The following is a 72089-nucleotide window of genomic DNA, read 5'->3' on the forward strand; positions in this document are numbered from 1 at the left end:
TCCGTCGGGACCCATAGATTTTTGAGCATGCGAGTCCCGGGGACCCATCACTTTTCAGATGTAAAATGAACACTGCCAATTGAGAGCTACTATATGTCCAGTTGGGGTCTTCTACAAACTTTACAGATTACGCAATTCTAAAAAAATCAACCAGATTATACTCCTCCATGGCCTGTTCTCATTGCCTGTTTTTGCACTCTTGTTCCTGGAAATTCTTTGATTTGAATAAGCGGAAAAGCACCAGGATGGCCGAGTGGTTAAGGCGTTGGACTTAAGTTCCAATGGATGCATGTCCTCGTGGGTTCAAATCCCACTCCTGGTAAAGCTTTGTTGAATGCTTGAGAGCTGTGATCTGCCATTTGCCTTATGTTAACGCCTATATTTGGGATCTTGACAATCCTCTAAAAAAAGCTGCCTGTAGAACAGTATATTTATTCAAAGTAACACAACCACACTTAGATTAAACTTTCCTTGGCAGTTTGTATTTAGCCACAGCTGATTCTACCCAACCATCTCTTTTGAGTCTTTATTTTATTACTCATTTTCTAGAAATGGAATTACCACATCTGCTGGGCTCAAATTATTCATTGGTGGTTTCAGGTTTTGAAAGCCTCCATGGAACCTAGGAAACTTCTAAACTCCACTAAGAAAAGAATGAGCCTCAACCCTCTCTGTTTCTTTTTTTTCCAGGTGGCAAGATTAGTTACGCCTCAAACAGGGCCAAACTCAGCGCCAAAACTTGTTAGGACTATTTTGCCCTCACCGTCCCCCGCGATTTCTTCCAGGCCAAAGCCATGGCCGAAATCCTCCGTTACTTGAACTGGACCTACGTATCGACTGCGGCCTCGGAAGGTGACTACGGCGAAATGGGCATCGATGCCTTTCAAGAAGAGGCTCACGCCCGCCACATCTCATTGCCACCTCACCAAAGGTGAGCTGATCCATGAGTCTCTGGAGCTATGAGAATGTGATTCGCTCTCTGCAGCAGAAGTCCAACGCCAAGGTGGTCATCCTGTTCAACTGCAGCGAAGACGCCTGCGAACTTCTGGTGGCAGCCACCCGTATTAACCTCACTTTCACCTAGGTGGTCAGCGATGGTTGAGGGGCCCCGGAGAGCGTTGTGAGGGGCAGCGAAGCCGTCGCTGTTGGAGCATTTACCATCGAGCTGGCCTCCTATAAGATCCGGCAGTTCAACGACTACTTCAGGGTTTTCCATCCTTACAACAACACCATGAATACTTGCTTCAGGGAGTTCTGGGAGAACCAATTCCAGTGCAGTCTTCACAATCCAAGCTGCGGGAAGCACTCGTTGCGGGATGCTCCGTTCCAACCGGAGTTCAAGATTATATTTGTAGTTAATGCAGTCTATGCAATGGCCAGGGCTTTACACAACATGGGGCAGGCCCTGTGGCCAAATTCCACCAGGGTTTGCGATGCTCTCAAACCTGGCAACGGCAGGAAGTTTTACATGGACTATATCCTTACGACCAAGCTTGACAGTAAGCAAAGTCTGATTTTGAAATGGGTTGTACAATACCAACCCAGTGAAAACCGGCTGAAAATACGTTGAGAAGCCAAAAATTAAAAAAAGACCAAAATGAAAAAGACAGGTTTTTTGGAATCTCATTGATCAGTCTTGTGTTGCATTGAAATAATTTCCAAATATGTCAAGTCAATCTTATTGCCAACATTGTATGTATGTTTTTTGATCGGCTAGCTTGACGTTAGCGCTTGCTTTGCCATGTTTCTCGGTTTGTATATTCCTTAGTGGCTTTGCTTGTGTCATTGTAGCGGATTTTACTTTTCGATGTTGGTCCCCGGTCAGCCTGGCTGCTCACTGCGTGTTTTTTGGTCGGCCCGCCTCGTGCTTTTTCTTTGAGGCTGTGGCCGCCTTTCGTTGATTGGTCCTGGTTGGCCACCCGTTGGCGGCTCTCTGTATGTTTTTTGCCAGTTAGCCCCTCTTTGACTACTCGCACTACCATTACGGCATTCACCTGAGACACCACGCTAAGGCATTTGCCACATAAACTACCAAAACTTTGCTTAAAACACTTGTAACCCCTTCCACTAATTATCCTGTAAAACAATATAGCGACTGGCTTGCTAGGGTGCTGCTTTTCCTCAGATGACTTCACAGCTCAGGATGACAAAGTCAAGACATGCTGTATTAAAATTGGAATATTTCGGAAAATAATTGGAGGACACCGATGAAATAAATAAATAGATTTTATGCAAAAACCATGTACTATTTCCTACCATTTTGCATGTTTACGGATTTGGGATTCTCTTTAAATAAGGAATAACACAGCTAAGGCGGCAATCATTGAACGCTTAAAACAAACCGTGAAGGGGCTCTGGCCAAGCGGCCGGGGGCTTAAGATATATTAAATTACCATGATTGGGCCTTAAAGGCTGTTTGAGAGGCTGGGGAGCGTCAAAGCGCGGTTATTCATGTCTGGGGGAGCCGGGTCAATAGGTTGGGGAAGTTCACAGGACCTGATGGCATTCTTATGCAAATGAAGAATACAAGCGCTAAAGCTCAGCCAGTTGGAAGATATAAATGACCGTGCAATCATCTGCAGCCATGCAAGCACACACAGACACACACTGCAGCTCAAACTTACAGTAAAATCCAGTTACATACTATTGAGTTTAAAACACATAAAAAATCTTGCTCGCCTTATAGAAAATTAGCTACTTGATTTGCATAATTATGTCATAGCTCTTCAAATGGGTTGAAAAGAACCTTATCCACACAGTAGCACAGGCATGAACATTTCATACAACCGGGCTGTGAGGAGGTGTCAAAATTCTTCAGTAGTGATGTCAAGTTACTGTTTGTCCCCGTTTTGACGAAGCTTTCAAGAAATCAGCAACAAAATATGTCAAACATATTTGTAGAACACAGATCCCCAATCTTTTTGAAACAACTATTTTTTACTGTTTGGTGCGAACGATTACTATTTTAAAAATAAGATAATCAACTTATCTTTAGAGTGGGCAATACTGGAAAATTTAGTCTAGATATGATCCAAGTAAATACATGGCAGTATCGATCAATACCGATCTGATACTAATACTTTCTGCTTAGAAATCTCATGATCATTGATTGGAACCCTATCTCTTGAAGTAGCTTATTTTTGGGATAAACACAGCACAAATATTTTGGCCATTAAAAAATTATACAAAATGTAATTACATCATTATAATTCAAACTTTGACAGTTCAAAAAAATATATTGCTGCTGTTTCAGAACAAACCCCAAGGGAGTCAAATAAAAAAAGCAGCAATGTGACAAAAATACAAATCTAACAATGTCAACTTGTCTAATATACCTTCCATTGCACACTTTCAGAAACTGCAAATAGTGTTGACAATACAGACTGAAAAATACTTTTACTACACCAACTGTTACAAAGCAAAAGTCAAGAGCTTCAAACCAGAAAATCGGCAATCTGACAAACAAGCCCTTTGGCTCTGTTGCCATTGTGATTTATAGGTTTTTGTTCAGGAAGAGTAACTTGTATCCACTTTTGGTTGAAGGTTGTTGCTCTCTGTATGGCAGACCTGGGCACTCTGGTCCTGGAGGGCCGTGTGTGACAACTTGCTAACAGGCTAATAACTTGCATCACCTGGGTTGAAGAAGAGAAATCATGCAGTAGATTCGGCCCTCGAGGACCGGAGTGCTCAAGTCTGCTGTAGGGTGAACTTTTTTTCATACAAATTTGGCAATGTAGCTGACCACTTTACAAATGCCACCAGGCGTTGTCTTTTTCTGTTGTTGGAAAAAAAAAAGTCCGCACAGCGCTGCGCTTCCGGTTTGCCTCTGTTATGTTTAGCTTCTTCTCCTAGATTTGGCTCACTCTTCTGCCTCGGCAGGCAAGATGCAGCAGCAGGTCAGGTAGGAAGAGGTGCTAAAAGTATGCCTGTCACTCACACAAACAGATATTCAATTATAGAGTGGTCCAGAGCGCTGCGTAAGAGAGAGAATGACTGTTCTTTCCACGTATGGAAAATTGCTTTGAGAAAATTAAAGGGGTGAAGTTACGATTCCAGGAAAATAGCATCGATCTGATCCAAGTACTTGGTTAGTATTGATAATACTGATATTTGGATCAATCCGCCCACTGATGTTGTTACAATGTTATTACCAATTTGTAAGTATAACAAGTTAAGTCAACCAATAAAGCATTGTGACAGTTGGAAATCAAATGTACTAGAAAATCGCAATGACCCATCACTGGTGAGCTACTTTAAGAACCTTTACGCTGGCTACTCAGGTGTTCCCAGGGGGCAACCTAGGCCCTGATGGCACTACGTTGGAGACCCCTGATCTAGAATATCTGAGGGGGTACGACAAAGCACATTGAATTCTTCCGGGTGTCATTTATTTGTGTAGGTAGCTGTTAGCTTTTCCACTGCTAATAGAAATCAAGACATTTTACAGAATGACCTGGAGAAGTTTAACAGTCTTCTATATTTTCTGGTCTCAAGTCTCTACTACCCGATGGAGCTCAATTAGAAATGTCAAGCAATCTTGGTGGCAAATGCTAACTACCTCCTCTGTTAACACTTCTTATCTATTGAAAGGAGCCCTTTTAAATGTCAATTGTATGTTATGGTGTGGTTACATGATGGAAAAAGTCAGATTGATATGAAGAAAATTAATTAACAGGTTAGTGACATGAGTGTGAATAGCCCGATTGGAAGTGGCTAAGCATGGATGAGACTTGAAATAACTGTATATTTTGGATATCATTGCTTTAAAAACCTAAATATCCACAATACACTGGTACCTCTACCTATAAATTTTACTCATTCTGGAAGTAGCTTCGTAACCTAAAAACTGAGTCAGTAGTCACGCATTTTAATGTAAATGCGCTAATACGTTCCTGCTAAAGTAAAGTATGATATTACTATTTTAATAAATCCTAAAAGAGCATCAGAACATAAAGCATGTTGTGTTAAAATTAGATTACTGCACAATAAACGTAAAATGAGGTGCACAGAATGTATAAAAAAAGAATAAATAGAATAATAAAATAATTCATTTACCTTTTTTTCGCGTGTTTCTTGAAAAACTGATCTAATGATGGCTGTTTTTGCTAGCTTTGACAATCTGTCGGAAATGTGCTAGGCAAATGTCATCATAATAAGTGATAGCCTGACTTGTCAAAACTTTTCCCGGGTGATTCCATAAGCCAATTTTAAAACTTCAAGGAATTTTGTTAAAATGTCTTTAATTTTAATTTGGGCTGCGTCATCCTACCCGCCATCTTGCCAGAACCCCTTCTCCTCTTCGTCTCTGAACTCTGAACGGTAACGGTGACACGAAGAGCATGCTCGGATTTTGCCTGTGCACTGGGTTGCCAGGGAGATTTTAAGAGCTAGCCAGTTTGTTTACAATCGGGAAACTCTGGGAGCGGCTAATAGCAGTGCGCACTGCGCTGTATTTTTTACTTCGTATCCTGAAACGCCTCTGTAACTAGAGGCAATATTTTCTCGTTTAGGTACTCAGCAACCTGAAACTTTCGTATGTAGGGAGATAGTGAATTAGAGGTGCCACTGTATTCTGTTTTTAATCCTACTATTCCCTTTTATAAACACACTTGTCAAACATTCTTGGATACCCTAAAACGGGGTCGTTTTAATTTTGGGGTCACATTTACTTAAATTCTGTAAATCTTTGCTAAATAACCCATGTAAAAAATTTTTATCATGTATTTATTATTCTTCAGAAACAGCAATGATAAAAAACACAATACAATACAGTCAGGGTTGTAACTTGATTACTTTCGGTTATTTTAGGATTACTCGAGTACCAAATATGATCATGAAAGACAAAATAAACTAAATTTAGGTAAAATTACTAAATTCTGTTTGAGATAAATGAACAATGTAACCTTGCAAAAGAAAGAAAGGAAATCTCGATCAGGTAGTTGCTTGTATTCCAACAAAAAAGTATAGTGTAGTGAGCAAAAAGAAAAAATATTTCATTCACAGCGGGGATAAGATATGCTGTTTTAGTTCACATTAAGAGCACGTCAAGAGCCCAATTTGGCTTTAAACACACGGAATGTTCACTTTTTCAACTTCCAACACAACCTGGGACTTCTTGACATCTCTCTCTGTCTCTCTACTGTCAGTAATTGAAATTATGATAGACACAATAAATCTATAAGTGCATTGTGAATATGTAAAATGTAAGACACGTGTGAATGAATGGATGCTTGAAAGGATGCTGTGGAAAAGGGCACATGCTCCCAAGAATTAACTTGCATTTATCATTTTATTTCATTTGTTCGTACTTGTTTGTTGATGTATTGTTAGTCACACTTTAATTACATGGCAATACTTTTGTTAGTTTTGTGACGTTTTAGTTCATATAGTCATGTTTTGTAGTCAGGCACCTTTGGGCAGCTCCGCGAGTGGGGATACGGCAGAGAGAGAGGCGTGAAGGGACATGGCGAATGTTAACAAATCTATTGCAAATGAGGAAAGGAATAACATTTTTATACTCTCTATGTCAGGGGTGTCAAACTCATTTTAACTCGGGGCCACGCGATAGATTAGAGAGAAAGAAAAAGACAGAGAAAGAAATAAGAGAAAGAAATAGAGAGAAAAGGAGAGAGGGTGGGACAAAGAAACAGAGAAATTGAGAAAGAGAGAGAAAGAAAAGAGAGAAAAGGGGAGAAAGAGAGACAGAGAGAGGGATGGAGAGAGAGAGAGCGAAAGAATGTGAGAAACAAAAGAGATAAAAAGAGAAATAGTTGGAGAGGGGGAAAGAAAGAGAGAGAAAGGAAGAAATCCAAAGAGAAATAGAAAGTGTCACGGTCGCCATGGCAACCAGTCTGCCGCGCCCCCGAACTCAAGCTGAAGCAGATCAGCTGATTGCTGGTCTGCTACTTAAAGCTGGGTTGTGGGTTTGGCGGGGGCTGGCTCATTACACATTCCCCGGTCTGCTATGCCTTGTCCTGTTTTAGTTTTTAAAACATTTTCCGTCTGTTATGCCCTGTCCTGTTGAGTTCGTGCCGGAGGAACTCTGTACCGTTCTGTTCTGATTGTAAGAATGTTTTTGTTTGTCTTGTCCCTGACTTTTGGACAACTTTTATTTTGTTAAATAAAACTTATGGATCGTCACGCAATTGAGTTCTCCCTTCCTGCCTCCTGCCTTCGTTCTGGTCCGATCACTCCTTCCACTCCACTCCGCCTCGTGACAGAAGGAGCGAAGGGGAGAAAGAGAGAAGAGCAAAGCAAGAGAGAAAAAGAGAGAAAAGAAGGAGAAAAGAAAAAAGGAAGAGAGAGCAAAATAAGGTAAAAAAGACACTGTGTCATGGTCGCCGTGGCGACCGGTCTGCCCCGCCCCCTGGGCACCAGCTAAAGCAGATCAGCTAATTGCGTGGCTGCTATTTAAGGTTGGGTTGTGGGTATTGCGGGTGTTGGCTCATACACCTTTTCTGTTCTGTTATGCCTTGTCCTGTTTAGTTTAAGTCGGAGGAAACCTGTACCTGACCATTCTGGGTGTAAGAATGTTTTTGTTCTGTTTTGTCCCGGAGTTTTTGGACAACTTTTATTTTGGTAAATAAAAGCTTTGATCGTACGCAATTGAGTTCACCCTTCCTGCCTCCTGCCTCCGTTCTGGTCCGGTCACCCCTTCCACCTCGTGACAGAATGAGCCAACCAGAAACGAACTCAGCGAACGGTCCCAGCGCGATTTGGGGAGAGCTGGAGGACGCCGTTTGGCAAGCGCCCATTGAGGTAACCTTCCCTGCCCGTTCGAACCACGGCCCCGCCCGTCGTGGCCAATGCTGTGCCTCGAATGGGGTCCCGGGAGGATTTGACGCCTGCCAGTCCGACTCCGTGGCCTGCCAGTTCGACTCCGCTGCCTGCCAGTCCAACTCCGCTGCCTGCCAGTCCGACTCCGCTGCCTGCCAGTCCGACTCCGCTGCCTGCCAGTCCGACTCCGCTGCCTGCCACTCCGACTCCGCTGCCTGCCAGTCCGACTCCGACTCCGCTGCCTGCCAGTCCGACCCCGACTCCGCTGCCTGCCAGTCCAACTCCGCCTGTTCTGTTTTCGCCTGTCCTGTTCGACTCCCCTGCCTGTCCTGTTCGACTCTCCGACCTGCCTGTTCGACTCTCCGGCCTGCCTGCTCGACTCTCCGGCCTGCCTGTTCGACTCTCCGGCCTGCCTGTTCGACTCTCCGGCCTGCCTGTTCGACTCCCCGGCCTGCCAGTTCGACTCCCCGGCCTGCCTGTTCGACTCTCCGGCCTGCCTGTTCGACTCTCCGGCCTGCCTGTTCGACTCTCCGGCCTGCCTGTTCGACTCTCCGGCCTGCCTGTTCGACTCTCCGGCCTGCCTGTTCGACTCCCCGGCCTGCCTGTTCGACTCCCCGGCCTGCCTGTTCGACTCCCCGGCCTGCCAGTCCGACTCCCCGGCCTGCCAGTCCTGATTCCGCCTGTCCCGTCTTGCCTGTTCTGATTCCGCCTGTCCCGTCTTGCCTGTTCTGATTCTGCCTGTCCCGTCTTGCCTGTTCTGATTCCGCCTGTCCCGTATTGCCTGTTCTGATTCTGCCTGTCCTGTCTGATTCTGACTGTCCTGTTTGCCGGTTCTGATTCGACTCTCCTGTTTGCCGGTTCTGATTCTGCCTGTCCTGTCTTGCCGGTTCTGATTCTGCCTGTCCTGTCTTGCCGGTTCTGATTCTGCCTGTCCTGTCTGATTCTGCCCGTCCTGTCTGATTCTGCCTGTCCTGTTTGCCGGTTCTGAGTCGACTCTCCTGTTTGCCTGTTCCGAGTCGACTCTCCTGTTTGACTGTTCTGAGTCGACTCTCCTGTTTGCCTGTTCTGATTCTGCCTGTCCTGTTTGCCGGTTCTGATTCTGCCTGTCCTGTCTGATTCTGCCTGTCCTGTTTGCTGGTTCTGATTCGACTGTCCTGTTTGCCGGTTCTGATTCGACTCTCCTGTTTACCGGTTCTGAGTCGACTCTCCTGTTTGCCTGTTCTGAGTCGACTCTCCTGTTTTTGCCGGTTCTGATTCTGCCTGTCCTGTCTTGCCGGTTCTGATTCTGCCTGTCCTGTCTGATTCTGACTGTCCTGTTTGCCTGTTCTGAGTCGACTCTCCTGTTTTTGCCGGTTCTGATTCAACTCTCCTGTTTTTGCTGGTTCTGATTCTGCCTGTCCTGTCTGATTCTGCCTGTCCTGTTTGCCGGTTCTGAGTCGACTCTCCTGTTTGCCGGTTCTGAGTCGACTCTCCTGTTTGCCTGTTCTGAGTCGACTCTCCTGTTTTTGCCGGTTCTGATTCTGCCTCTCCTGTCTTGCCGGTTCTGATTCTGCCTGTCCTGTCTGATTCTGCCTGCCCTGAGTCCGACTCTCCTGATTCTGCCTGTCCTGAGTCCGACTCTTCTGATTCTGCCTGTCCTGAGTCCGACTCTGCTTTTTCCGCCTGTCCTGATTCCGACTCTCCTGTTTTGCCTGTCCTGATTCCGACTCTCCTGTTTTGCCTGTCCTGATTCCGACTCCCCTGATTCCGCCTGTCCGACTCCCTTGTTTACCTGTCCTGTTTGCCGGTTCTGATTCTGTCTTGTTTGCCGGTTCTGATTCTGCCTGTCCGACTCCCTTGTTTTTACCTGTCCTGTTTTCGTTTGTCCAGTTTGCCCGCCGGACCCCCCCTGCCGAGCGCCGATTCCTATTCGCCCGACGCAGATAGCGCCTGCCTCTCCCCGTTCCTGCGTGTTCGGAGGAGGGAGCGGGGTTGCCCCAATCGTGAGCGTCGAACCATTCCGGGGCGCGAGGTAGTAATTTTTTCTTTTTGGGGACCTCAGGAGCTGTCCCTTAAAGGGGGGGGCTATGTCATGGTCGCCGTGGCGACCGGTCTGCCCCGCCCCCTGGGCACCAGCTGAAGCAGATCAGCTAATTGCGTGGCTGCTATTTAAGGTTGGGTTGTGGGTATTGCGGGTGTTGGCTCATACACCTTTTCTGTTCTGTTATGCCTTGTCCTGTTTAGTTTAAGTCGGAGGAAACCTGTACCTGACCATTCTGAGTGTAAGAATGTTTTTGTTCTGTTTTGTCCCGGAGTTTTTGGACAACTTTTATTTTGGTAAATAAAAGCTTTGATCGTACGCAATTGAGTTCTCCCTTCCTGCCTCCGTTCTGGTCCGGTCACACACTGGGAGAGAAAGAGACAAAGATGAACAAAGAAAGGGAAAAAGAGAGACAGAGAGAGACACTGAGATAGAGGGAAAAAGGAAAGGAGAGAAAGAAATACAAGTAAATCGTCTTTGTGAGAGGCACCTGGCTTTGGCAACATCAACTGGACACATTTTGACCCGCAGCTCATTTTTCTCTTGCGCTTCTCTCAGCGTAATTTCGCAGGCCGCCAGTTTGACATCCCTGGTCTAGGTACTATATTAACCCATGTAGTGTACATCATAACAATGCTTTTGAATACAATTTTAATCCTGCAAAGTAATCCCATTTCTAAGAATTATACTTTGAATTTGATTGAGTCTGGTTTTTCGCTGTTAAAATAACAGAATACAATTACATCCTGTATCCTGATTATGTGAAGCCATTACAATGTATTCGTTTTCACCCGAGCACGACAATAAAATTCAAAAAAGATAACTGCAGATGAGAGTCAGTTACAGAAAACAATTTGCAACAATTTTCTCCTTAAAGCTCATGAAGAAGCAAAGTGAACAAGACGGCGGCCATATGATGGACCCCCTTGCAGAATCAATTTGTTGAGGGTCAAGCTTGTGGGGGTGCCTTGTTAGGGAGCAGCACGTGTGTAAGGTCAAGCTGCGCCCCGGGAGAGCCAAAGGTCACGACCCTTCTGTCCCACTCGCTTAGGACATCTTGTGGTCAATTGTCTATCTCTTGTCACGCTCAAAAGACCTCTTCAGAACATCATGAATCAAAATGGCGCTCAACTTTAAGCCCTCATCTGTCTTAGGTCAGAACACGTTCACGTTTACTTACACATCTTTATTGATATCTAACAAACTTCCGGTTACATTTTAAAATAAGGGAGCCGAAGAAAATCATAGTTTTCTATAAGCAATTATTTTACCTTGAAATGCAAAATTATACAAAGAATGGAACCATTCGGTAATTGACAATATAGCAGCATTTATTTCATCGTGTTCCCAAACATTGACATGACATTAAATTGCACCATTCAGAATCATTTTTCTTTCAAATTGCTGTTTTATTCGTTTGTGTACAAAGTTTGCTGTCAATTGTTCTTAAATGTTTGGTAGCCTCTTGGATGATGGTCAGCAACATGGTGTTTTTTTCTGAAAATACAAAAAAAAAAAATAAGTTAAAACTTTAATATTCACTTCAAAATAACACTTGTGGAAAATAATTCCAGAGTGACAGAACAAAGTTCAAGACTAAGATAGATTTTTTTTTTTTTTGCTTGAGAAAAATGGTATTTAATCTGTAATCCTTAACATGAATTATTTTTTTCATTTGGTTAAGGAAAAATCAAGATACAACTTATAATTTTCACACATGTTTTATAAACAATCTATTTAGAAAATCAATCAGAAAATGCTGGATTCAAGTGTAAGGGAACAAGTTATATAATTTTTGACACCCACCGTATGTACCCGTGTTTAAATGGTGTGGGTTATACACAAGGTTTTACAGTAGAAATTTATTGTAAATATAAGATGATTTATTGATTCAAAAATATCACTGACCACAATGGCAAAACATTGAATGCAACAGGAATCGAAGCCATTGAGCACTATGTCTTTGTGTCATAAGTCATGATTCGTGATTTATGTATACGGAGTTTTTATACAAGCCTCTCTAATTCAGAGTATTTCATTATGGTGTGTTTGATGATAATGGTTCTATTTTGGCCTCGAGAGATCTTTGTTTTGAATGAAGCAACAAATACCCTGCCTTGAGTGGAAGTCAAGTTGCAGGTTCAAATAACACAATTTCAGTAGTCAACAAGACCTTTAAAGGCAGGGTACAAGTACCGCTTCGTCCTTTTCCGGTACCTAGGACCACAAGCACCGAAAAACATCTCAAAGACGCTTGTGCCTCGTGCACCGAAAAATGTCTCAAAGACAAATCTTGTCCCACGCGCCTCTGTCGCTCGACCAAAGCACCCGGAGCGATCACCTCACTCTCTCTCTCTAAAAAGAGAGAAAGCTATAGAAGACTGAAACAACTGTGTCTCCTTTTCGCTCACAAGGTACTTGTAGCAACAGAAAAAGGGACATAACTGCGGATTGGTGCTGGGGTCATACTTTTCAAACATGCAATAAAAATTTCTACTCATTTTTCTCATTAGCTGATTTCACTTTGAACAATATACCTACCCTTTTTCAAAGCACTCCAGAAAACTTATCTCATTCAAATTTCCATCTTGTTGAAATGTTATTAATTTTTGTCAAAATTCATCAACCCTGAATGAAAGTAAACATGAGGTTCTTTCATAAAAACTAAATATGGTAATTGGGGTGAGCAGCAACATCTCCAGCACCATCATGATAAACACAGGGCCCCTCCACGGGTGGGTGCTGAGCCCCCTCCACTTCCTTCTGCTTAACCACGACTGCACCCCAACATCCAGCTCCAACCTCTTCATTAAGTTTATGGCCAACACAACTGTAGCGGTTCTTATCAACAATGGCAATGAGACAACCTACAGTAGTGAAGTGAGAAGGCTGACGCAATGTTGTAATAACAACAATCTCCACCTGGATGTGGAGAAGACCAATAAAATTTCTGTAGACTTCACAAAGGCAAACACCGAGCATGTCCCAATCGAGATCAACGGTACTGCGTTGTAAAGGGTGAGCAATGTCAAGTACATGAGTGTGCATATCAGCAAGGACCTGTACTGGAGCCATAACAGGACATCCCTGTCCAAAAAAAGCCCATCACCACCTGTACTTTTCCACAAACTCATGAGAGCAAGTGTCCCGACCCCAATCATGCTCTCATCCTACAGATGCACCATCAAGAGCATTCTGACAGACTGCATCACCGCGTGGTATAGCGCCTCCAAGGTGTCCTGCCGAAAGACTTTGCAGAGCATTGTCAGAACAGCGGAAAAGTTCACTAGTGTCACCCTCACGCCCTTCCTGGACATCTTCTATTCCTACCTCACCCGTAGAAGGAACCAGAGTTTCAGGTGACTCTACCCACCCATTTCACAGCCTCTTCAACCTGCTGACATCACAGAATAGACTGCAGAGTCTCAGAGCCAGAACAAGCAGGCTTAAGGATAGCTTCTTCCATCAAGATGTCAGAACGCTCTCTCTGCCCTTCACCTTCCACCAAATCAGTGCAAAACGGCTCTATTTAGAGTCTGGTTATACTTTACACATAACTTTATCCTAAACCTTATACATTTTTACGTTTTTATATTCATAATTCTCTTTTTTTTACCTTGCTCTTAGTGATCTTATCTCTGCTATATCGCATATTTAACAATAAAATTGAAAGTTGAGATAAATTTATGTTTTTTTTCTTTTGGTGGACCTCGTTGTTCTCTTCTGGGTAATTTGAGCTAACTGCAATTCGACTCCACAAATCTTCCAACTTTTTCCTTCTAAACTAAGATAAAAACGCTACAATGCCGCGCGTTCCCAGGGTCGGCGCTTTTCGAAAGGCCTAGCGGGTGGGAGGGGCGAGCGATCGGGCGGGTGGTCGTATACTTTTGGGGTGCCGCCGGGTGGACAGGGGGGAATTTGAGCACAGCTGTTGTGGGGGACCCTCCGTCTCCCCTCTTTCTTCTCGCTCTATGTGTGTTTGTGACAGGCTGTCCCTTTCACCGACACATTTCTGGAGCGTCCGACCCGCTACCATAACGACGCCACGGCCTCTCTGTCATCTTAACTCCCCAAAGAGGTTGAGGTCTTAAATGGGGAGGCGACACAGTGAATGAAGAGTGCAGACATTTCGATCTTGTGAACTTGAACTTAAGGGCATGTCTGAGTCACTGGCGGAAGAGAATGGAAATGCGTCCCAGGATGCTCGTATAATTATTGTACAATTTACATAAGTGTCAAAACTTTAAGCTTTAAGGCAACTATAATCCTGAGTTAAATCTTTAAACTTACTTGAACAGCTTTCCTTATCATTTGTTCTGTTGTAAAAATCAAAAAAATGAAAGGTGGTTCTTAAACGTAAATGCTGTAGTTAAATCTAAGTTTTGACAGCACTTTACTGAAATTTGTAGCATGGGTTTAAAGCATAATCTGTAGAGTTGAAGCATCTTTAAGGATTTATCTCAATAGTTAAATAAGGTTTAAAATTTTAAGTATTGACAGATCATTACCAAGAGAGTTTAAAGGAGGATGTAAACAGTCAAAGAAACTAAAGCTTTTTCACAGAAGGTGAAGATTTGAAGCTTGAACATACAAAAATCCATCTTGTGAGCTGACTGATGGGCAATTTTAAAGCTTTTAACGTTCAATAACACTTTAGTTAAGGCAGGTTTAGAATTTAAACTGAAGATTCAAAGCTGTTTCAAACGTTAATCTCAAGTTTTAAGCAGCTTTAAACGTTCGACAGTAATTTTTAAAAAAGTTATTGTTTGCAAACTTGACAGTTAACGCGGCTTTAAGGCATTAACTTTTGACAGCACTTTACGGTCATCATGTTTAAATATATATTGAAGGGTTAACACCGTATTTGGAGTTTCCAGCACCTTTAAAGCTTTAATAGTGTAACAGTATACAGTTACCCCTCTGCATAAGAGCTACTCTGGTTAGCTGGTTGGTTCACTTAACCACTATGGTCATAGGGGCACCATTTCCGGTGGTGTGTCTTGGGCAAGTACAGCCTGGTGGCGCCCATCCCTCCCCAGGCCAACATATGATACCACCCGGTCTCGAATCGGGGACCTTACTAGAAATTCCAGACACGATATGTCTTTTCAGGCAAAAAAAAGTTACAAGAATTTCCAGACGCTACCACTAGAGGGCCGAGTACTCGAAATGGACTGGCATACACTCTATGGTACGACGTGAGTGCAGATACCAGAGCCACTTAATTGTTTATGCAGCGCTTTACTCATTTTTGGCGAATAAAGATGTGTCTTGTGATTGCTCAAAATTATTTTTTTTTTCAGGGATTTTATGTTGTTGACTTTGATTTTAAAGAACTGATATTTAATTTTAATGGTGGAAATTTTAATCACTAATTGGATATGAGTTTTAATGCATTGGAGGGGTGAAAACAAAAACGAAAAACGACCACATTAGCCTCATTTTAATAACCTGCAGTTTTTAGGCAACATCTGGTGTAATTCCAATTGTGATTTGGTCAAATATTTGGGCCCCATGAATATGTATTTGAAACAATGTGTCCTATAATTCTAATATTGATCACGATCAACATGCTTCGGTTAAAAGCAATAAATGCCGAACACACACCCCTATTGAGGGTCTTAACAGCTCTGACCTACTCGACTGTGGGGGAAAAAGAGGTGTGAAAGGTCCCCTGTCAGTGTTACAAAGACGAGAACAAGTTGGTGGGTGATCATCAGATTGATCCCGGATTACGACGGAATCAGCAGCTGCTGCGTCCTACTGGCTGCAGTGAGAGATATCAGCAGATCTTGTTCAGGTAGATCTTGCTTAAAAAAACTATTTGAACTGTAAAAACCCAAACAATATTTGTTATGGTATGTGCTGCCTTGGGGTGGTGCGTTCTTTTTTTCCTTCTTGTTTTTCAGTCATCAAATCATCAGTTTGCTGCCCTGCTACTGCCACGCCCTTGATGGAACTGCAACCCCATTTCCTAATTCTGCCCATCAGTTATCACCAACTGTTACCTACTATTTGTTGCCCAAATAGTTTAGCATAAAAGCACCCTGTTTTTTTTTGTAGCTCATTCTCCTTAACACCCCCTAGATGCACACTACTACAGATTGGTATTTTGGTAAGGTCAGATATTTTGTTATACACACCATGCTAGAGAGGGTATGCCACCCTTGTAATTTATTGGTTAGAGCTTTATCGTTTGTCAGGGACTTGCTGCTACTGGTGGGAAGTTAACTTGGGTTGTTTAGCTGGTTTCCTCCGTGGCTGTTTTATTAAGTTCCTTTGTTGGGCTTACTTCACCTCGTCCCTAGGCCTCGTCCTGAAATTACTGTAATTGTTTATTTGAAGTTCCTGTTCTGTAATGCCAAATTTGTTATTTAACACGCCTATCCTTTTGTTTGACTCTTACGTTGTGTTGACTTAGTTCTTTGCTCCACCACACTCAGGTTTAAAATATAACTCTTACACTTTATATTATATCTGGGTAAACCTAGAATTTACAAGTTGTAACAATCTTTTTATTTTATTCACTCAGACCTTTATAGAAAAAACAAATGGAGAGAAAGCTAACATCTTTTCATTACAAGTCAGATTTTATTCCACCTCAGAGTGCGGATACATTATATATAAATCAATAACGACCAATCAGGGCTCATCAATTTTCTAAATCTCAGCCTTGACACGTGTGATAATGTCGGTCTCACTCAATAAGATGGCCGCCCTCAAATAAACAAACCAGGGAGATTTGTCTGCATTTCTCAGATTGCTCAATGTCAGTTTTAACAAAATGAAACATCTTATTGTCGAACAGAAGTTTTGAGTTGACTCAAATAATTGCTCATCACATGCCTAGTTGCTTTTAATGGGCACGGATAAAATGTAATACACCTGAATATTCATCAATTAATTAAGAGTTTCCTTTTATAATGAATTGTATGTCTAATTGTACACTCTAAACACACTTTGGTCAATAATGATCTGAAATGGTGTCAGAAATGGACTGATCCATTACTTGGATGAATAAAATCCAACTCTCCTAGTTGTGCCCTGCGACTAGCTGGTCACCAGTTCAGGGTGTGCTCTGCCCACTGCCTGAAGATAGCGGGGATGGGCTACAGCGCCTACTGGCGGATAAGTGGCACAGAGAATAGATGGATGGATCCTGATTGTTTTGTACAAAATGACCTTTTTGTAAAGTTTTTGTAAAGAAAAGACATATTTTGTTTGTTTTTATCAACTCTAAAGGGGAGAGCACCAACACTTGACCACCAATAACAAAGATAACATCAGAAATGACATTAGACCTTATCCTATGATGACTCTATTTTTACTCACGGTTACCACAGATTTCCTAGCCCATTATGATAGTATGAATATTCTCTCCACTTCTTCACCTGTGCATCCATAATCTCTCGCTTTAATTTGTTTTTGTACGTAAAGTGGCTTGTATAATATTTTGTTGAAATACTTTCTGTTTTCTCCACTCTCTAACATTTATTGATGAAGAAGTGTGGAGTCTAGTTTATCTGTTAGAATGCACTATGCAAATCAGTGACACCATATGTAAAAATAGGGTGATAATGAGATCAGGTTTGCTGGTTAAATGTTGGCACTCTCAATGTCACTACTTGGGTTTGATTCCCATTGCATTGAGTTTTGCATTTTTTACTGATTTAATCAACAATTGCATAACAATTGCTCAAATACAAGAATGCAAGGTAATGGATGCTTAGCATGCATTACTAATCTTTTCCACAAATTATATGGTAACTATAGCGCACTTTTGAATTTCTGGTGAAATTGGGGTTTTTAGGTGCGTCTTCCAGTCCGGTATTCTACGGGCTTGATATAAAAATGTGATAAGGCCCTGTCAATGTACTACATTTACATATTGAGCAAACTCAAACGCTGACACTTTATGAATTACAACTGAAATGATATGCGATGCACAAAGTGCACACACATTCTCACTACCGTGAGAAAGACTGTCACAGACATAAAGAGGCACTAAAACAAAGCCGATTTCTGAAGACACGTCTGCTGCTGTCTGGATGCTGGTTCCCACCTTGTATCCTGCAGCCTTCACACACATACGCACAAACGCACACAATACACACACATGCACACACTGGCACAGACACGACGCAAGGCGGCCTTTGTCAAGGGAAGCACAAAGCAACTATTGTGGAGCGAGGCCTCGTCCAGAATGATAATGCGCACGACCAACCGCGCGTTTATCAACATCGAATGAGCCGAGTGGCGCGTTGACACAACTCAGTCGCACTAAAAACATATTGTGACAGGGGTCGCCAAACTACAGTGCCGTAAAAAAGTATTTCCCGCTTTCCTGATTTGCCATTTTTACGCCAGGTGTACGGGCTGCACACCTTTCTTCAGACCACAGTATATTTCTCCGAAGGGCTTGAGGATAATCAAGATGCTTTTTGGCAAATGTGAGACGACTCTTTGTGTTTTTTTTGTGACAGCTGTTGTTTCGGCCAGGGAACTCTTCCACAGATACCATTTATGGCTATTGTCTGTCTTTTAGTGAGCATGAGTACAGCAAGGACTTCAGTTCCTTGGCTGTTTTTTTAGGTTCTTTTGTAATCTCCTGGATGAGCTGTCGTCGCGCTCTTGGAGTAATCTTATTTGGTCGATCACTTGTGGGAAGGTCAGCCACTTTCTCTAGTTTTCTCCATTTGTGGATAATTTATCTGATAGTCCTTTGCTGAAGCCCTACAGTCTTAGAATTGGATCTGTGGGCTTTTCTGGACTGATGGATTCAATCTTTTTTCTAATTTCTCCTGGATTTTTTGTGGATCTTGGCATGTTAATTGTGTTCTTGAGATTTTGTAGCATACTTCATTTTGTCTATCGGATTCAATTTAAGAGCTTTCTTGATTCAACACTGGTGGTGGCATTCAATTTTGCGTGTAGCCTGTGGAATTGAACTCACCTTTCCCAAAACTGTGGTTATTCACAATTACTTTGTGATTTTACAAGGGTTGGGGTTGGGGGCTAATTACTTTTTCACATCTGGCCAGATGGGTTTTAATGTTCTTGTGCCTTAATAAATGGATTCAAGATTTCAAAACTGAATTTTGTATTTCCTTGGGTTTGATCTGTTTGATATTAAAATTGGTTTGATAGACTGAATGTGATAAATTTGAGGAAAACAGAATTTACGAAAGGTGCAAATACCTTTTGAGGGCACTCTATGGCCCGCTGGCTGTATCAGGCCTGCTAAAAGATTTAATCCGGTCCGCGAGATGATGCTGAGGGAAGCATAAGAAAAAAAATCAGCCCCTTCTAGTCAAACAATGACCTGCAGTTTTTAATTTATCTACTGGATGTCACCAAAGCCATGAGCCACTCCACCTAATTTAACTGTATATGCTGACTACCATTCATCAAACATTTGTGGAAAGGCCCGTCCCGATATTATTTGATTTGAAATAGAAGTATTTTTTCAAGGCAATATGATTGCACTCACCCTGATTTCTTAGCCTGTGTCCCTGTGTACCTCCATAGAAGCTACATTTTTCATTGCACCCATAGCCAGCATTTTTCGGTCTTATGCTTTTTTCTTTCTTTTTTAAATACATTTTATTTATCAAGATATTACATTTCATGCAATTAGATACTTCTGGAGTAGCCCTATTGCATAGAGTGTTTCACAGCAAAGGATCAAATTCAGTGATTAAGAAAGGAGATTCAGTATTACATTTCTATTCCTCTCAATCATTTTTCTTTATCCGCAAAAATATTTTTTTGCCTATTTTGTGTGTTTCAAAACCAATTCGATGAACTGGTCCCTTTATAAGTAAAATAAAATAAAACACAACTGCAAATGAGAAAAAATTGATTGGCTTATGTTTTCTATTTTCCTCATGTACTGCCGAGGTATCAGATTTAAGACTCTAGCTATTTTTTTCCTCTGGTCCGGCTTATGTGCAATGGCCTGTTTCAACTACACTCCAAACGCCAACCCTAACCTTAAAAAAGATGTAAAAGAAGTTTATTCAAGCAGATCTAAGAAATGCACGTACTTGCACGTGCTACAAAAGGCGCTTGACTGAGGCTGCAATGATGACACAAGTAAGAAAATGGCATCAGCAAGTAAGAAAGTTCCATATTGCGTACAGCACCATTTCAGTGCATTTATTTTAAGCAGTTGTTTGGCCAGAAATTGTCTTTATTTAAATAAAAAAAAAAACTGATGGCCGGCCTCAGCTCCTTGTCTTCTAAGTTTAATTCAACCGTCAGAAACCTGAGTGTGACTTTTGACAGTCAATTCCAGTTTGACAAACATATCAGCAATGTTGTAGGGACAAGCTTCTTTCAGTTGCGTCTTCTAGCAAAAAAATGAAATTGTTTTTAAGCTGTCCTGACCTAGGGAAAGTATTTTATTGTTTTATTGTCCTTTATTGTTTTTATTTTTCGTTTGGTTTTTACTTATTGCTTCTCTTTTTTATATACTGTAAAGCACTTTGGTACTCCGAAAGGACTTTTGTAAAGAGCTGTCTCAATGAAGAGCATTTACATTTACATTTATAACTACTGCTAAAGGATATTCATTCATTACTGTTTATGCAGCAAAGGAGTCATTATAAAAGAAAGGTACACGCCAGTGCTTTTCTTAGTGGTAAACAGGCCATAAAACTCTTTAACAGTTAATTTAACAGTTTTTTTAAGCTTAGTAATGTTAATTCAACTTTAAGACTACCTCAGCTAACATATGTACCTTAACTACAAGTTTTAAATTAACACTTGTTATGTTACTGTTATTTTTTTTAATGTATTGGTTGGTTGGATCCCTTAACCACTAGGGTTGTAGGGGCACCATTTCCTGTGGAGACTTTTCGGTGATAGGCAAATCTGCTAAGGGTTAAATTAACACTTTGTAGATAAAGACCATATTTTCATTGAGGTTATGTCAAAAGTTTACTCTTTAATTTAACACTGTTTATAAGGTACTCAATAATATTGACACTTAAAGAGTAAACTTTAACATATGGTCCCTAATTTCTGGCGTAAAAATTAACTCTGGTTATTCGACTACAGTCTCTTTTTTGTCCAAAATTCCACTGGGATATATACAATGAACACAAATACAAACAGTGGAATGGATTAGGAAAAATGTATTTAATTTATGGTATTTTTAATTTAAGTTAGTTGTACTTTAAACAGGTGACATATAAATCAAATTTTGTCAATTAATTGTCAAAACACCAAACAGATTTGAATACTCATTGAGTATTATTATTGTATTAGAAAAGTATCAACATGTGTGCAATTCAATTTTTGTTTTTTTTTTCGTTTTTTATTTGAAACATATGTTTTTACCATTTAAAAAGTATTGCGCTGTAGAGAGTCAAAACAGTTACTGAAGAGTGTAGTCAATTATGTAATGTTTTTATCAAAGTAAAATGTCCTCTTAACAGGAATATTATTTTGTCAATTTAAAATATCCATGTTTGTAATCTTGTAATTAATCTAAACATTCACATATAATGTTGTTCATTTTAGATTTTTTAATACATCACCAATTTAAAGATTTGTTTCAGCCAAAAGATCCTTAAAGCAAAAAAAAAAAAAAATCAGCTGCCCGAGGAGTCAATTTTATCATTGTTGTATTGTTTTTCCAATTTTACTAGAACAGGAAGTTTAAAAAAACGAAGAAAAAATACTTCACATGGATAAAATGTTCAGCCAATGTACCGCAAATGTAGTTTTACGGTGTAGGCCCTTTATAACAGACGAAAAATGACGTCAGAAATCAATGCAATACAAACGCAATATGTAAAAGCAAGCATTATTTGTGCGTGTTATTGAAAATTGAAAATTGAAAATTGTTGCCGCTGTGCCTTAAAATTTGCAGCGTCTCTCGTTATTATGCAATTATGTTAATTAAGTGTAGTTGCGATAGTTTGCAGAGTATTTTTTAAAAGTTTCGTCCGTTTAATTTTTGTAATTTCAAAACAGAATTGAAAATCAATAAAATACAATTTCCATGGAGCACAAAAGATTGCTGTTGACGGATGAACGCTAAGGGAGCCACCCATATTGAAAAAGATCGAGCCCATTTTGCACACGTCATCTTTTTTACTCCATATTTAAAAGCATGGTTAAAATAACCTACTAATTTCAACACTTCGGTTCTTTTCTTCATTTTGTTTTATGTCCCAAATGGGAAGCCTGCCGGGATTAATTTAGTTCGGGGTGCATTTATTTTTCTTTTTTTTTTAATCCTAAAAACGAAAACAGACGTAAACAGTTAAAATAATTAGAAACATTCAGAATAAAGGGTACAGATGTTGGCTTCATTAATCTTGATTTTACAAAAGATAAACATTTTTAAAATGTACAGGTATTGTATTTTGTCAACGTTTGAAACGTATTCATCAAATAATATTATTGTTGTTGTTGTTATTATTATTATTATTATAATTACATTTCCTATAGAAACAAAAATAAAAACATTTGCATTCCATTGTAATATAGATCAATGAAGTGCATTTTAAGCATTATCCATGCATGGTTTGATGCACTTTGCAAAGTAAACGATTTGAATAATAATATGGTAGCTTCCAAGACAGGGTGTAACTCAAACTACGGCCCGCCAACAGATTTATTCTGGCCGACGATGAAGAGAGAAGCATAGGAAAAAACATAAGCCACTTCTAGTCAAGAGGTCACAGGTTCGATTCCTCCGTGTTATATGTCGAAGTGTCCTTGGGCAAGACACTAAATCCCTAATGCCCCCAATAAGCAGGTAGGCGCCTTGCATGGCTGACTCCCTATTGCTGTGTGAGTGTGTGTGTGTGAATGGGTAAGTGTGAAGCACATTGTAAAGCGCTTTGTGAGGTCTTCATTGACTTGAAAAGCGCTATATAAATGCAGACCATTTACCATTCTTGTCAAACAAAACCTGCAGTTTTTAATATGTCCAATGGATGTCGCCAAAGAATGCAAAAAAATCAGTTCAGAAGTAGCCCTAATGCATCAAGTTTTTCAATGCAAACGATCAAATACGGTGCTTAAAAATAAAATATTGTACTTTGCTATTACTCTCATAGTTTTGAGTCGTAAATTATTACAGTTTATTTTTATTTGTTGTTTTCCAAATGTATTGCCAAGGTATCTGATTCAAGACTCCCTATCGGCGTAAGCAAAAAATTGAATACATCAATCAGCTATTTTTCCCCCGTCCCAGGCCCTGTCCAAATATTTTCAAACCAATGTGCCCTACGACTCAAAACGTTTGAGCAACCTTGCTCTAAATTATGAAAAAAATGGGATAAATAAATAATAAAAAAATAATAGTTGTTTAAAAACATTAAATATTTAATAAAAAAGATCCTTCCTAAACATTCTTGAAACACTCTATTATTCTTTACTCTTTTTGGAAAATAGGTTATAATGCTAACATAAAGAAAGTTTAATATAGAAAAACATTCAATCAAAATTACTTGGTGAATATTATAAGGATAATTGCGAAATATAAAATATTCTATACTCTGACATTGTTGAGTCTGTGGAATGTATAATTTTCCCTGATGATTAACCATCACTAAACTCCAAAGGTTTAGGTTGCTGTCCTTTTTCAAGCTATTCAGTCCTCAGGAATGTGACTCAACAACTAAAATTTGGAATTATAATTCAAGGTGAAGTGTTATAGGCTATTTTCTTCACTAATGAAGGCTTCTAATTGCATTGTAATGAGGAGCATTGCACAGTCCGGGTTAGTTAAGCTTCTCTCTGGCCTCATAAAAGCTGAAATGAGGGAGCGTGACCTGCGAGGCCTCAGTAATGTGACCTCATGGCCAATCTCCACTTAGCAAGCTCATACCAGGCCTGGAAGAATCAATGGTGGCTGGAAAATTCAGACTGCTTGCATTTTAGCGCCGGCGTACATGCAGGGAGGGCACCAAGATGGCTGACATGGTGATGCTAACAGTGGGCACGACTGCAAAGCTTTAACTAGGCCATGAGGCCTTTGCGGCATCTCCTTGCATGAGTTTTCTTGCTTTGTATGCACCTTGCAAGACAAAAAAGTTTGTTTCTGCATTTTTTATTTTGGAAGAGGGCTGAGCAGTAACTATTATTCATTCATTCATTTATTCATTCATTCATTCATTGTGTACTGTACAGTACTGGTGTGTTGAATTTCTCAGATAGCTCGCCACCTGAAGATGCATTTCTTTTGTAACTTGGATTCACCACTTTGACACTAAAAGCTGATGTTTTTTGTTTTAGTTTGTTTTAAACAGAAATAAAAAACATAAATGAATGTAGCTTTGCATACATTGTAATATCAATTTATTGGTAAAAATAAATTATTAAATTCCCAATTTATATCTAACCACAAATTATAGTAATTTTCTATTTATCAGATCGAAACCTGGAGATGCATTTTCTTTTTTTTTTTTTTTGATTCACCACTTTGACACTAAAAGCTGTGTTTTTTTTCTGTTTTAACCCGAAATCAAAATAGCTTTACATAAAATTACATTTAAACGTATTTGGAAAAATAAGTTGTTAAATTCCTTATTTATATCTGTTTACGAATAAAAGTCGTTTTATATTTCTGAGACAGTTTGACACCTGTAAAAGCATATTTTTAATCTTGATTCACCAAAAATCATACTTTACACAAAACATAATATCAATTTTGGGGGGAAATAATTGAATAAATTCCTAATGAATATTTTACTACAAATTAAAGTGTGCTACACACATTTTTTAGAAGTTGTTTTTTTTTCCAGTATAAGCTGTTGGTCACTGTAACTTGGTCAGCAGGGCATTAATGGTCCGTAGACTAACTACCACTACTACTAAAGAGTAATAGTAGGCCTAGTTCTCCAGAGAATGAAAAAAAATGAATTTAAAAAATGTATACTAATATATATATATATATATATATATATATATATATATATATATATATATATATATATATATATATATATATATATATATATATATATATATATATATATATATATATATATATATATATATATATGAATTACATAGTTGTTTTGCTTGACAAATGACCAAATCGCCCAATTGAGAAATGTTAATGTAAAATAATCATGCGTGAGAAAATAACCTTCAGAGAAGAAGAACAATTATAACTTGTTGAATTTTAAGGATAAAAATATTCCCAGTGTCAAATCTAATACACAGATGAAGTTATAATCCCGATTTGGGTACTTCACAATCCAACATGAAAATATTCAATATGACTTATTATATTGAAAAGCATGTCAATATATATAAAAGCAAACTTACTTCAAGAGCTGAAACATCCCATGCCTTTTCTCCTGCCTTCTGGCCCGAAGGTTTGAAGGTCATTCCTACTTTCGGTTATCTAGCTTTATGATGGATGATTAACACTCATACAGCTAGATAACCAAAGACAGGAACAGGCTCTGTTGTTGCAGGCCCGAGCAGATCGTTTGTGTCTAGAGACTGTGCGCTTTTTCTTCATGGAGACAAAGCATTAAAAAAAGGAAAAGAAGAAGTTCATTATATTACTCAGTTAGTCATTTGTTTTTGACCTCACAGTTGTTTTCACAGTCCAATAATCCCAAATAGAATTTTGTCTTCTGTACAATTGTTTTTGTTTTATTCACAAGCCCCATTATAGAAAAACAGAGAGAAATATCTAACATCTATGCATACTGATGCAAGGGCTAATTTTGTTTGAGAATAAATTAGTAATTTAACCCTCCTATTGTGTTAGGGTCACAATCGACCCGTTCAGTGTTTTAAATAGCACATGCGTTTGTTTTTTGCATGTCTGCTTCTTGACTTTGTCAGGAATGTCAATTTGAACAATATCCAGTTTCCAATTCTATTGTAATAGCTATAAAACAAGATCACAAAACACTAACCACAGCACACACTTAAATCACACATGGTCTGGACATATTGTGCATAAACTGTAAGTAATATCTGCACATAAAATACACTAAAAGTCACTTTTTTTGCCACAAATACATCTTAACAAATACGTGCATACACATTCAAGTTCTTCCACACAGAGACGTTCACTCTAATTTTGTTATTCGTTTGTTTTGGAACGAGTCATCCAACTTGGTCCTTAACTTTGCTGTTGTTTGTTTGCAAATGCATATTTTCTGTTTTGAACTGTTGTGCGTTCTCTTTAATATTTGTATTAAAGTTTTATCACTGAAAAAACGATTCTAGCTTTGTTCTTGAAATCAATATCTATGAGATGGAACCGACCCTAAAACTATAGATGGGTTTTACATTTTATCATATTAAAATTTAGAAAATAATATTCAATGATATTTTACAGATGAGTCGTAATAGCCCTAAAGGTAACCTTTTACGGATAAAGAAGACTTACGAGGTAACCAAGAGATGTGAAAGAAAATTGACGATGTATTATTGTTTTAGAGTATTTTACATCTGATTTAAGACACAGCCCGCTAACATGGGCGTGTTACCGAAAACTAACGCAAGAGGAGGGTTAGAACATTTAAATAACAAGCGTGCATTTAGAAAATGGACCAAAAAGGCGACTCTAACCAACATTTTCCAAAGAAAATAGCGCCCTACGCAAGTGTAAGATTGGACATATCAAAATAAAATCTAAATACAATCTGAATCCGTGTAATGAAAGCTAACTTACACGCATCCGAACAAGATGTCCACTTGCCGCATGCGTGGAACAGCCTCCCCATCTTCTCCCCATCTTCTCCACATCCGCCACATGTGCTCGTGGCCACGGAGCATCCTTCCGGTTCCAGGTAAGATAAACAGGTGATGCGATCGATATGTGGGGCCCCGTGCCCTTGCCGGGCTCTTGAGCAGGCGCTACACGCCCTTCTCGCTCTTTTGTATCCGAGTCGTGGATTTTCGCGGACGCCGTCTTCAGTGGTCGTAAACGGCGTCCTCATTCCGGGATGCGGAGGCGGCAGTGACTCTCCGCGATGATGACGGAACCTTCAATGCCGCCTCCCGCCTGCTTACGTCCTCCTTTTCCGTCAAGAACTCCTCCCACTCGCTGCTATGACGTCACTGGAGGGAAGTTGAAGGCGGACCATTCAGAAAACATTGAGCTCTATTTGGTAGGAGTGGGTGATACTGGTGTTTTTGTTCTGGCTTTCTCATCTCATCTCATTAGCTGCACTGCTTATCCTCAGTAGGGCCGCGGGGGTGCTGGAGCCCATCCCAGCAATCATCGGGCAGTGGGCAGGGGACACCCTGAACTGGTTGCCAGCCAATCGCAGGGCACACAGGGACAGAACACTCGCTCGCTCATTCACACCTAGGGACAATTTGGACCGGCCAATCCACCTGAAATGCATGTCTTTGGAATGTGGGAAGAAACCGGAGTGCCCGGACCTTAGAACTGTGCTGCACAAGCGCTAACCACTGCGCCGATTTGATCCAAGTAAATACAGGATAGTATCGATCGATACCGATCAAATCAAATTTATTTGCAAAGCTCCTTACAGGCAATACATTGCCACTCAAAGTGTTCTATAAAAACATTCAGCGTACAATAAGACAATAAAACAATAAAATACCCTCGTTGATCCCCACCTTACATCCTGAAACACATAATACTCACACATAATGGTTAAAATACAATTTCAAGAAAAGAATACTAAGAGAAACAAAATATAATTTATGGCAAGGCGCAGACTAACCATGTGAGGAGAGGGGCTTAAGGGAAGCTCATCTTAACTGATAGGGATGGCGTCAAATGGCCTTAGGATTTTTAACTACACCCCACCAGTGTGACGCACCCACCCACATGAGGAAACACTGAAATAATAATAATAATAATGATAATAATAATAATAATAATAATAATAATAATAATAATAATAATAATAATAATAATAATAATAACAATAATAATAATAATAATAATAATAATAATACAACTAGAGGAAAAGTATCAAAATGTGAAAAAAACCTAAAGTTTGCTATGGTGAAAGTCAAACAAATCCAACTAAATAAAAATGATCAATTAAAAGCCATATTAAAGATAGATACTTTCATATTCAAGCATTTAACCAATCTCATTCAGCCATTACTTGTTGCCAAGGTCATAAATCTGCCCAGAAGCCTGTATAAGCAGATCTGGAGGGTCCCCTTAACAAAACAAGTGACGATGAAACTGTTTGTTTAGCCAGTCAGATTTCAAAAAGGTGACACAGAGGACTTCTTGCAGACATAAGGAAACGTCAGCTAGGGGGCAGCAATGTTACCGAAGTCAACAACATAAAATCCATGAAAAGAATATGCATATTGGTCAATCCCAAGAAAAAAAAACATCTAGAAGAAAACCGGCTCTTGATAGGTGAAAAGCCTGAAGCTGCCGTTTACTTGCAGGAGCTGACTCATGAAGCTGGTTTGTTCGCAAACTAAAGGACTTCACTGTAGTCCTAGGTGAGAAATGCATGGCCCACCACTATTGCATTACAATTGTTTAAGAAAGAAGAAGGGAGTCAAACCAAAATAATGCAGCAATGTAATGAAAATAAAAATCTAACAATGTCTACAAGACAACGAAAACATTATTTTTTCAGACCTGTAAGGCGCACCCAAAAATCCCAAATTTGCCAGAGATTCGAAAGTGCGCAATATAATGTAGTGCGCCTTTAGAGAGCCAAAAATACAGTAAAGACCTCCGGAAATGTATAACAACAACTAAATGCTTCTATATACGGGGAATTTATCCATTAATTTTAGTTGTGAAACAAAATTTCTTGATTTTTATGTTCTATGATTTTATCTTCTGTTTTAAAATCATGTTTCTTATAGCTGATAATTTTGCACACCCACTTTTTCGTTTTTTATTTGTTAAAAAAGTTTAAATCATCCAATAAAGTATGTTCCACTTCATGTTTGGGTCCCCCTTATTGTTGATGCTTCACAAGAAATTACAGTTTTGTATCTTCATCTTTGAAGTCTGAAACGTAGCAAAACGTCACAAAGTTCAAGTGGGCCAAAGTTTCGCAAGCCACTGTATGTATAATCTTACGACACACTAACAACATTAGTATAGTGATAGTTAAAATCGCAAGACCATATAGATCTAGAAAGAATAGTATTGATCCGATTCAAGTACTATCTCAGAATTGACAGCATTGATATTTTGATCACTCTGCCCAGCCTTAATATTTGGAATCCAATTGACGATAATGGAGAAATTGGTGTGCTATTGATATTTACACATAAACCCCATTCTCGCCTACGTCATCACTGGATCAGGAGGTAGAACGGTCATGTTGGGACCAAAGAGGTTGCGGGTTTGATTCCTGGCTCCTCCGACGTTAAATGTCCTTGGAAAAAAACACTGAAACCCTAATGCCCCCAGTATGCAGGTGGGTACCTTGCATTGCTAACTCAGGTATCAGTGCCTGAGTGTGTGTGTAAATGTGTAAAGTGTATTGTAAAGCTCAGTGACTTGTAAAGAACAATGTGAATACAGTCCATATACCAAAATCTTTTTTTTTATCATGGGTTGGGGTTTTGGCGTTTGGACGTTCCGAGAAGCAAGCCTCTTCTTACTTTCACAATTTTCATGCAACACTAACAAGAAAAATATGCAGTGGCTCGAGCATGACGTCACTCTGAAGCACTTCCCTCTACCCCCCATTCCTCACACCTAAAGTGTTCTGCCCTAGGCAGCTTTGCTAAAGGTAAGATAAAAGCAAATAGGTGCAGGGGAAAATAAAAAGCGCAAGGGTTCTTCGAACTCAGTTAGGCATTACGAGCACATACCTAAGAGAGCAAATATTCTACGTCCAACTGTTTGAGGACACCTCAAGCGACGCAACCCACCTTTAAAAACGACAATTTTTAATGGAAAAATCGTTTGCTGCCGCCTACAGTTAACATGTACATTCTGATCATTAATTAGCCTATTAATTTGGGAAATAATTTGCCCCAGCGTGTAATATTTGACCACTAGATGACAATATATTTTCTAATGTGAACGAAAAGCAGTGGCAGTAGCACAGCGCAGCAGCACATGAAAAGCATGGTAGGGATTTTACCATATAAAATAGAAATATCCCGACCGATGATTTTATGAGTCCATGTATTTTGGCTTAGTATTTATATTTAATGGCTTTCTTTGCTAAATGATTATTTTTACCATTAGCAGGCACTAAATATTATCCACTTTCCATTTAAATCCCGTATTTAAGCACTGATATGCGACGTCATTTTTACAAAACAAAATACAGTAGTGCCCCATAAGGTATAGGATTACTATAACGTGCGTAGCGCAAAGCAACAGTTGTGTTGCAAAACTACTACTGTACATCACGACAATCTGTTTTAGTCCTGCGGCAACTAAGGTTACACTTCCCTCTGCTGGTTTGATTGGGGTACTGCCAGAGTGAAAGGAAGTTCGAAATGCTCCAAGTGGAAAACTGTTCCAAAAAAAATCTTAACTTTTGCATGACTTTTCGTCCTGTTAAAAAAGTAAACAAAGATTGAATTACTTACAATTTTATTTGAGGATGCGTTTTTACTCTTAAATTCAAATAGTTGTAATAGGGCAGAAATGATTTGTTTTTCAGTTTGTTCAACAACAAAGACAAGCAACCATGGTTGAAACTTTTCCTTTACTTCAGTTCTGTACCTACTTTTAGATAAAAAAAAATATTTATACAAGTATTTGTACTTTTCCTTAGGTTGAATAAGCAGCTTGACGTCAGCTGTGATTGACCAAGGAAGTATCTTTTTGATCATTTCCAATGTTTGACTTTAACGTTTTGCTTTTTCAACATAACTCATATTTCCAAAACACAGAAACTACAATCGTAAAAGTGCTTTCATATAAAAGCTATAAGTCAATTAAACAATTAAACACAAATATATAAAAATACAAAATTGGACACAATATCAAAACTATTCCAGAATGACAACAAAAATACATTTCTTAGGTGAGATTTTTCCGTAAATCTACATTGTTTGCATTGAGCGGTGCCACATTAAGGCTGCTGCGACGGGACTCTCTCCGCGACTTCATCGCAGGGAAGGAAGTGGGAAGACTTGATGAGTTCAGGCCAGTTTGGAGCACACGGTTGACAGGACTATTGGAGCCCGTTGGGGGCCGCAGATCCTCAATGACAGCTGGCTCCTCTGTGGGGAGAGAAGAGCGCCTCCATATGGATGGAAGAGGAGCGTTCACCAACTCCCGCATTTCCTCTCTGGACTTGGGAGGCTTTTCACTCACAGTTGTCACTCTTCCTTCATAATTGTCCATGACACTGACACCTAGTGGTTTCCCGTTGCATGGCATCACTGGAGAAGAAGAGTAAGAATAAAAGGTAATCCTAAATTCTTAAACATGCTAAATGTGAGAAAAAAGTACAAAGCTTTAATATTAAAGTGATACATATTTAATTGGTATATTCTAATGATTTTCCAAGAAAATGCATTTTGAAAACAGCATGTCTTGTCTTTGTCATCCCGAGCTATGACGTCATCAAAAGGAACACCAGCCTGCTAGCAAGCCAGTTGCCATATTGTTTTGTGTGTTAATCAATCAAAGAGGTTACAAGTGATTTCAGCTTAGTTTTTGTGGAGACTGCCTAAGCGTTGTGTCTCAGGTCAATGCGGTACTAGTACAACAAAGGATGAGCAGCCAAAAAAGGGCTAACTGGCAAAAATAACACACAGAGAGCCAACAGAGGCTTTCCAGGACAGATCAATGAAAAGCGCACAAAGACTTGCTGGAAAAACTCGAGGGTGAATGAACAAAAAGCCCACAGTGAGCAGCCAGGCTAACCGGGCACCAACAACAAAATAGGGCAACAGCTACGGCAATAAAAGCAAAATCAGGAATAAACAGACCAAGGAACACAGCAAAACTAGTGCTAATGCCAGGCTAGCCAATTGAAAAAAACACGATGGGCAGCCAGGCAAACTGGGAACGAACAACCAAAAAAAAAGAAGCTACGCTGACAAATGTGAAAATGGAGCGAAATGAGCAATCCAAGGAAAACTGCAAAAACGGCTCTAAAACCAGGCTTGTCGATCAAACAACATTGGGTAAGCAACCAGGCTAACCATGAATCAACAATGAAAAACAGCAATGGCAATAAACGTGAAAATGGCCAAGAATACACCAAGGGACACAGCAAAACCGACGCTAACGGTAGGCTGGCCGGCCAAACAACACATGGTGGGCAGCCAACTGGGAGCAAATAAAATGGGAAATCCCTAGGTAGCCCCAAGGCTAACGGGGACCTAGTCTGACAAAATAATACCAACAGCGGCACATGCGGTAAAAAACCTAAATTAAAACCCAAAATCGCCGACCACCAAGCAGAAATGAGCGGTACACAATAGGTGTTCACTACAATCGCTGTCTGTTTCGTAATCTTGAAAGTGTTGTGTTACTTCAAATAGGTCACAGCCAAATCAGTCAACTTTGAGACTCAACTCCAGGTCCTCTTGCGTGAGGAATATTTTGCAACAGATTTGCATAGTTGTAAACACTAAACGTTCTACTCGGAAAAAAAAATCAGTTTGGGAATACAATAATCCCTCGTTTTTGCGGGGGGTTGCGCCCCAAAAAGGAACCGCGATAGTCAAAATCCACAAAGTGGACAATTTTATTTTTTTAAATTATCATTTGGCCCCACACAGAGGCGACTTGTGCGTGGCGACTGCGGACGTGCGCTCGGCCCCTCTAACGTATCGACCCGGCTGCTGCGGCACCTGTCAGGGCCTCGTACCCTCCAGCAAAATTCAAAAGAAGCGCTGGTTAAACGGCAGGAAAAATTGCCTGTTAACCAGAGTGCAGATCACAATACATGATAAACCCGCGAGAAAGACGATGGGGACTGAAAAGGAAGAGGGAAAAATGACTACTTGAAATGTACCTTTGACATGCTCCTTCGGTTGAGTGACAGAGAATGAGATTTCTCTCAGTTTGCTGCTCAGTTCCAGATTTGCGGCTTTGTAGTGGTTAAGCTCCTTGCCGAGGCTGTGGATCCATCCCTCGTATTGCCGTTGCCTCCCTGCCAGGCCCTCATCCATTTGCTCTGCGGGGATGCAAGTTATACCAGTACATAAACATGGAAATACAGCATGCTTGGATGATTCATGGGACATATGGAATAAAGTGGAATGACTTTATATGAAAGTCAATGATGTGGATAGATTTAAAAGATTTAGTGTAAAAAGTAAAATCAAAAATGAATATTTCAGTGAAAAATGCAGAATAAACATGAAATTGAAATGATCTGCATTTATATAGCGCTTTTCAAGTCAATGACTTCCAAAGCGCTTTACAATGTGCTTCACATTTCCCAATAGCGGCCTTGCAGCCCTGTAAGATGTTAACCTGCTTATTGGGGGTATTAGGGGTTCAGTGTCTTACTCAAGGACACTTCGACATGTAACACGGACGAGGCGAGATTCGAACTGGGATCCCTTGATCCCAAGACGAGCGCTCTACCTCCTGAGCTATTGCCGCCCCAAATATTGAAAGGATAAATAGCATTCTCAGATTTTGAAAATAAGTTCATAAAAGGATTAAAGAGCGCCATTTTAGGTTAAAAGTGCTTCTTATACAATGACAATACTTAGAAAAAGTGGAAACAACTAAGTAGCGACTATTAATAACGTTGTTGTATAAATTTAGTCTGAATGTAACTGTCTCATATCGGTAAAAGTCAATTGATTTAGTGATTAAAAAGGCAAATAGTGATATTGATTGATTCTCCTAGATCAGGGGCGGTCAAATCATGTCCCGCGGGCCACATGCGGCCAATCAGGCTCTTTCATCCTGCATGCCTAACAAAAATGTTAAATATGTAATGATAATGTGTATCAAAAGATGTAAAAAACAAAACAAAAACATTAATAAAAATGTATTGATTTGGTGCTATTCTTGTCCCCAACATTCAATTAGCTGGCTACATTTTGTTTACTTGCTATATTTTTTATCATTTACTTATTTTATTTACAGAGACACTTTAACAATTTAATGAGGAAAAAACCTACTGAGCTAGCCTTACTACTTTTCTTTAATTCTGAGGGTTTCAAAACCAATTTATTTCAATGTTTTACAGAAAAAAAGAAATGAAACATAACATGTACTTGTCTGCATGATTGTTTATAAAAGCATAACGTTGCTGCTATAAAGACTTATCTAGTTTTTTTTTTGTATTTTGTTTAAATTGGAGATAAGAAAAATAGAGCTAGGCCTACATGATCATTTCCGCTCATGTATTGTAGTAAAGGATCATATTCAAGACTGTATTGCTAGATACCGAAAATAAAAATCAACAGTTTTCTTCTTTTGCCCAATTGTTCTGCAACCCAAATATTTTGCCCACCCCTGCTCTCGATGCCACTCTTTGTCTAAAAATGCACTGGAAATGTATTGAGCAAGCCTTTGTGTTTAACTTTATGTCGTGTTCGGCTCTCCAGTGACAGTTTTCATAGAAAAAGCGAATTTCGTGATTTGCTCTAAAATGGCATTGTAAACTACGAAATATTTGCAGTACTTGGAAGCTCTGAAGATACAAAAAACTGAAATCTTATTTCACTCCGAATCCACACCTCGACACTGCTTGAGTAAGAGCTGCACGCTCCTCTCGTGCTCCTTTTGCTGCTGTGTGAGGCGTCGATCCGTGTCGAGCTGCGTGCGATCCAGAGCATTCTCCAACCACTGCACCAGCTGTTGCTGTTCGTCCAGCTGCATTTCCAGCTCCGCCATCGCCAGTTGGAGCTTACGTTCCTCCTCGCGCAGAGACACCACCTGCCAAAGGCAACTGTGCAATCATCGGAGGTGGCAATACAGTAGTACCTCTTCTCACCAGCTTAATTTGTTCCAGGATTGTACTCGCAGCTGAAATTTTCCCAATATGAAATAATTAAAACATAATTGGTCCGCTTCAGTCTTACCAGAAGCATAGCTAAAAAACACATCTCCCTGGTTACTAAATACATTTAAATAGTAAATAAACATTCAAAATGCAGTAAAAAGATAAATACGATGGTATTAACGAAAAAAAAAATGCTTGTTTGCAAGGCTTGTTTGTAACGAATGTGTGTGCGATCTGCGGGTTAAGGAGGGTGTTTGCAAGGACGAGCCACAGAGATTTTGAAAAAATAAATAAATAAAATTCCGATCTGTTTTTTTCGGTGAGATGCAGAAGAACGCACAGCAGGTGTCCGGTCACAATACAGTGTGAAGGACACTATGACATGAATTAAAACACTGTTCTCCTTGGAGTCACTCTTTCAACCTATGCTCTGACCATCCATAATTCTGGCTTGCAAATGCTTTTTCTTGTAATTTTTTCACAAAACTCTCCCGCTTGCTCCTCTTGTAGGCTGCTTTGGCAAAGTAAACCAAGAAAAGTCTCAGGGTTTGTATTGCTCGTGGTTGGACCATATTAAAGTATACATTGGACACACCCCATTTACCATTGGAGATCCCAATTGTGTGAATCTTGGCTTCACCCGCCACCCCAAAGTCAACCTGGCAACAGCGAGAGTGTTGACGCGAGAGCGGTGCTGTCAACATTAGTGTTTTTTGTTTTTTTATCTTCTTGTTTTCTTCGACCTGAACTTTGGCTCCCCAAAACATTCTTCAATGGAGCAGGAAGCATCCGTTGTTTCTTTTATTTGACCTTTTTTTAATATAAATGTTTTTCCAGCGAAGAAGAGAACCAGCGATAAGTGAAGCGCAAAGTAGCATGGGGTCTCTCTATAGCAAGGTAGATATTTGTAAAATTAACTTATATACCGAAATCCTAGTGTTTAGAGGTCCTCATTAAAAGATGTACCACTATACAGGTCCAGGAACATAAAACCTTTAATGTGCTCCGAGGGAGGTTCATATTATTGAGGGTATTCCCTAGCCTCAAAATCGTGGTCCTTCAGGTGAGGAGTAATAACGGTCTACAAACCTTGTCAAAGTATTTGCACAGCAGAGCTCTGGTTTCGGAAGCAGACAAGTAGCTGAGTTTGGCCATGAGATTCATCTCCCACTGGGACAGCATGCTGGCGGACGCCCTGAGCTGCCTCTGCCTTTGGGTGATGGCCTCGTTCTTGTACTCGATGGCGGCGTCTAGTGCTTCGATGGCCTCGTCCAACTGGAAAAGGGTCCGCTCCTCCTGGGTGAAAATGTGGAAACATTGAGCTTTCTATTGTCAATCCCTGTAGAGGTTATAGTTCACCTTTAGGTTAAAACTTTAACAGCACTAGTGTCTCATATTAAACATCTATATGAACAATAAAAATGATCATATAGATAGATAGATACTTTATTCATCCCCGAAGAATAAAGAATAAATAAAGAATAAATACCCTCATTTTCATATGATGTTATGAAAAGTATTTTATGTGTTCAACTAAACACATTCCCTGTAGAAGTTCTTCTGTGTACTACAATACAAGCAGTTCAAAGGGTGGAAGAAAAAAATGTAGATATTTCTAGTTAAATTTAACAGGATTGTCAGTTACTTTCATCTTTTAATTTCTGAGGGGGTTATGTTCAAAATAGGCAAAATCTGTGAAGTACAAACTTGAATTTTTTTTGCAATTACTCTGTTATGAAAAACAAACTCTTAATAGGCTCAAACAATTGTTTTTTTTGAAGGATTGTATGAAGGTTGTGTATTGTTATTCATCATCTCATCAGCTGCACCGCTTATCCTCAGTAGGGTCGCGGGGGTGCTGGAGCCCATCCCAGCAATCATCGGGCAGTGGGCAGGGGACACCCTGGACTGGTTGCCAGCCAATCGCAGGGCACACGGGGACAGACATATGTATTGTTATTATATTATTTAATTCTATTTTACAAAAAACTACTGTTCTGTCAAATAATAACAAGCTGGGGTGACTGTTTAGCCAATCAGAGTGCAGAACACATTGCACGATGCAAATCCGTGAAGTAGCAAAACCGTGGAAAGTAAACCGTGTCATAGCGAGGGATTACTGCATTTACCAGGTATTTTAATGTTGCGACATTCAAGATTCTAACCTCAGGTGAGAGCAGGTTTCCCTGGCGCAACTTATCATCCAATTCCACTCTTTGCTTCAGCAAGGAATCTTTCTCTTGACGCAGGTTAGAGATTTCTTGTCGGATCTGTTGGGAGTCCTGAGCGCTGCTGCTGCGAAGAAGACCGTTTCTCTCGCTTAGCTCATGCTCAAGGGTCTCAATGCGTCCAGTTAGAGTCACCAGATCTTTACTCAGTGCCTACAAGGACATATAAACCAAGAGAAAATGTTTCAGCAATTTTTTGCTATTTGTTAAATTTCAGTTTTCATACCTGACTTGAGCGGAGCCTCTTGGTCTCCAGACCGCTACGCTCTTGCAACAACGCTTCTTTTTTGGCCAGGATTTCTTCTCGTTTGGTGAGTTCGCCTTCCAAATCCTCGAGCCCTCGTCTCTGGTCCAATACACGCTCCATTTCCTCATCCAGCCAGCGTTTCTGCTCTTCAATCTTCTGCTCAAACAAATGAACTGTGAATACGTATTCATCACAAGTGGATGATGTTCAAGCCTGCCCGGGCTACATAGTTGCGACTGAACCTGTTGCTCCTCCAGCGAGATGACAGAACCGTTGCTGCCGCTGCGTCGCTGCTTTTGGAAGGCAGCAATCTCTTCAGTCTTGATCTTCAGAATCTTTTGCTGTTGCTCATTCTTGATCTCAAGTTCCTAATCAAGAGAAAATATGTAGAATATCCTGATCACGAGAAGAAAAAAGCAAAATACCTTGACTCTGTGAGTCCTGCGCTGCATCTCCGTCTCAAGACGACGTTTCTGCTGACTTTCCTGTCGCAGCCGCTTCTGCAGCAGCTCCTGCTGTTGCCTCATGGATTGAACACTGCGCTCCAGCTCGAGCACCCGCCGCTCGCTCTGCGCTGGCAGATCAGCCAGTCGGGCCGTGTCCCTCTGACGTTGACTGAGAACCTTCAGAAAAAGTATTCCCAAATTATAACCGATATCTTCAATTCAGCTAACCTATTTAGCTACTTGTACTTTTATAAAGAGATGCATCAATAATAATTTGTAAATTGTTCATTGAAAAATAACTAAAAAGCTAAATCGTCAAAAAACAATGTTAAGCTATGCTTTTGGTGTCATTAGGAAGCAACAAATAAGTTGGCCGTGAGGGATGTAGAAAACATCAAGATACGACATTATTATTAAAACCAAAATCTAGATTTTATCAGTCAATCAGGAAGATAACAGTCTTAATCAGTTTAAGCAAAACAACTAATTTGACCCAAACAACTGGAATAAATGTAATTACATAAAACCATTCTGGGCAAAATTCTGAATTTCAACTTAACCTTTATAGAAAAAGAAAATTGCGATTCATAGTTTGTACAAATATCTTGTGGTACACTGCCAACATGTTTCAGTGATCTGCAGAAGGAGGAGATAACACACACACGTATACATATACACATACATACACGCATATATATATATATATATATATATATATATACATACATACACACACACACACACATATACATATATACATACACACACACCCATATACATACACACACACCCATATACATATATATACATATATATATATATATATATATATATATATACATACATACACACACACACACACATATACATATATACATATATACATATATATATATATACAGTAAGACCTCGGTTATCGCGGTTAATGGGGACCAAAACCACCCGCAAAAAGTGAAAATCTGCAAAGTAGCGACGACCCTTCAAAAAAAAAAAAAATCTCATCTCATTATCTGCACCGCTTATCCTTATTAGGGTGACGCGGCGTCCGCCGAACTCGCTCCGTCGCGCGGCCGGGGAGTGAAAATAATAATTAAAAAAAAATATCTCTTCTCATCTCATTATCTGCACCGCTTATCATTATTAGGGTCGCGAGCGAGCCCCTAACCCGCGGCGCAGGTACTTTCGGGCGCGATACGCACGACACCGCGACAAGCCGAGCGGGTCGGGCCTGTCGGAAGCGCAGCAGAATGCGCGTTCACACGAGGGGGGGAGGATTTGGGCACAACACCGGCGCCCGGCGTCTCCCGCTCGGGCCGCGATGGCTCTACATGGCTCCGGCCGACGGACTGGCGGCCGCGGGGGAAAGGGGTAGGGGCGACCTTTGGGGTTAGGGGGCGGTGAAGCGGAAGCCGCACCAAAACCGCGCGCTGGGAAACGAGAACGGCGCGCCGTGCTAGGGTCGTCGGCCGAGGGGGATTCCCGCAAAAAGTGAAAATCTGCAAAGTAGCGACACGCCTTCAAAAAATAAAATAAATACAATTTTAAAAAATAATTAAAAAAATTTTTACCATTACAGACTGCAAAGCTCTGAATCCGCGAACGTGGAACCGCGAAGTAGCGAGGTCCCACTGTATATATATATACACTTTGGGAGTATTACACAAAACCAAGATATTGGATTAAGCCGCGATATTTAATTATCTTGGCTGAATTTAGCCTAAAGTCGGGTGGATGAAAGCAGATTAAATTTTGCTCGGCTCAGTTATTGTGATGATTATGTGACATAACGACATCTTTATTAAGGCAGTTTCAATAGAACTGTACTAGGATGCTGTCGTTTTTGATTAACGTTGCAATATCAAAACATAACTGATATTGATACATCCCTGTTAGTGGTTTTGCTGCAGCTTATTTCTTACTGTTTCAGTCGGTTTCACAGCTGCAAGAGTACAGACCTGAACTTTGCTCTGAGCGGCCGCGATCTTCCGTCGACACTCCTGAGCTCTAGTTTTATCACTGGCGCTAATCTCCCTCTCCTGCCTCTCCAGCTCCTGAAGTTGCCTCTGAGCCTCGAGCAGCTCCTGGCGCGCGTGCATTGCTTCGTTTTCTAGAGCCGTGATCTTGTGACTGTATTGCCTGTTCAGGGACTGAGCATCTTTGCCTGGCAAGACACATTCATTGTGAAGACGTTGAAACTTAAGAGCACAATTGAGATTCTGTACCCGTTTTGACCAGCTCCTTGATGAGTTCTTCTTTCATGCGGATCGTGACCGACAGCTCCCTTATCTTCTGCTGGGCCTGAAGAAGATCTGACTCTGAAATGCGGTCAAAGCACCTCACAGCATCTCGTAGGGAAGTGTCACTCGCACTGAAGTTGGCTGACAAGTCAAAGAAGAGTTATGTGGAATAAATTAATTTTGCAGATAAAAACTTCTACATAGAACAAATAATTCAAAGCCACCATATCTAAACATTTTTGGAAACACCAGAATATGCATGATAAATAGTTTTGTCATAACATAAAATTGACCAAGAAAAACGTCATTCATCAGTCAGCCTTTTCAACTTTGAGGGTGAAAATTACATTATTTCACTTTTCTACAAAGCAGATGAACTTACAAGCTTTTCTGGCTACATGGAGATGTTGGTCGGTCTTGGGTAACTGAGACGTTAAGCCTCTCCCACCGGCTGCTCGCCCACCCAAGAGCATGTCCTTCTTGGTCCAGGTTTGGTTAACTGGTCTGTCGTTAAACGTGATGAACATGGATTCAAACGACATCATGATAAATACTAGTCAACCATGTACAGACTGTTTGACTTTCTTGATCGTGTGAGCTACTGTACAAAGAGCGGTTTTGAAGACAAACCTGTGTCTCGATCGGGGTAGGTACGCCGTCTCATCTTCATCCATGCACTGAATTTCTGCGTCACTTGAAGTCATCTGCTCTTCAGAACCCTGAAAATACAACGATATGAACATAGGCCAATCTCTACAAAAACAAATGTATTTGCTAAACAGAAAATCTCAGTGAAGTGATCAGTTACCTGTAAGGCTCCATTTGGGGATTGGAGAATGGAGCTAATTGGTGCAGTGTGAGGCCGTGAACACAAATTAAGGCGCACGCTGTGGCTGGCTAGCATACATTGCAACTCTGCTATCAGGTCCTGCTGATCCTGCAGTTTATCACTCTGGTAAAGACATCATACTAAGTTGTGAAATAAATGGAAATGAAAGCTGTACATAGCACCATAAGAGCTATCTATTGTGTTTGATTACACTTCTGAGTGTCTGGTTGGAAACAGTTGACTGTGAAAATGAATAAGTAGAAAGCCTGTACTTTTTTGGCAAAACTAGTGAAGTTTGCTTCAACAGACCTGCAGCTTGTATTGCTCCATTGCATCCTCGAGAGCTGCCAGGAAGTCAGTGTTCTCTCTCTCCAAACGTAGGACCTGCTCTTGAAGTCTGACTAAAGTCTCATCCTTCTCGCCTTCTTTCACGCAGTCACGCTCGTAACTCCACGTCTCCACCAAATACTCAGAATCCTAGGTTTACATGTTTGAGACATGGATGACTACAGGGCTTGATTGCAGTTGACTATTTTGAGGTGTACTGTTAAAACGTTTAAGAAAGCAAGCTCTGCATTAGGTGGAGCAAGTACACTCACGTTATTAGAATATGTAAAGACGCTTCCCTACTTACAACCATTCGACTGATGTGAAACGGTATTTTTTTCAGGGTGTCGAAAAATATCCGGACATTGCTGTAAGTTCGATTTTGTTTTGTGTGCACCTTTTTCTGAGTACAGGACATTACTGTAGTGCTTCTTTCCGCTGTGGTGGCGCTGTGAGAGGTCACCCAGCATCCACTCCAAAGAAGAAATACAGCTTCTACTTCTTGGTTCGTGTGTAAACATAACAACGTGTACCATAATCTCTAGCGTGCTAAGAACTTTGACATTTGTATTGTTTAATATCTCGTGCATCTATTCAATATGGTTGGTTTAAAGTATAAGGAAGAGGCGAATCGTTTCTTTTGAAATGAAAGTGGAATAAGAAAGCTTGATGCTGTTGAGAAAATGGTCGGAACACTTTTATTCGACCATTGTTTTTTAACACGCAGGAGGACCCCTTGAAGTGCATCTTCTAAAAGTAAGTTAAACACAACTTTATCTATCTTTATAGAGCATATTTTTATGACATGTTTATTCTTTTAATATAAAACAATACAGGTTACTTATACAAGCCTTAAACGTACTTTTATAAACCTTATACATACAAAATATAGCACTGAAGCAACTTACAAACAAATTTAACTCACAAACGATTTCGTTCGTAAGTAGGGCAGCGTCTGTAGTTATCATTTTCTGTTCTTTATATGAAAACAATCTTGTCCCATCTGAAGATTTTTTTCATTTTTCATGAATTTTTTTGTTGGATTAACTTGTGTTTTTAGTCGGATTAGAAAAACGTTTCACAAAATGAACATATTTGTAGAACATGACAAACAGTAAATATTTTTCCAATTTTCGTAATTCTCACATACGAAATAATTTTGCACATCACAAGTAGTTTTTTTTACTGTTACTAGAAAAAAAGGACATTTTAGAAAATGAGAAATGAATGATTATTTGACTAAATTAAATGGATATTTTGAAACTAACTCAAAATAAAAGGCCCCTTTTAAGTGCCTTGAGAGGGACTAGTACCCAATTGAGAGCCACTGCCTTTTCCAAGACCGTATTTTTGTGGCAATGGGATGCCAAAAGATGGCGACAAAGCATTTTATATAAACCCTGAAATAACCAGATATAGAAAAATGGATCAGTGGTCTGCAAACTTATCCGTACCACGGATAGGCCCGGCACAGTAATAATAATAACAACAATAGTAATAATAATAATAATACATCCACTGTGTAATAACTACACTAGGGTTTCTCAACCTACATTTTCATTATAAAATCATCATGCAAACAGTGTTTTGAAAATAAAATATTTGAAGTAAAACTTTTTTTTTTAAACAATTACTAGCACCAGTTTTATGTTGTGTTTTTTAAACCTTAAAATTGACAGTGCAACATGTTTCTCATCATTTGTGGTCATTGTAGCTCAAGTAATACAGGTTTATTCAATTTGCATAATAATTATACTGTCCTTTTGTATTCAACTATATTTTTAAACTGTTTTTAAAATTTTGTTATATTTTGGTCTTTCTTTTCCTAGAAAAAAATCTTAAAAAGACGATTAATGTGAAGAAAGTCAACAACAAAAAACATTTCTATTTTTAGGAAAAACAACACAAAAACGCTGGGTCGTAAAGGGTTAAGTGATAAGTTGCTCTAATAACTGTTAATGTCATATACTTTAAAAAAACTGTTGGTTATATTTATGAAAACATTGTTAATGTTAATATTTCCTCTGCCCTTACGATCATGAAAATTCCTGAAAACATCTTTACACAGATTCATAAAAAAACACAGCACAAACAAAGGTTTGTATTTTAGACAATCACCTTTATAGAATTCATAAGAATACCTTAAAAATCAAGAACATAAAGAAAATGCCAGCTAAATTGTTTTTGATCAGACTGCCCAACACTGAGTGCAACACACCTGGTCTTTGACGGAAGGTCTATCCCTCCTTAAAGCATGACTTTCCTCAGTGGAGCTGTTTTCGATACCGCTGTCAGGTCCTGATGCGGTAGTCAGGCGGCTGCGTTCTTCCTCCACAGAACAGAGCCACTCCTTCACTCTCAAACTCTGTTCCGCACTAAGCACTCCTTCACCTTGCAGCTCACGTAGAAATCTATCATGTTTAAATGACATGTACTTATGATATATTGCGAGCTCAAGAAAATTGTAAGAAGTTTTTGCAAGAAAATTGCAATAATTATCTATTTAAGTCAAAATCATTCACAGATTTAACCTGTAAGCAGTGTCGGTGCAGGTTCGATAGTGGGCCTCCTGCACTTGCAGTCTGCTAATCTCTCCTTCGCTAAGTCGCGGTCTCCTGCTGGGATCTGCATGAGAAATGATGCGGGTCTCGGAACGGTGACGGTTCTCCAGGGCTCGGCGAAGGGCCTTGATCTGCTGCTCCAGGCCTTCTACGCGGTCCGGCTCTCGCTTGCAGTTGACTGTTACCCGGTTTTGGATATTGCGCGCCCTCGTGGCGTAGTTCAGGGTGTTGAGACTTTCGTCAAAGTCTGATGACGATGGGCTGATGCAAGCTATCATCAGGGTTTTGGAATTTCCTCCCAAAGAGTCTTTTAGGATCCTGGGGAAAACCGTGATTTAAAAAAAGAAAAAAAGATTAATCCATGTAGTACACCAATTAATTGTGATGCATCACTGGAAAAGCACCTTGTTATTTTGGAATCTCTGTACGGAATATGTGAGCCTTTCCTTTTAGGGTCCCCCAGGGCTCCGATAACATTTCCGAGGGCGAGGAGGCCGCTGTTGATCTGAATACTCTCCTTCAGTCGTTCTCCAGTGTTGCCAGTTTTCAGGATGCGCTCAGACCCAGCCAGGTCCACAAAATGGAACTTGGAGGATAACATTTGGGGTCCACCACTTGGGGCGCTCCCATAGGGACGCAAACTTCCCCGTCGCTGATCCATGTACAAGGTGAAAATGGTGTGCGAGCGGCTGGAGTTGGGATTCATTTGGGTTGCGCCGGTGTGCCTGGCCGTGTTTCCTGATTCCAGTAAACTCAACACCTCATCTAGACCCTCCACGACACACTCTTTGACCCCACATAGGACTGCACAATCAACATAAAAGGCAAACAAATTTTAGCAACAAAACATGACTCATTTTTCACAAAAAGTATACACTAAATGATAAAATCAAGGATGTATTATTTACATTATAGTTAATAGAAAATGCGTTTATACATTTTATCTACCAAACCAAAAACATTGAATAAGGCAGTAGTTTGTATGCATTCTTTTTTCAATGTTTGTGTACAGGTGTATTTACAAACAATCTATCCGTTTTAGCAATTGCAATGGGATGGGAGAAGATACCTGGCTGATATTTTATGATCAAAAACTATAAATTATATGTTTAGGGGGCGGCAGTAGCTCAGGAGGTAGAGCGCTCGTCTTGGGATCAAGGGATCCCGGTTCGAATCCCGGCTGGTCCGTGTTACATGTCGAAGTGTCCTTGGGTAAGACACTGAACCCCTAATACCCCCAATAAGCAGGTTAGCGCCTTACATGGCAGCAAGGCCGCTATTGGGAAATGTGGAGCACATTGTAAAGCGCTTTGAGAAGTCATTGACTTGAAAAGCGCTATATAAAATGCAGATCATCATTTCATTTCATTTTATTTTATGTTGTATTACTACCAAGAAATTGTCATTTTGATCATGTTTTAAAGAAAAAAGGCTGTAAAGGTCTTAATGGTTTTTTGGGGGGGGGATTATGTTATTTATGAAAGGTAAGGGATGTTTAATGTGATTATTTTTTATCCAAATGCTCAACTCCTGAGCAGTCATCAATATTAACATAAGTAGCACATGAAACTGCACTGCCCTTAACCCAAAATCTTTACAAATGGCCACCTCCTAGTACAGTACGTAGCAGTAGCTATAAGCAGGGCTGGTATTAGAATTGTCTTTATAGTCATTGATAACAACGCAGTAAACATTCTTTACATAGAGATAAGATGTGGCAGGATAAACATGTAATAAAAGACTTAAAAAAAGAAAGAGATTTTAAAAGTAGGCTAATATTTACAAGGACGTCCTTGTAGACTTGCAGAAAGTTCCTGGTGACTATATACACTTTTGGCCAGACATCTACCAACAAAGTGGTAAGAAAAACACATAGCTGGAGAGCCATTAGTTTCTGCACTAATGCGCATCACCATGAAAAATAGTTGGTTTTGTTGATAAAATTTGCGTATCAAAAAGGTATAAAACCCTAAAAAAGTTTTTTTTGACAATATTTGGTAACCATCTTTCTTTTCCACTGCATTTGTGGCTTTGAGTATGTGTGGGGATTGCAAAAAAAAAAAAAAAGTGTAATACAATAATAATAATAATAATAATAATAATAATAATTTCCTTGTATTGTCATTCTGTGTAACAATGTACACAGAACGAAATGTCGATTGCACCTGACCCGTTGTAGCGAGCCGATGCAGCCGCAGCCAACAGAGGGCGCCGCCGACCACTTTTTAAGGTTAGGAATGACTCGGCCGGGGCGCGAACCACCGACCTCCCAACATGTTGTTAATTGAAACCTGATATTATCTTTATGATAATTCTTTCACATTATCCGTTAATTTTTTTTGTACTTAAAATACCTTTCGAATACATGTTATCCAACTGCTTATCTAATTTAGATCTCATTTAAGAAATGTCAGAGCCGATTAGGAGAGGAACAAAACATACCGATGGTTCCCTTATCTTCGCGAATGTGGATATCCTTGCTTGCCGTTTCAACCTCCAGCAAGTCCTTAAAATCTTCTTTATAGACCTCCAAATAGGACACTCGGACAGAGAAGTCTGTGAGGTCATTTTCATCAAGTAGCCTGAAGACATCCGCAACTGCCCGGGGAATGATGCCTTGCTCCTCATCTCGAAAAGATGCTGAAATTATATGTAAAAACTAAGAATATATTCATACATAAATAAAAAAGAGATGAAAAATCATGTTTCTAAACAAGAAACTGCACCTTTTTATTCATACATATATAATTGAAATCCCATAATGTGAACAACTTACATATATTAGCTTCTCCAATGGTGTACGTCTTGCCTGAGCCTGTCTGACCATAGGCAAAAACTGTTGCATTGAATCCTTGGAACAAAGCATCAATAAGCGGCTGGACTGAGGTGGAATAAACATCCTCCTGGCTGCTGGTTTCCTCGAATAAAAAGTCGCAAAGAAAATGTCTGTCATGACCAAGGGTGACCCGCTGCAGTTCGGGATCCACAGTGATGCAGCTTTCGTGACAGCGGAGAAGCTCTTTAGGCAGCAGAGGCCGCACCCGGACTGCCACTTGGACTGCTGAATATTCCCCTTTGCCTTGACCACTTGGAACTTTGGGAGACATCTTACTACAAAGTCAGCGCTACGATCATGTCTTGGTGGGGACCATCACAGAGCATTACGCTGGAAAACACAAGAAGATTTGTGAAAAAAAAACAAAACATGTTAAAAAGTAAATGCTGTTTAACTACCATTAATTGGACCATGAGAAAGCTTTCAAGTTGAATCATCTGACAAAAGATGCCCAATTGAATAGAAATGGAAAAGGCGGATCCAGTGCTGCGAAAAAGGATATGTCCCCTTCCTGATTTTTGTGTTGTTATTTTTTTTTTTTTTGCATATATTTATTATGTGAAAAGGTAATTCACCCCTGAACCTATTAGAGAGTTGGGCCCCCTTGGGCAGCAAACAGAAATCAAACATTTACGATAATAATGGTAATAAGTCTTTCACAACATTGTGGGGAATATTGGCCCACTCTTCTTTGCCAAGTTGTTTGATATCTGCCGTGTTGGCCCGTTTAAAGTCACACCACAGCAACTCAATTGGATATAAATCCGAACTTTGACTTGGCCACTCCAGAACCTTTATTTTTCCCTTTTAGAGGTGGACCTGCTGGTGTGTTTCAAATCCATTTTCTGCTGCATGATCTAAAATTGTTTGAGTTTGAGGGCAAGAACTGACGGTCAGACATTCTCCTTCAGGCTCTTCTGGTAAGCACCAGGAATCATTCTTCCATCAACAACTTCAGGTTGTCCTGGTCCTGAGGCAGCAAAGCAACCCCAAGCCATTTACTGTTCATGACTCCACCATAAAAAAGACATGGGCCAAAAATGGCATCAATGGGAGAGTTCCCAGGCGAAAACCACTGTTGTCACAAAAGAACACAAAAGAGTCGTCTCACATTTGCCAAAAAGCATCTCGATTATTGTTAAAACTTTGAGAACTATTCTGTGGCCTGGTGAGTCAAACATTTAAATTTTTGGATAGTGTGCTGCCCGTTACATCTGGCATAAGAATGGCACAGCATTTGACAAAAAGAAAATTATGCCAACAGTGGGGCATGGTGGTGGGAGTGTGATGGTCTAGGGCTGCTTTGCTGCCCTAAGACCCGGACCAGAATGATTTCTATTGTTCACCAGTAGACCCTAAAGGAGAACATTCAGCCATCAGTTTGTGCCCTCAAACTAAAGGACTCTTGGATCATGCAGCAGCTCAAGGATCTGAAAAACACCAGCAAGTCCATCTCTGAATAGTCAAAGTAGGGATTTAAATTTTGTATTTCCATGGGTTGTCTTTGTGTGATGTTTCAATTGGTTTTATAAACTGAAATTTTGGTGAGTGATAAATAAGTAAAAAACACAGAAATCAGAAAGGGGGCAAATACTTTTTTCACAGGACTGTTGGTATTTGAAAAACATAAGTAAAATACAGCAGTTGTGAAATTTAACATTTAGCCTTTTGCTACCAAAGTAGCATGTTATGAAAAATGTAAGAAATTGTGAACATTTAGATTTGAAAGATTCATTAACATGAATTACCCTTTGTCGGTCAAGGTGAATTTTACATTTTGGTGTTCAGAAGTAATTAGCATCTAATAACTATAAATTATCATAACACAGCGACATTTTTCTGTTTAAATAATATTGTGATGAAAATTTATAGACCAAGGTGTTTGAACACTGGAGTATGACTTTGGAACGGGGAAATAATTGAATGCTAAGTGTGAACAGGACTATCTCAGAAAATTAAAATGTTATGATCAACTTCTTTATTTTCTATGGTGCAATTAAAAAACTGAAATTGTATCCATCCTAGAATCTTTACAAATAAACTCAAATATTGTAAATAGTTTATTGTGTTAATAATGCTGAATATGGCGAAGGAAACTCAAATATCCCATCTTTAAATATTAGATACTCATGAAAAACTATACTAGTAGGCTGTAAGCCATGATCAGCAATATTGCATTTGTAGAGACTTGTTATGTTTCATTTTAATAGTTATACATCCAGAATGTGTAACATTTTTAATTGCACCACAGCAAATAAAGAACTTGAAAACACTTATAAATATCACAAATAATCTATTTTTCTCATAAATTTATATTGTATTCTGTACTAGGTGAGTTCTTATTATAATGGGTAGGGATTTATTAAATTGTTACATAGAGCGAAACTTTCCTTTTTTCATTTTCAGTGCTTCAAAAAATTTCAAATGAATAAACTCTGGATCCATCAGCACTAAAAGCACAAGTAACAATCTGTAAGATTATGTCAAAGTTCAGACTGAAAAATAGTTCACTCTGACTTTATTTGAAAAATAGCAGAACTTCGTAACCCCGAGGCATTCGACGGAAGACCATGCGTGGCTAACGATTGACTAACATACAACAAATGGTTAGGACGCACATGAAAATGACCGAGTTTATCTTGCTTGAACACTAAAAGTAATCATATTGTGCTTAAAAGACGCTCTCGAGAAATTGTTCTGTTTATCAAAAAGGCTGAGCTAACACTCAAGCTAGTTAGCCGCAGTCGGAAGAAAAACAAGAGAAACTGGAGTATTTCCCAAAAAGTTCGACAACTAGCCCATGGGACATTAAAACACATGACTGTTTTAGTTTGGTCCAAATATACCATTTGAAGTTACTTACGTGGACTTTGTTGACGTTAATAATGTGTTTCCTTGGATAATGGATGTGTGGGGGGAAAGTCATGGGAGGAGCCGAAAAAAGTTTGGGATTGTGTGTGCGTGCGTGTGTTTGCGCGTGTATGCGTCCGCGAGTTCTCATCTCATTAGCTACACTGATTATCCTCAGTAGGGTCGCGGGGGTGCTGGAGCCCATCCCAGCAATCATCGGCAGGGGACACCCTGAACTGGTTGCCAGCCAATCGCAGGGCACATGGGGACAGACAACTCACTCGCTCATTCACACCTAAGGACAATTTGGACCGGCCAATTCAAGTGAAATGCATGTTTTTGGAATGTGGGAGGAAACCGGAGTGCCCGGAGGAAACCCATGCAAGCACGGGGAGAACATACAAACTCCACACAGGAAGTCCGGAGCTGGATTTGAACCCACGCAGGAGGTTCCCAACACATGAACTGTGCCGCACATGCGCTAACCACTGCGCCGCCGTGCTGCCTCGTCAGCGAGTAAACCTTTCTTCAAAGGTACAGTCATTATTATTCAATTAAATATTGTTTTGGGGAAAATAAAGAAATATACTTGAACTATAACATAAATGCATGGTTCACATATCCCTTCGTTTGGGCATCAATGAGGACTCTGGACAGCCTTCTTCACAGTTGACGGCCCTTGGCCTGTTCTTGGGTCTTGGTAAAGTTGGCACCAGTCCATGCTTAAATGTTGTTGGCCCAGTTCTTTTTTGGTCTTCCTCTCATCCTGCCCCCTCGGACTTTGCCCTGGAGAAATATCTTGGTCAGACCTGATGATCTTGTGACGTGACCATCCAAATGAGGTTTCCGTCTGCACACAGTAGACAACAGTTCTTCGTAGGGTCCAATCCCTACTGATGGTGGAACGCACTGTTTCCGTTGTCACATGGGCTAGGTAGCTAATGCCTAGAAGTTTCCTGTAGCGTCGCATCCCCATGGCCTGGATTTTCTTTTCCAGTTTTGTTGTGATAGTCCATGTCCCGCAACCGTAGAGGAGAATGGAAGTAGCCAGCGCTTGCATGAGTCTGATCTTTGATTACACTATGTTTTTGTCCCTCCATATGGGATTATGTCTGCCAAATGTGGCTGTGGTTTGAGCTATCCTGGTCATGATTTCTGGTTCTGATCCCGCCTCTGATATGACAGCTCCAAAATATTTACATTTGGTGACAGGTTCTAGTTCTCTGTGGTTGATGGTGATGTTTGTGGTGATACCTTGGGGATTGTTGGTCATTACTTTTGTTTTTTTCTGTATTGATTTCCATCCTATACTGGCTTGATGCTTTGTCCAGGTGATTGACCAGATCCCTGAGTTCCTGCTAGTTTCCTCCCTGTCCAGCAATATCATGAGTAAAATTGAGGTTAGTGATGTTGTGTCCCCCAAAACTGACTGGACCTTCATGTTGCTCCAGAGCTTCAGACATGATCCTCCCCAGGAAGATGTTGGAGAGAGAATGCAGACTTGTCTCACACCGACTGTGGTACAAAATCACGCTCCGATGGTGCCATTGTTCAGTACCGTACAGTTGGCATTGGCATTCAGTTGTTCAATGGTCTGAACTAGTTTCTGGCCCATGGTGTACTTCCGCATGGTGGCCCATATAACGCCTTCTTGAAATAAAAAAAATCAAGATGAGGTGTCTCTGGTGTTGTTAAAAGTTCCCACACAGTATGTGAAGATTTAACATCCGTTTTGTACATTTTAAAATATATTCTAAGTTTGAAAATGTTTCATTGATTTGTCATAATAAGAGCTTCACCTAGACTAGAGGGAGCTGACACAATTGTCTGCAATCTTTCTGCAATAAGTACCCAAAAAGTCAAAACCTCGTAAAAGGCTGGACACAAAAATCAGAAGAAAAATGAGGCAGCTTGTTCACTTGTAATCAACATAGTTTATATTCTTCCTTGTGCTTTTTAGCATTTGTTTTGGTGTCGTGATACAATACACCAGTCATTTAAAACAGATGGCCCTGAACTCAGCCTGTTGGATGATTTGATCCTACCCGCCACAGATTTCTGAGTATGTCTAAAACAAGCCTATACTGTTTATCGTTTATATCAAAAGGAATGCTTTTTTAAAGATAATAAAATCAAACCGAGTGCTAGATCTGCCCACTAGAGGACAGCAAATGATAGACCTGTAGTTTAATCCTATGTAGTCTACTAATTGTATTGCCCATGCATTGCTAAAACTTTTATTGTGTATTTTTTTGTTATCAATTATTTCTAACCTGTATGACAAATAGGGCAGAACATATTTTTTACAGCTCCCACTTGAGTTTATTTAGCGTGATGACGAGTTAGTTCAGGTGGAAAACTGCATTCACTCCAATCGGGTAACTGGTACAGTTAACAAATTCAATGCCAAACATGAAAATCCTTTTTTCCACAGTGTTTGTAAATAAATATAGTATGTTTGGGGAATAATCTAGGATTATAATATATAGTGTAGGCTAGTAAATATAACGATAAAGCATGCTACTTAAAAACTAAGGTTTTAAGTTGACATCTACTGGTCCAGCCCGCCTGAGAACAGAAAGCCTGGATCTGTCCCCAGAGTCAAACTGAGTTTCAAATCCCTGCAATACAGTAACATGTAGTGGTCAAATAATACACACTGTCCCTTTAAGAATCATTTCAATTGATCATTTTCAGTGTTCGCCATTTGTCGCTTTTTCGCACCCCTAACAGGTGACCCATCTGTCACGGTTGCCCATTGCCCTCACTTGGCCCCGCCCGTTTGGCGCCAGCTACAGCTCAATGTCTGATTGGCTTCTCTCCTATTTAAGCTCAGTGCTTTCACTCACCCATACCTGTCAACCTGTACGGTTTTGCCTTAACAAGTACGTTTTTATACATTTTAAGACAAGTACGACGTACAAGGAAATCTGTACGGAAAAACGAAAATTTGTCAATGATAGGTACCATCCGGTATACACAGACTATCGCGAAACGGCAAATCAATCAATCAAGTCAAAAGAGTTCGCCGCGGAAGCCTCTATCTCGGTATTGTTTTTTTCGATGCAAACGAATGGAGCGGTTTGATGCTACTGTGCGCATGCGTCTGCCGCCTGGAGATTTCCCATCATGCATTACTCCGGAAAAAAAAATATATATGGTGTACGACTATTTTGCATTTTAGATAGATAGATAGATAGATAGATAGATACTTTATTCATCAGCAGCATCCCTAAGCTGAGAACAATCGAAAATAACTGAGAACAATCGAAAATAACACGGGAGCTGCTGGAGTGGCTGCCATTCGTGACGGCGCCGGAGAAACGATTCAATTTGAATCATGTACAAACAAACAAACAATTGAATCATGTACAAGAAACGATTCAATCTGAATCATGTACAAACAAACAAACAATTGAATCATGTACAACAAACAAACAAAATATTTATGTTTCAATAAGTGGAGTGTTAATAAAATGGGGGGAAAATAATTTCTGATACTGATATAACCAAGTGACAGTTTGTACGGGCATGGAGCCGTGGAGGTTGACAGGTATGCTCACCCCTTGTTATTCCGTCAACGAACCTCTGCACCCGCCAGACTTGTGTTTTGACTCTCTCCGGTATCCTGCTTGGGAATCTTGTCCGGTATCAATCCCGTCTATCTCGTCCTGTTTTAAAATCTGACTCCAGTGCCCAGTGTCTGGCATCGATCCTGTCTGTCCCGTCTTGTCTGATTTCTGACTCCAGTATTGGCTATCGATTCAGTCTATCTCATCCTGTTTGATATCTGACTCCAGTCTCCAGTGTCTGGCATCGATCCCGTCTCGTCTGATATCTTGCTACAGTCTCCGGTATCCGGTATAGATTCCGCCTGTCTCATCCTGTCCGATATCCTGCGCCAGTCTCCAGTATTCGGTATCGATCCCGTCTCTCTCGTCCTGTCTGACATCTCACTCCAGTCTCCTGTTTCCGGTATCGATCCCGTCTGTCTCGTCCTGTCTGATATCTGACTCCAGTCTCCAGTATCTGATATCGATCCTGTCTGTCCCGTGTTAGGGTTTAAAAAAGAGGAAGCAGCCAATCAGCGTCCGCAACTGTTGCCAACGGAGCAGACTCAGGTGCCCTGCATCAGTAATCATGACAAAAATATTTTCAACGTCATGCATTTTAGAGAAGAGTCCAAGTTATAATGAAAAAAATAGCAAGAAAAATATCTTGTGAAAGCACTGTCTGTATTTAAAAATAGTACACATTTTTGAGCGGTTAAATTTAGTCTTAGAAGTAAAGTAACCTACGTCGTAGTTTTATTCTGTTTATTCGGAGAAGACAAACGTTTTACTTGGGCAGCAAGAGGAACGTCTTGCAACGTCTATATGTAGACAACAGGGGGCAGTGTAGCTCCGTGTTTTCGTTTAATTTCCCAAATAAATGATTACCTTTCGAGACAAAAACAGATACAGTACAGTAAACATAAATACGCGAAACTGGACTGTTTTGCCTTGTGTAAATATTTCAGCAACGGAATAGATGTACAAATAATATTTTCGTTTAAATTTGCTTATTTAATTTTCTGGGGAGGTCAGTCAAAAGAGTAATCTAAAACTCCCCCCAAAATGAACCAAATTCAAACACAAAAATAATTTTTACCTCAAAGAATATCTAAATATGTTTTGTATCTTTAAATATATTTATTAGTGTCAATCAAAAAATATATCAAATTATTATTTGTATTTTTTTCCGGTGGTTGTTTCCCTCACAAAAATTAGCTCAACAGGTATGTTGTGTGTCTTGAATATACAGAAATACCTAAGTTGTTGCGGTTAATGGGGAACAGAACCCCCCGCAAAAAGTAGCATCACACCTTCATAAAAGCCCTCAAGGGGCAAACTTACATCGAGATAACGTCCTTGCCGACTGAGTATACGACTGTAAAAAATAACAATAGATCTACAAATAAAAGCACAGAACACTGAACTGCAGTTGAATAAATGGTGTTTTTGTCATTACATAAAAGTACAACGGAATTGGAGAGTTTTTACTTTCAGTGCAGAAAAGTGATTTCAAGAGCGGCTGGCTAGCTGCATGCTAGAATCGGAAAACCTCGGTTGGAGCCTGGTCTCCACGATAATTAAAATACCAATGGCCTGAATGTAGCGGTTATCCATTGATTGTAGCTCCAGGTCATCAGTTTCATGGGTAATGGGTTTGGCATTGGTGATATAGGCTCCACAGAAATAACTTAAGCGTTGTTAGCCTAGCAGTAACAGTAGGCCATACCTGCAGCCTTAGTCGCTTCCTGGACCTGATAAATTATCCACGCTGCACCTGCGGGTGATCAGCATCTCTTAGCGCTCTTCTGACTTTCCTCAGAGACTGATTTAATTCCTCCCTTTCATTTTCAATGTAAGCAGCCAAAATACTAGCTCAGCTGTAGCCATTGACTTGTTTGCCCGCCCTGCCAATTGACTGACAGTATACACCAGTCTATCGCAGTCGCGCACACAGACAGTGGGACACAGTCATGCCCACACAACACACAACACACACACGCCCTCCCTTACCTGCCCCTGTGATAGCATTTACTGTCTGCTGTCTGCTCTAAACACAATGCACTGTATGGTGATATAAATAACAATAAGGACAATTCAAATCAAACTCCGCGAAGCAGTGAACCGAAGCACGAAGTAGCGAGGGGTCTCTGTCATTCGAAATCCACTCACACGCACAAAAAAATCAAAATTCACAATTATGTAAAATTCATTAGAAGACCCTGTGCACATGCAGCTAAACTGCCCTTTGTTTGTGAATGGTGAAATTACAAAATAAAATTACACAGTTTCAACATCAACATTGGGAGAAAACGTGCTCTAGGACTATTTGTCTAATTTAAAGGTTATTCGTGTACAGTAGAGTGAAGCACACACACACACACACACACACACACACACACACACACACACACACACACACACACACACACACACACACACACACACACACACACACACACACACACACACACACACACACACAGACCTACAAATTATTTGAATTTACCTTGTCGCCACAGGGCAGGGATTACGCTTGCAGCACCTTGAAAGGAAGATAGGCAGAATAACAAAGCTGTAATTCTTTGGATGAATAGCATATAATATATTCTTTTTGTGGTTTGCAGAAATAGAAAGCATGAAGATAAAGCTCTAAAATAGACATTATGTATTATTTACCGCCCCTTAGTGTTAAAATAAAAAGCTTCATCCAATTAAGAAAATACAATATTAGCCTTATCCTTTTTTGACTCAACATGAGCCTTACCAAGAGGGAGGTCAAATAATACACTCTGTCCCTTTTTAAGGGACTTTTCTCAAACCTGCACTAAGCACTGCAGAGATTTTCATTCATCAAGAATGTGTTTAGGTGGCACTGCAGCTGAGTGGTTAGCCAACCACGGCACAGTTCTGAGGTCATGGGTTGAAATCCAGCTACCAGTCTTCCCATGTGGAGTTTGCATGTTCTCCCCGTGCTTGCGTGGGTTTCCTCCGGGCACTCCGGTTTCCCACCACATTACAAAAACAGGCATGTCAGGTTAATTGTCCAGTCCAAATTGTCCCTAGGTGTGAATGAGGGAGTGAGCTGTCTGTCTCTGTGTGCCCTGCAACATGCTGGCAACCAGTTTAGGGTGTCCACTGCCCGAAGATAGCTGGGATGAACTCCAGCAACCCTGTGATCCTACTTAGGATAAGTGGTGCAGATAATGGATGGATGGAAGAATATGTTCAAACACAATATCCAAACGACAAATATGAAACCATTTAAGATAAGGAAGGTGAAAAAAGTTAAGAAATCTATTCTGGCTGTGTAAATAAAAACAGCATTTTCATCCAGTTAGCATCTCATATTCAGCTGCCCATTGTTCTTTTTGGGTTTTTCTTTCAAACATCCCTAGTTCTCTGTCTGGCTCCTTGCACATACCTATTTTGTTTCAGTGCTATGCAAGAAGCTCTGCTGAGGGAATTGACGGCCATTCTGCTTTCTCATGTCAATCTTGGTCACAGTACAGATCCTCATCTGCACTTTGTTACAATACTGCCTTACAAACCGCATCCCTGATTGACCTTTTTCTACTTTTTAAATGGCAAACTTTTACAAACCATTTATAAGTAAAGTAGATGAGCTAAACATGTGCAATATGTGATTTGGACCAAATGTGCTCCTGATGCTTATTTGGGTGAATTTAGGCAGCCAGGTTGTTCATGCTCTGTATGAGCATAGTAGCTCTTTGAGAAGCCTGTGTTTGGCACTCTATTTGCAGAACAGCTCTGATCTGAGGCCTCTTTGGAACCAGAACCTTTCAACGACAAGAATTTCACTCCCTCTTCTATGAAGGCCAACGAGAGGACATGCATACAATATCAACATGAAAAACTCAAACAACTATTTTTCACACAAAAAGGACACATTTTATTTTTACTAGGGACATTGAACATGTTCACATTTTAATACATACCTTAAAATCAAAAACATTTTTGACTTGCAATAGCACAACACAATTATAGATGTGAAAAACAAGTTCTAAAGTCAGTGAACAGCTTCTAGAGTAATAAATTTATTTATTGAGAAAAGGCACATCACATTAGAAAGAAAAGAAAGGAGCACCCCGAAAACTGGCACAAAAGTAGACAAAAAACTAAATATTGATCCCAACTCAATGTACTCACACATTGATTTTGCTGTACTATGGGTGGAAAATCTAACACAAAGCTATTATGGTGTGGTCACAGGCTACCGCTTTCCCTGCCATCTAAAGGATTGTTTGATTGTTTTGCCGGTCCTGAGAAAAAGTCAAGTTATAAAAATGTCCTAAAAAGCATCATTATTATCCTTCCGAGTAAAATGTATCGGTACTTGTTCTGTTGCCAGATAATTCAGCCAGTCTAAAATTATTTTTCTTATTTTATGACTTACTTTGATAATCATTTATAAAAAACTTAGAACAATTGTAAATAAGAATTGCTGGTTTTCAGTGTAATTTGACTGATTTTATTTTTTTGATATCAATTTGTATATTATTTCCCCTTTTCTAGAGTAATAAAAAGGGAATAAAACTTAAAAAGACCAAATCATCTGATGTAACTTAAGGCAAATACATTTATTTTTTTAAGGGAAAGAGTTTTTTGGGTCATTTTTTTAACAGTGTGTCACAATTCAGTCAACGAATTTTATAAAGAATATGTGTTTATAATTATTGAAACGTAAATTTGTGGACCTTTCTGGATAATTGATAATGGGAAAATTAGAATACAATAAAATAGAATAGAACTCAATTGTCTTTATTGTCTTTGACATCAACATTGTGAAACATTTTATGCAACAAGATTAGACATAGCACTCCAGGGTATGCATGCAAAAACAATTTACTGGAACACAGTTTGTAGTACTAAATAATTCCCTCATTAAGATGGGAATTGATTAGGTCATTAGTTCATTTTACTGAAGAACATTGATTAACCAATTATTGGTTTGATGGATTAAAAATGCACTCCCACAACATTTGGATAAAAATAAAAAAATAACACATTTTGGGTCAACAACCCTCACAAACAATCCCAACAATGTAGTTGTTTTAAATGAAAGAAAACATAAAATTGTACCCACTGCCAACATTGGTCATTTTTAGAAGAAATAACAATAAAAAATATTTTTTACAGGGATTTAACCTCCAATTGCCACCGCTCAAAATTAGGATATTTGTTCAAAATACGTTTTGAATCCCAAAGTTTTTAACTACAAAGAAAAAAAATGTTTTGCAAAAATCAAGCAAAAAAAATAAATACCATAAAAATGAGTCATTTTGTAAAACTCTCCAAAGTCTTATTTTAGTTTTAAAAAAAGAAATAAAAAAGGGTAATTTATTTTTGAACCCTGAAACAAGCATGCTGTTGTTTAGAACAACCTAAAACTGCTCTTATTCAACTCCCAAATATCTTGGTCATTATGTTTAAAACAAACCTAAGTATTATTTATTTTCTTTCTAACGCCCTTTTTTTGGTATGTATTCATAGGCAACCAAAATCCTTGGCTAGTTGGGTACAAAACCACCCCAGACAGTTCAATCGAAGTGGTAAATTAGTACATTTCTTAGGCAATTTGAGTTAGCTTTGACTCGATTTTATGTTGGCACTTTCAAATTATTTTTGTCCTCATATAAGCACAGAAGTACAAAAAAGCTGTAATTTAGCTACAGTAAAGTATTTTTGGAATATAAGGCGTACCTAATAAACTGCAATTTGGGCATAAATTGCAAAATATCTTGTTATTTTTTTTTAGCTTCAGATAACTGTTAGCCTGTAGCCCAAATACCAACGTTAGCTTTGGAAAAACTGCCTGCGGTTGCTTGAAAATGAAAACAAGCATGCATTGCAAACAAACGTTGGGCACCAAGTTAATCATTTTATACATTTATTTATTCATGCATTTATTGTGTTGCATTTAGGTTACACACTAACAGTTAGCTGAAGCTAAGAAACTAATAAGACACTTTGCCATTATAATAAGTAATATGGACTCAATAGCAACAACCCTAAACGTTTCATTTCTCTTAACTGATATGAAGTGTGCGCTGCAAACCCAAACAATTTTGATTAGGGCCTCGATCCAATCTTTGATGCATTTAACCACGACTCTCTTCCTTTTTCTTTGGTCAGGAGTGACCGCTGCAATCCTGTGGAACTTCAGTTTACCATCACCGACGTAGGCTATGAAAGGGTCTATAGTGCGTAAAAAATGGTACATAAAAGGCTGAAATTTTTAACCTTTGGCTACTCCCCCCTACCAATTTTTCCTTTCAGAACTCATATGGGGAAACAAACATTGTGACCTTGGTGATATACCTTCCGAGCTGGACCCTTTTCTCCAGCTCGCTCATCTCCACCTCGGCTTCCAGGGTGGCAGGGCCCTGCACCGGGCTACTCAGCATCAGCTGCCCCGTCAGGCGATCCGAACGCTCAACCGTAAAGTGGCGGCGGGCTTGCCTCCCGCCCAGAAGCGAGAAGCGAAGCGTGTCACCTATCGGGCGCAGCGCCGAAACCCGAAACATGACGCGAGGAGCCGACAGGTTGGAGACGACGGCCAGGTAATGGTAGGAGAAGGAATTCGGAGCCAGAGAACACTGCTTGTTATCCACGGGGCAAGGATTACGCTCGCAGCGCCTTAAAAGGAAGATAAGAGGAATAAGAAGATTAAATTGTTTGGAAGAAATAGGGGCTGATTTATTCTTGTTGTTTTCAAGGCATGTTTGACAGTGATTGCGAGGCCGGGCTTACGTCGGTGATGTTTTGATGTAAGTGGCGTGCGGGTTTTTGGGGCAATCCACGCGCACACACTGAAAGCCTCCGTATGTGTTGACGCACATCTGCTCCCTGCTGCAGTTGTTTTGTCTTGTGGCACACTCGTCAATGTCTGCAAGAAGTAATCAGTCATTCGATATAGGTCTCGCTTGAGAAATCCATTCAGGTGTGCGAAGAAATTGAATGGCTGAGCTGTGAGGAATTTATTATGTCATTCACTGCCGTTCGTGACTATGTCAATAATCAATTTTTTTGGCATGGAATGAATTAAAGTAGTGTCGCCAGTGTAGAGAATTTAACGTTGAGTCAGAATTTCATTTTGCACTTCAGAATGATGACAATGTGAAAACATGTGAATTCAAAGCTGTGTTTTAATTTAATTAACTGGCAGCAACTGGATGAATGCAGGGTGGTGGGGCGTTATGTCACACGTGTGAAGAAAAGGTTGCCTTGACAATTTCCCCCTGGAGGCCTGCCAGAACGGTGGGAGCAACCATTACAATGACGTAATAATTAAGCAAACATTATTTTTCTTTTAAAATGGAGCCAGTTAAGATATGAACTTCTATCTTTCTTTGTTTTATTTTATTGTTCTCGTTTTGTTTTGTGTTCTATTCAAGTTTCTTCTGTGGATGACAAGTAAAAAAAAACTCCAAAAATCCGAAAGTGTCTGTGTCTTGAATAAAGTACATAGAACTATCAAAAACGGTAAAAAAAAAAATCACTTAAAATTGTGTGTAGCCTCCCTTCAGAATAACTAAAAAGGTTTCTCATCTATTTTCCTGATATAATGATCTAAAAACGTGTGTAGTGCTCCAAAAAGGGCAAAACAAGTTAAAAAGAATAAACTCAGCTCTTTAATTTAGCTGGTCAATCAATTATTCATAAAAATGATTTATTGCAAATGATTTAAATGATTGATTTAATGATTCAAAATTATTTTCTGCTTTAAAAAAAAATGTTTATCTGAGTTTGGGAACTTTGCTGTTATATTTTATATCTATTATAGAAAACACCTAAAGCTTTTTGAAACTTTGCAAAGTCACCCATCTGCTTTTTATTGATTTGTATTTGTTAATCCAGGTACTAACCAATATTTAAGACAAATTTCAGCAAAACAACCAAACCACTCTCCAGATAAAATTGAATTTACAGCACATTTTATTTCACTGTGAGACATTAAATTATTTAATAAAATTTATGTCACAAGAAAAATGCCAAGGCCCTGTGTCCCACATGAACAAATATACCACTTCAAACTTATCCCCTCAAAGGATAGTGGGATGTTCGGACGCGTTCTAAGGGATGGGCAGAGCACCTGTATGATGCGGCAGGGGTAAACCAGTGAAAGCTGTCGGGCCCTGCTTTTGAACAAAAGAGTGTGTTGTGTCACCCTGACCCGAGTGACATGGTCGCTATCTTTTGTCCCTTTTCATCTGGAGGGACGAAAGCATGACCAATTTAGGTGCCGAGGTGCCAAACTTGTTTGAGTGTTTGGGCTTTAGGGTTGGCCATGGTCCCAAAAATTTTGTGTATGTTTTTTGCTATTGTTTCCCCTTTTCGATTTTCTTTGTTATTGCATGTGTTTGTCGTGCTGTCGGTCACCCCTCTTGAGAGATATGACCAAGGTGGATGGAGATAGGTAGATAGACAGACAGACAGACAGACAGACAGACAGACAGACAGACAGACAGACAGACGGACAGACGGACAGACGGACAGACGGACAGACGGACGGACGGACGGACGGACGGACGGACGGACGGACGGACGGACGGACGGACGGACGGACGGACGGACGGACGGACGGACGGACGGACAGACAGACAGACAGACAGACAGACAGACAGACAGACAGACAGACAGACAGACAGACAGACAGACAGACAGACAGACAGACAGACAGACAGACAGACAGACAGACAGACAGACAGACAGACAGACAGATAGATAGATAGATAGATAGATAGATAGATAGATAGATAGATAGATAGATAGATAGATAGATAGATAGATAGATAGATAGATAGATAGATAGATAGATAGATAGATAGATAGATAGGTAGGTAGGTAGGTAGGTAGGTAGGTAGGTAGGTAGGTAGGTAGGTAGGTAGATAGATGGATAAAAAGTGTTGGTAGCAAATGTTGTTGTTTTGTCCAGCAAAACTTGATATCAAAAATACCGCAACATCAGTTCAAAAATCTGAAAGCCTATGACAAATCATTAATTTTAAGAGTCGATAGAGATAAAGTACTGTATTATTACAACATTATAGTCAAGTGATTTTTCTGTGGCACTTCCAAAAAGGGATGGCATCATAGAACTTGCCTCGGCTGTCACTACAATGGAAACGCAGACATAGTTAACATGACCACGGAAGAACTGGCTAATTGACTTTTATCTTGCCCAGTCTACAAAATCAGGCAGACGAACTCTTTTTACTGCTTACATTTGTAACACCCAGTCGATATTTTATTGATCCGCAAGAAAGAAAACCCCCAACAAAGTCAATTTGGCCCAATGGAAAGCTACGGAACAAAGAATGCTATACATTAAAGGTTGTTATCATGTTAAAAAGAAACTAATTAAATTCTTTTTAAAAAAAGAATTGAAGAAAAAAACTCAGTTGGCACAAAATATTACGTACTGGTTGTAATCTCTTATCTTAATTTTCTGCCAGTATGCTTATTCTTGCTACTAACAAAAGTTAACTGGCGCAAGCAGCGCTCTCAACTTGTCATTACTCATCTATATTAATGCTGTTAGCATTGATATATTTATATTTTTGATTCATTAACCCCAAGTTTTGACTATTTTGAACTGTTTACATCGTTGTTACTATCGGCCAATCTGTTCTTTGGTGACCACACCCTTTGAGCGGAACTGCGTTTGTAACCAAGGGGATTTAATAATAAGGAAGAGCTCAGGGGAGGACTTTTAGTACAGGTTTGAATTTATTATCTGAGGTTTGGGCTTTCTCTTTTGTCCTTGCAAGTTCAAAAATAATTAAAATATCTTGTCTCCTTATTTTGAGTGTCTTCTAAATACCAGTCAGATGTGCTTTCAGTTCCTAATTATTAGAATTAGAACAATCATCAAAGCCCCAGTGTGTAATACTTGACTACTAAATGGCACTGTTGTGTAATGCAAATGAAAACCAGTGGGAGAGCAAGAGATAAGACGGCAGACAAACATGGTGGCGAGCTAAGTAGGGATTCCACTACATTTCTCTACCTATGATTTTTTTATTTAGATAAAAAATTAACATTTGTCACAAGCCAGAGATGGGGACAGGACCCAATAGCGTTCGTTTAACTTAGTTTTATTGAAAAAAAGAGAGCAGTGCTTTCTTCCACGATCCGATGATCGTCGAACACGTGGCACTTCCGCGTTCTTGCCATCAGCCACCCGTGCGAGCGAGAATAGTTGTGGGTGGCAGGAAAGCTGGTCGGTAACCGGGACAGGGGAGCAAGGGCGGTAATCGAGTCCAGAAAAAAAGTCGGCAACAAGTATCAGGCTGGAAACAGGGCAAAACAGGTCGTGGTCAGGACAGAAGAGCAGGGCAGAAACGGGTCCAGAAACAGGTCGGCAACAGGTAATCAGGCAGGAGAACACAGAGCAGGAGATTGGAGGAGGGTACAGTACTTGCCTAGCAAAAGCGTAGGTTCGCAGGACGGTCTGACGCCGATAACAGGGAGCCGGGGGGGTTTAAAAAGTGGCAAGGAGCCAATCAGCGACCAGGGCTTTTGGCGCCAACGGGGCAGCCGCAGGTGCCTCGAATCAGTAATCATGACAACATTGGTATGATAGTCCATGTATTTTTGACTAGTATGCAAATCAATGTTATTTTTTTTACCTGATGAAAGTTTTTGTACTGTCACTTAAATGCCATTGATAGCAAAGTATAGTTGTGAGCAGTGTTTACACTGAGATTAGACGTGGCACTCCAGGATAAAGACGTAATAAAGTCTTGAAGAGAAAAATGAACTAAAAAGAATGTCAGCAGGATATATTACTGTCATGATTACTGATGCGGTGCACCTGAGTCTGCTTCGTTGGCGCAAACAGCTGTGGACGCTGATTGGCTGCTTCCTCTTTTTTAAACCCCCGCCTTCCTGACGACTCTCGTCGGACCGTTTTGTGAACCTATGCTACACGCTAGGCAAACTTTTGTGACCGGTGACTCTTTCCTGCCCCGTTTCCTGCCTGATACCTGTTGCAGACCTCTTTTCTGGACCCGTTTATGTTTTTGCTCCTCCGCCCCGGCCATCGACCTGTTGGTTCCTGCTGTCAACGACTACCTTCGCTCGACACGGAAGTGCCGCTACCGCGTTCCTGCTATCTGCCACCCATGACCGACGATCATCTGATCGTGGATGCAAGTCCTGTTCTCCTTCTTAATAAAAACTCAATTGGGTCCTGTCTCCGTTCCTGGTCTGTGACAACTACACATGTATTTATAGCCATAGCAAGCAAGGATCCATGGAAATATGACAAAATCTCAGCTCAATAGCTGATACATTCACCTACACAGAAATAAATACAAAAATTTAAATAAATACAATGAAATGTATTTGTCTCTGTATAAACTGCAAAAAATCAATTGATTTATTTTGCATACGTGTTCTTATTTTGTAATTAACCTGTAAAAGAATGTGGATGGCAATTGATTCATAAATTGTTGAGTGTATCGTTTTACGAAAATAAGTCTTAATGTAACCCTGCGATTGGCTGGCAACCAGTTTAGGGTGTCCTCTGCCCACTGCCCGGAGATGGCTGGGATGGGCTCCAGCCCCCCCATGACCCTAGTGAGGATAAGCGGTGCAGCTGATGAGATGAGAGATGAGAAGTCTTAAAGTAAATGTAAAACAATACAACAGTTGATGTTGAAAATGCACAATATTTACAACCTAACCTACTTTACAATTGCTGTTTTGAGTGTGTGTCTGCGTGTGTAGGTGGCGTCCGTGTGCATGTGCGGGAGTGTGTGTGTGTGTGCGTCTGTGGTTGAGTGTTTGTATGTGACTTACAGGCTTCGGAACGATTGAACCTATTTTCGTGAAAATTTATAAAGTTGTACTTCAGGTCTCCACAAGTGTCTTTTGTTAGGTTTCGGGTCAAAGCACCCCCAGTAAATACCAACAAAATCAATAAACATCTGCTTTTGTGTGGTCTGTTTTTGCAGGGTCTCGAACGCCGTCTCCCAGCCAAATTGGGCACTGCACCTCCCTCCACTACCAATTACTCCCAGCAGCCGAATCTAATCTTTAATCAGCCCAGCAAAGCCAGGCCAGTTTGCTGGTACAGACCATTGGATCACACGTTGGCATATTGGTGAGGCTGAACCCCCTGTGCGTGGGTGGGCAGCAGGGTATAAGATTAGGGACTGTTAAACAGGGAGGTGTTTTGTGCATGATGCTGCTCTAGTTAAATTGGTCCCACCAGAGTCTCAAACTTGTATTAGTAAAACAATATAATAATACTTTAAGATATACCATATTTAGTGGTGTACAACACGCAATCGTGTATTACATGCAACCTTAATTTTGTATTATTTTAAATTAAAGTGAGGGGACTCACAAGTTTGTTCCGTTTTTACGATTGAACAAGTGCAAAGGAGATTTTTTGAGATTCCAGTTCTTTATATTGACTCAATGTTGTTTGTTGTTTCGGCTATTGCATCATTGTCACTATCCACGAATCACGTTTCCGTTCTCTGATATCCACACCCTTTAGGGCTGTTTTTTGTAACCTTGTAACAAAAGACTGGGCACCGAGGAGAGTTTTAGGAAAGGATGGATTTTTTTTTTGTGAGAGCTTCTTCCCTGGTCCTGCTTGCAAGTTGAAAATCCATTGATTTTGAGTTTTTACTAAAGTTTAAACTAAACAAATACATTTATGTAACTTAGCTTCAAAGAGATACCCGAAACATCAAGAATCCAGAAAAGGAAGCCCTGGAAGATGTTAAATAAACATTGGCAAATGCTTCATATGTTCCATATACTGGATGGTTTTGACCAGGGCCACATTGAAAGTGTACCTTTACAGCTGCGTCCATCGCGGGTCACATTATATCCGGCAGGACAGGTGCAGCGGTAACCTCCGGCAGTGTTAACGCAGGAGTGCAAACACAACCTCCCGGCCTGCCCGTTATGAAACAGCTCACATTCATCTATGTCTGGAATGCACAACACAATACGCTCATTGTGAAGCAGCGTCGCTCCAGGCTTCCGTTAGGACACCGCTAATTAGTCATACCGGTGCAAGTGGCACTATCTCTGCCAAAGATGGTATAACCTGGCTCGCAGGTACAGTGTGTGGTCCCCTGCACGGTGCTGCAGCGTGACGGCCGCACAAAAGAGGCCCCCGTGTCCGATGTCAGCGTAGCGGCGGCGGCCGCGGCCGTGGCAGCGGACGTGTTGGTTATGGTGGTGAAGACTATGGAGGAAGTTGGACATTTGGTCAAAGGGATAAAAATGGTAATCAGCATTGGGATGTTATTTTGTCAATGTAATCCTAAATAGTTCCTAGTTACCTGTAGACAAATGTAATCAGTAAGGTAATCCAAATACTATATTATTCAAGTAATGTAACTTAATTTCTTTTGGATTACTCCAATACCAAATATGCTAATAAAAGACAGAATTAACAATGTAAATAAAACAACTACATTTTGTATAACATAAACGAGCAATATAACCTTGAAAAAGAATTGGATTGTTGATTGGAATCCTATAAAAAAGTCCTCAAATTTTAACCACGCTGTATAGTTTTTGTTAAGCAAAAATAAAACTTTCTCTATCACATGGCAGACAAGATATGCTATGTTTTAGATCACATTAAGAGGACATTGAGAACCCACTAATGTTTTAAACCAGGGATGTCCAAAGTTTTTACTCTCATACAGGTGTCCAATAAATTGATATGTGGTCTGCCAGTAATGTTGACCTTAGTATAAAATAAATTTGTACAAAAACGAAAAAAAAAAAATATTTCACCAGATGATGGCAGCAGCCCTTTGGCCACCTTGCCCTTGGCTTTCTGTGAGAATTTTAGCCCAACTCATTCCCTAAAAGGCGACTGTAGATTAAAAAAGGGAAAGTTGACTGTAAGCCGCCGCTTCCTGGACAAGTGGAAATTGGAGTCTTTTTACACCGAAATCTGAAACAACTGCGTCTGCCTAATTTGACAGAGACTGTGGCTGTTTTCAAAGAATATAATACCAAAAGCCACTGCCAAATACAAAAAGCTAAGTGGAAACGAACACTGCGAAAATGTGAAGCAAATGGAAGCTGTTTTAACGGCACAGCAACGTTTTTTTGCAAAGGCTAGCTATGAGGCCGTGTCGTTGATCGCTAAGCACTACAAACCTTTTACTGGGATTGTATTTATTTAGGACTGTTAAAAACAATGACGAGCAGTGCTAGGAATGAAATGGACTGAACCATTTCAAGGGAGTGGAGTTCTTACGAGGCTGCATTGTTCACATTTTTGTTTTGATTTCCTTTTTTAAAAAATCATCTTTTCATCCTATTTACTTTGTTTTCACGACCATAAGGCGCAAATACAAGTCTGTAAAGCGCACCTTATTGTCCGGTGTGCCCTGTGTGTGATAAAAAGCGGCAAACAGCTCGATGACCTAAGGGTTGGGCACCAGTGCTAAGACCGGAAGGTCACAGGTTTGAGCGTTGCCAAAGTCATAGACTTACAACATTTCTGAGGATCCGAAGTTTTTGTAAGATCGTTCACATTTCAAACTAAATTCTACTTGTATGCAATATCCTGTGACTTCTATGCATGTCCTGTGTGAACGAGACAAATGTTTTTGCAGAAGAGGACACGTGCGTCCTTTGTTTGCGGAACTACTCATGAATACTAACGTCGTAGCTTATATAGCAATTTTAAAAGTTATTATTCTAATGGAGTTGTCCCCCAAAACATTAATGAAATATATATATATATATATATATATATATATATATATATATATATATGCAGCATGGCGGTACAGTGGATAGCGCGTGTGCGGTACAGTTCTAAGGTCATGAGATCAAATGTCCTGTGTGGAGTTTGCATGTTCTCCCCGTGCCTGCGTGGGTTTCCTCCGGGCACTCCGTTTTCCTCCTACATTCCAAAAAAACATGCATCTTAGGTTAATTGGGCGGTCCAAATTGTCCCTAGGTGGGAATGGTTGTATGTCTCTGTGTGCCCTGCGACTGGCTGGCAACCAGTTCAGGGTGTCCCCTGCCCACTGCCCGATGGATATATATATATATATATATATATATATATATATATATATATATATATATATATATATATAGCCACCCGCTAACTGATTTTATATATATATATATATATATATATATATATATATATATATATACACTGCATATAGAAGAAGGGAAGGACCACTTTTCACAGCAAAAATATTAAAAAAAAAACAAATAAAGTAAAAAGCTTGCATATTATTTTTCTGACTTTACTTTTAAAAGAAAAACAGAAAAAGATCAGAACGTAGTAATGACTCACTAGAAGATAAGGGTTGCTTTTATTATTTTTCTAGAAACAATTTAATGCTATAATTAAATCCAGAATTACGTTTGAAAAAAATCTCAATAAACCATCCGTGTGATGGTGACAGCAAATGTTAAGAAAACCTTTGACTGTCAATTGAGGCTTTAAGCTTTCAGGAAACTGGTGACGGGAACTAATCATTAAACATTTTCGACGGACGGTGTGCCCCAGCTCCAAATAGGCTAAAAAAACACTGCTTTAGATACCATCAGAACACAAGAAGCTTAAATACATAGGGAAAAACAAATACACTTTTTTTTCCTCAATTAAAATAGTATTGTTTCTGCTTGGCACATTGTAGCGCCAGTAAGCCGACTAGCCACAGGGAGCAGATAAAAAAGGAAGCCTACTGTGTACGTCACCCGCTAACTGATTAGGTCCTAAAGTTTATAGCAATTCAAAAACAAAGCAAAAAATACATATACACACACACATATATATATATATATATATATATATATATATATATATATATATATATATATATATATATATATATATATATATATATATATATATATATATATATACATATTTATTTATTTAGTTTTTTAACTTAACAAGCTGAATTTTCGGAATGAGCCCTTTTTTTTTTTGTATCTTTCGGCAACGCATCACGGCACAGATAGCCACTCACCCAGAAACTGTCCAGGACTGTAGGGTTAAATTAAATAAATCCGGCTTTGTGGCTTGTACCTTTGGCATGTATTGGAAAACCAAAACACTGAAAACTGTTTGTTATTCAGTAGAGCAGGGCATTCCTGGATAAAAGTGGTTTTATTTCATCGCCAAATTTATAATCTATTCAAGTATGTTTCAGTTGGAAAGAAGAACAATTAGATTACATTAGATTGGTTGGACTAGTTAGTTACGATTTATTGGAAATGATCTTGCTTTGTTCTCAATTGTATGATGGTAGCTTATTTTTTGTTATTTTCTATATAACTGATTGATTTTGTCTGCAAATACAGGTATTGCAAATGTGCTTTTTTTTTTGTGCCTTATATGGCAGTGTTTTTTAACCAGTGTGTTGGGGCACACTAGTGTGCTGTGAGACCTTATCTAAGGTGTCACAAAATCACCCAATTTAATATTTGCAAAAAAGAATGGTACTATTTTCATGTCTTTGCTTTCTTCCAGTGATCAGCCGTTTAACTGTCACGTTCATCGTGGATTCCATTTTTTTGGTTTTATTTTTGGATACTAATTATCTGCTAATGAGTTTGTAAAGGAAATATTGTTTTGTTTGGGGGAGCCATTAGGGATTGGATTCCAACAGATATAAAAATAAATCAAATAAAGTAAACATGTTCCAAAATAGGGCAGCACGGCGGCGCAGTGGTTAGCGCGTGTGTAGCACAGTTCTAAGGTCATGGGTTCAAATCCAGCTACCAGTCTTCCTTTGAGGAGTTTGCATGTTCTCCCCATGCTTGCGTGGGTTTCCTTTGGGCACTCCGATTTCCTCCCACATTCCAAAAACATGCACGTCAGGTTAATTGGCCGGTCCAAATTGTCCCTAGGTGTGACTGAGCGAGCGAGTTGTCTGTCTCTGTGTGCCCTGCGACTGGCTGACTACCAGTTCAGGGTGTCCCCTGCCCACTGCCCGGAGATAGCTGGGATGGGCACCAGCACCCCCGCGACCCTACTGAGGATAAGCGGTTCAGATAATGGATGGATGGATGTTCCAAATAAGTTTGTTCGTTTTAATGATTATTTTCTCATTCTATTTGTAAAAGCGAAACAAAAAATGAAAAAAGTTTCTGTTATTCCATTGGTATATATTTTTTGCTCACCTAAAGGTGCAGTCAGGAGTTTTGAGATTTTCTGCTCACTGACGCCATCTCTTGGCTTAAGTCACCTTTGAAGCTTCTGTCAACTTGCCTGTGTGCAAGTGCAAATACGTGCATTTCTGAGACAAGCTTGAAAAAGCTCTTTATTATTTATCTTTTTTGGGGGTTGGGTTGGCGTTTGGAATGTTTATAAACAGTCATTTTCTTGCTTTCACCATTTTAATGCTACCTTAACAGAAATCCTAACGCAAGAGCATTAAATCATTCTGCACCCTTCCCATGTTTCCTGCTTTTAAATGTCTTGCGAGTCCCGAACAGTTCTGATAAAAGTAAGATTAAAGCAGAGCGGCGTTGTGGGGATTTTGATTTAACAAAGACCCTTAAAATATTCTATTTTCAACTTTTTGAAGACACTTGTTATTTTTGTAGAAAAAAAACACTGTTTAAATAGACTGAAATCCAAAATGACAGCAAAAGTATACACCAAAATTAATAACCTGTATTGCCTCCTGATCTATGGTGCTCACAAAACAGAAAAACACTTCATACTGTCGTTGTAAGCATCATTTCAACTTTTAAAAAATAATAACAAAAAGCAACCATGACATTTGTGAAAGGATTTAATTATTACATTTTTGACGAAGTGCCTCAAAATTTATTTTTTATTTTTTAAAATGTGCCTAGTCTCAGATAATAGTGAGCAACACTGTTCTATGATGAAAATTAGCTCCATCCAAAAGAGGACTTGTTACTTGTCTTGATATATTTTGAAGTTCACTCTAAAAACATCCATTATCTGCACCGCTTATCCTCAGTCGGGTTGCAGGGGTTGTTTAGCCATCCCAGCTCTCTTCGGGCAGTTGGCAGGGGACACACTGAACTGGTTGCCAGCTATAGTTGCAGGGCACACAGAGAGACAATTCACTAACTCATTCTCACCTTTGGACAATTTGGACCGGCCAATTAACCTGACATGCATGTTTCTGGAATGTGGAAGGAGACCGGAGTGCCCGGAGGAAACCCACACAAGCACGGGGAGAATATGCAAACTCCACACAGGAAGGTTTGATCCCATGACCTCAGAACTGTGCCGCACATGTGCTTACCACTGCGCTGCCATGCTGCCCCACTCTAAAAACAGTTCAGTCAAAAACAACTCAATTTGGATCTAGAGTGAACTAAGTATGGCCTTGTTGACCCTTTTTTGGGATTACTTTGGTCAGACAACCGCTAAAATGTAGGTAGTTTTGATTAAAATAACCCCCCAAATTGGGTTGTTTAATAAAATAAAACATTAAAAAACAAGAACTCTGTAAAATTGGTTAATTTAATTTGAAAACTGATTTTAAAAAACACAACCCAAACTTGGATCAATGTGATTTATAAATTAAAGAAGGATGATATTGTACAAAAAGGGGAAAAAAGTAAAATGTGCTAATTCTGAAATTTTGTAAAAGAAACTCAACAAAAAATCTTATTAGTTTATTCTATTTAGTTTCTTCTCAGTATACAGTATGTGTCTGGAGTACAGCACCTACATTTGTAAATTTCTGTGGGTGGATCTGCCCTGAGATTCCATCTCAGCTGGAATCTCAGTGAAACTGTTTAAATCTAGTCTTAAAACACACTTCTTTTCTATAGCTTATGAATGACCTATATTTCATGTTGACAATATATATTTATTGCTTTTTAATGCTACAACAATTGCAACCAGGTCATCCTTTATATTTTATTTTTGATTTCATTGTTTGTTAATGCAACATCCATTGAAGCCTGGTCATTCTAGAAAGGGCATTACCTCATGTGCAGTCCCTTCTCAAGGTTTCTTCATTTTCCTCATGTTGAGGTTTTTGAGTTTTTCTTTGCCCTCGTGTAAGTTTCGGATCAGGGATGGTGTCATAATAGTATGTAGTTTGTAATCTCTGTTGTTTGTGCAGCCTTTTGAGAGTGATTAAAGGCTATACAAATAAACATGACTTGACTATTTTTAACATATTGATTTAAATCCAATTGTTTGTAGAGTGTAATGTATAATCGTTTTTCAAATTACAAAAAAAAAGTTTAAAGAGTTTCCATCATACAATAATTTCTCGTTCTTTGCAGGGGTTGCGTTCCGAAAACCTCCCGCAAATAGAAATCTGCGAAGTGGAAATGTTAATTTATTTAATTA

The 72089-nt window shown here is 39.8% G+C and overlaps 2 protein-coding genes, 1 long non-coding RNA gene and 1 other non-coding gene across 6 annotated transcripts in view; 1 reads left to right on the forward strand and 3 right to left on the reverse strand.

Annotated features, from left to right (window-relative positions):
- The first annotated feature begins 239 nt into the window (after positions 1 to 239).
- trnal-uaa (transfer RNA leucine (anticodon UAA)) lies at positions 240 to 322 on the forward strand. Its single transcript has one exon. It is a non-coding gene; the product is annotated as a tRNA-Leu (tRNA).
- A 10787-nt stretch (positions 323 to 11109) lies between these two features.
- Positions 11110 to 26778, reverse strand: LOC148367592 (uncharacterized). Of its 2 annotated transcripts, XR_015850348.1 has the most exons (4): positions 26460 to 26778; positions 25091 to 25283; positions 18995 to 19068; positions 11110 to 11293 (listed from the first exon to the last, which is right to left on the reverse strand). It is a non-coding gene; the product is annotated as an uncharacterized LOC148367592 (long non-coding RNA). The 2 variants fall into 2 exon arrangements; XR_015850347.1 differs by lacking the exon at positions 18995 to 19068.
- A 3625-nt stretch (positions 26779 to 30403) lies between these two features.
- kif7 (kinesin family member 7) lies at positions 30404 to 49323 on the reverse strand. 2 transcript variants are annotated; one of them, XM_088334595.1, is made up of 20 exons: positions 49216 to 49323; positions 46293 to 46682; positions 45959 to 46156; positions 43921 to 44320; positions 43487 to 43834; positions 43174 to 43366; positions 40938 to 41105; positions 40608 to 40736; positions 40430 to 40518; positions 40182 to 40303; positions 39785 to 39940; positions 39518 to 39723; positions 37542 to 37739; positions 37359 to 37484; positions 37096 to 37272; positions 36807 to 37022; positions 35731 to 35937; positions 34376 to 34574; positions 32689 to 32850; positions 30404 to 31102 (listed from the first exon to the last, which is right to left on the reverse strand). In XM_088334595.1, exons 2-20 carry the CDS (start codon positions 46621 to 46623, stop codon positions 30738 to 30740), a joined length of 3990 nt encoding a protein of 1329 aa, XP_088190721.1. In that variant the 5' UTR covers positions 46624 to 46682; positions 49216 to 49323; the 3' UTR covers positions 30404 to 30737. The 2 variants fall into 2 exon arrangements, with proteins under 2 accessions (XP_088190721.1, XP_088190720.1); XM_088334594.1 differs by having other exon boundaries at positions 40608 to 40751.
- A 7548-nt stretch (positions 49324 to 56871) lies between these two features.
- Positions 56872 to 72089, reverse strand: part of LOC148367594 (fibulin-7-like) — a 20867-nt gene continuing 5649 nt past the window's right edge. The window contains exons 5-8 of the mRNA XM_088333280.1: positions 65811 to 65990; positions 65593 to 65730; positions 59528 to 59663; positions 56872 to 59413 (exon numbers count right to left, since the gene is read on the reverse strand). Coding sequence (XP_088189406.1) covers positions 59050 to 59413; positions 59528 to 59663; positions 65593 to 65730; positions 65811 to 65990 — 818 coding nt within the window. The 3' untranslated portion in view covers positions 56872 to 59049. The remainder of the gene's footprint in view (positions 59414 to 59527; positions 59664 to 65592; positions 65731 to 65810; positions 65991 to 72089) is intronic.

The sequence above is a fragment of the Urocampus carinirostris genome, chromosome 4, assembly GCF_059441175.1.
Source record: "Urocampus carinirostris isolate Australia breed hairy pipefish chromosome 4, RoL_Ucar_1.0, whole genome shotgun sequence".
Lineage (NCBI taxonomy): Eukaryota > Metazoa > Chordata > Actinopteri > Syngnathiformes > Syngnathidae > Urocampus > Urocampus carinirostris.

Excerpts from the sequence above, each read along its gene's own strand:
- kif7 (XM_088334594.1), bottom strand. The coding sequence starts at position 46,623 with ATGTCTCCCAAAGTTCCAAGTGGTCAAGGCAAAGGGGAATATTCAGCA. Across the intron at positions 37,485-37,541 it reads GCAGGACTCACAGAGTCAAG|GAACTTGAGATCAAGAATGA; the intron begins GTATTTTGCTTT and ends TCTCTTGATTAG. Across the intron at positions 34,575-35,730 it reads TGTGCAAATACTTTGACAAG|GTGGTGTCTCTGCGCGAGGA; the intron begins GTTTGTAGACCG and ends TGCCTTTGGCAG.